Raw genomic sequence first — 72,089 nt, 5'->3', positions numbered from 1 at the left:
AATGCCGATGAAAATCTGAATACTGGTTCCGTTATGATGAAATGACCAGGACATATTATTCCTATTTTTTGTAATGGCTTTACTTGCGTTCTTTAGTGTTAACTTTGAAAAGCAGAGTATGGATTGAGGAAATAACAAGAAATCCTACTAGGCATTTTTCATAGTAAGTTCAATGACATAAATAGGAAATGTTTAAAAATAACACATTTTAAATTGTATAAAAAATAAACTGATGGTATGAACGTTCCCGAGTAAATAGTTTTATATACATGTTCACATTCTGGATAATAAGTAAGCAGGAATTCCTTTACATGTTTCGATTATCAAAGCACAGATCATTTTTATTTGACCATTTTTGACAAAACAAAATACGCTACTTTACCTATCTATGGAAAAAACCTCTAAGCATGCTATCGGATGTCTTGATTCATTTAACTCAAACGCAAGTTATATGAAACCAATGCTTGATAAAACACAAATATCAACGTATTGATAAATGCATATGACCTGATTCAAACAAAGCAATAAGAAAAAACATTAAACAACTAATATACATTATTCAATTAAACATCCCTTCATGTTTATTTATATGTCTTCCCTTAGAGTTCATTCGGAGTACATATTTTATCTATTTAGTAGACGCCATACGCTCGATACGCATTTTGATTAAATTAACACCTTACGATACTGCAATTATCTACATAGGGAGTAGAGGATGATATGATAATAAAAAAATCTGCATGCATATAAAAAGCAATAAAAGAGTCCAAATATTTTTCAATGAAATTTATACATTTCCGGTGTATTACTTAAATCAGCATTATGAATAAATAAGAATAGAAGTCATATACTACATATTGGTTAAGGTTTAACTAGTATAAGCAATTACTACAGTACATGATTTAATCTAGATCGATACCTTGTCTAAGTTAATAATAGTCTATACACAACAAATGAACAGGAAGTGCAGAGTTTAAATATATCTGAAAGACTCGATAATGCGAACAGTTAACTATTATACGCATCAAATTAAAATATTAAGTTCAAGGTTTCAAAATTTATTGGTCAAAAGGCCTCCGGCCCATACACAAACACAATATCATACATATATCAAACACTCATGATAGATAGTGATAATGACATGTTATGATATCAAACTCAAATGTCCATAAAATATTTTCTTTTCTCAAATGCATAATAAATAAACATTGCTAAATTAAATATATTCAAAGAATTTGTACTAGACATTAAGTCGTAAAATCAGGTTTTCTTGGGTTCAAATTACAACGTAATTTCACAGCAAAGTACATGACTCGTATTAATAAAATAAATACAATTAAGTTAAATATTCATCAAATATAAGAAATCATACCCCTATTTCATTGTTAGCCCCGCTGATATCCTCGCTAGTTACTCCGGTAGACATTGTAGAACACATAAACTACAGAAATATTGCAAAGAGTTCTTATATATATAGTGATACAGCTGATTTTAAGAAAATACTGACGTAATAATAGCATGGCTTTATTTAAGTTTTTACAAAATAGTAACGCGATTGCGTTTCCAGTGCTTATGAATTTAAAATCTTTATATATCGATGAAAAGACGTTGTATATCATTGATCCGACTAATGTCCTCACGAGTAACTCGGGTAAACATTGCAATAAAACAGTCAGTTGTCATTGAACACTGAATATTAATTGCGGTACGAATTGATAGTTTTCTTTATGAATAGACAAAGAGCCGATATCCGCCTTGACATATATTACATTGGTATAATTGACGACACTGCTATTGCGTTTTTACTTTGACTTTTAGAAAATAGTGAAATAACCAAATTTTAGACAACTGTGAAAACCCTAGATAATATTTTCAGAAAATAGTGGCATTATTCTGTGAACTTAGCAGCTAAATGTATTGGTGATTGAAGGTAATCCATCCCTCATTTATAGAAAACAATGTTATTGGAAAAGTTTCATTTTATCGTTACAAAATGTAAAGTAATGTTTTTACTAAGGGCTTTTTTATATAACCATTATGTTATCTAAGAAGCAAATAATAAAATCGCTTTATAATCATGGTAAGTTTAGTTTTATAACTTCCCTTACTATCTCGTTTATCTAATAGTAGCGTGATAAAACATAAACATTATCTCGATGTCAATATTGTAAATGCATGCCTTTGCATACTAGTGTAATGTTAGCCTCAATATTAGAAAATATTGTAAAAATGGAATGGTTATGATTGAGAATTGCTTCTTTATTGTATGCGTACATGCGACGTAAACGGTAGGGCCAAATGTTGCCGTGAAATCCATAAAGTAAGCTTTTTTGAGGATGTATTCCATAAAGTGGATTTGATCAATTACCAAGGCGGAAGTGGGGAGGTGCGCCTTTAAACAAACAAAGTGTACAAGTGAATATACATGTCAGTGTTGTGGGATTTTTTTATATGAACTCGGTGTAGGACCCATAATCCCCATCAATAAGTTTAGGCTGTTCATGGGGAATGTGGCGAACGATCCGGGTTTGGCCCCCGAAATTAAAATCCTAGATACACCCTTTCGCCAAACAGTCACATTTGTAGTCACATTGTCATTTATTCTTTTGGTTAGATAATATTTAGTAAATATATGTTATATTGAGTTAAGGAAAGCTCGTCTGGGGGAAAACACGGCTGGTATTTTTTATCGTCTTTGACCAATAGGAAAGGGTGGTGTCTTTATGACATCCAATAGAAGGAGAAGAAAATGACACGCTTTCATATATTAATTTTTATATTAAACGGCGGCTATACGCCATAAAGATGCCCTAACTAACCCGAACTAACCATAAGCCAAATGACGTATATAATAAGCACCGCCTACATCCGGCCTATGTCTGCTACCGGATGTTACTTAGACTCTACATTGGGAAAGTCACGAAGGTTTGTTGTTAACGTTATTATTGACCTTAGTGTGCTGTGCCTACCCAACGTACTGAAATCTTATTTCTATTTTAACTGATCTGCTTTAGAGGAAATTAGGAACAGAACGTTGACGTTTGAAACATCATGGTAATACATAGACTGGTAGAGTAGAGTACAAGTTTACTAATAAAACGGAAAATGTAGGGTCAAGTGCATCGGTCAATATTTAACTTTCGCCTTTAAGGCCTCGACGAGACTTAGAGCGTGAAAAGACATTCTATATAACTATTAGGGCCTGTTGTCTAATGTAAAATATGGTCCTTCGCGGCTGTTGAATTCGTTGATGAAAATAAAATACCGCTTTAACCAGTGCTGAAGGCATTGGCAGGGTTACACTTTATATATATATATATCATTGAACTATAATAATCAGACCGATGCGGTCACGTTTTCGTACAATGCATTTTTCGGTTAACATGTATTGATATGATTAAATCTTTTTTAGTAATTTTAATTCTTAAATTATATTGTAAGATTCATCATTTTATTTCTTTAAGAATTTATTTATTATTTAATACTTTAAACTTGAAATAAAACTTGTTTAATATATATTCGTCTTATACCCAGATACATCCTTTTCAAACAAAGTTCCCTTTCTGACAACTATTGCTGACGTTGACTTTGTTGTGACTTTGCTTTCCAAGGTCAAGGTCTTTCATACCGACCTGATTGTCTGGAAGCCCCCGGCAATCTACAGAAACTACTGTCCAATAAACGTCGGGTATTTCACGCTCGATCAACAGAAATACTTCAGTTAAGCTTTTGGACATATGATGACATGAATTACAAACACATACACAATGTCATGTTTTGCTAAATCATATTTTTTCCAAATTATATATATATCCTATATATATTATGTTTAATTCCGATTTAATAATTTAGCTATCATTTAACGCTATACGTACATTATACACTTCATGTTTTAAACATAACGATACTGCAGTAAGCTGGAGGGTGAATAGCGGATTATTTGATTTATCTTATACACAAACATGGACATAAAATGCACTTAATCAATAAATAAAACTAAACAGTGATCAATTTCATTTATATAACTAAAATTAGCAATATGAATAATTATGAATAAATGTTTAACGCTACTTATCGATTGAGGTTAATATTACCAGTCAGTTTTGCAATACAGTCCACAATCTAGATCAGTAACTTCTCAAACTTAATTATATTCTAAACACAACAGATAATAAACAGGGAGTGCAAACAGTTAATAATATGAAAATAAATGTTATCTGGTGAATGTGAACAGCAAACTATTATAAGTATCAAGTTTAGAAAGAAAATAGTCTTGTTTGTTTAGAACATTAACATATAAACCTCTCAGCAAAGTACATGATTCGTATTGATACATGTATGTTATATTGCCATCAAATACATGAAATCATACCGCTATTTCTAATGTTCGCGCAAGTTACCCGGGTAGACATTGTGATAAATAATACTTTTTTCAATAGAAACTATTGCGATTAGCTTTGATAACTTCCTTGTTGAAACATTGAGGCCGCCAATTTCAGAAAATATAAACGTAATGATATCAAAAAATGCTATGTATTACGCAAATATTGTGTTTTATAAAAATTCTGATACAATTCGGTTTCTATTGTTATTAAACTTAATTAACGTATGTCGATGATAAAGGCGTTGTAATATTCAACTGGAAATTTTTAAACATTTATTTAATAGTTATAATTAGAAACTGCTTCCTATTTGTAATGCTTACATAAAACTTATGAAATATAAGGCGCGACAGATATTCAGTTAGCGTACTAGCGCTTTGTGACAACTTTACCAGATCGCGCTCAACATTCATACTGAATAGGTGAAATAAAAACTACTAATAAATAAATAATTGTTCACTTATTAAACTAATTGTTTAAATGAGCCATAATTTACTTTCTTAAATCAAGGGAAAAAAACAAATCAGCATTTTAGTAAATAAAAATTTGAAACATCGTTCGCCACATCGATAGTTTTTTCTTATGTTTGTATACACTTAAAACCAGTAGAAAGTATATTACGAATTATAAAAAAATATTCAACTAAATTTTGGAGCTTTTCGGATAAATGCAATGGAAATCAATTCCTATTACAAAACAATCAAAATGCCTCTTTATGTTTGCCATGCAAAATGACAAATGGAATAAAAGGACAAACCCAGCTTCCAGCTTCTATTGATTCAACGTTACAATACTACAGGAATAATTTATACAATTTAATTAAGTAGTTGAGTGAATAGTATCAGTCGCAGGTTAAAATAATTATAATTATTTATAGCAGTCCGTAAAATATTTTGAGGGACATAAAATCGACGGTGCACAACTTAATCGCCTAAACAACACTCCTATAATGTTAGATGACTGCAGGAGAAATAGTATGTATTTTTAGCGACACAGGTCCAAAGATGCAAAGGTTTGCATATTCAGGAACAAAAACTCTGAGTACTCTTATCGCGGCGGCAAACAAAACCACATACATACGCAATTGAACAAAATTCCCCGAGGCTTGATGACTGTTGGTGAGAGAGTTTTGTAGTTTTGATCGAAAAAAGTAAACAAATGTCAAATTTTGCTAATTAAGGAGCCATTACTCTGGTTTTAATGAGTGCAGCGTGAAAAAGGAAACCCCAAGGGCACAACTCCATTACCCTAACAATAATCCAGTTTGCTTTCATTACGTTTGTCATATAGTTTTGGAATTTGAGCTTTTCATGTCAAGAAATGCAAACTTTTGCTGGTATAAGTGCCAAATCTCTGGTTTAATTAAATGCAGTGGAAAACAAAATCCAAGTTGCATGGCTTTATTACCAAAATAAAGTTCCACCAATGAATGTGTTTTACCCTAGGTTAATGGAGTTTTGAGCTACCACAATCCAGAAACTAATTTTGAAAATTCAAGGGCCATAATTCTGGTTTTATTAAGTGCAGCGGGAAATGAAACCTCAGGTGCACAACAACATCACCCCATTAACATTCCCTTAGGCTTCATGACTCTAGGTAATAAATTAAGTTTTGCAAAATACAATTCCAAAAATTCCAATTTTTCGCTAATGCAAGGGCAATAACTCTAGTATTACTAAGCTTAGCGGGAAACGCAATCCTGTAAACACAATATCATCAGACTTACAACATTTCATTTAGCTGTTATGACTTTTGGTCATTTTGGAGTTTTGAGCAACACAATTCCAAAAATGCCAATTTTGCGAGTTCAATGCAACAACTCTGGTTGTATTAAGTGCAACGGGAAACAAGATCCCAGGTACACGACTTCATTTCCCAAATGACGTTCCTCCAAGTTTCTTGACTCTAGGTGAGTAGTTTATGGAATTTTGAGCTACCACAAGTCCGGAAATACAATGTTTAGAAAATTCAAGGACTATAACTCTGATTTTACTAAGTGCATCGGGAAACGAAACTCCAGGTACACAACTTTATCGCCACATTAACAATCACATACGGCTTCATGACTCTAGGGAATAAAGTGAGTTTAAAGAGACACAAGTCCACTTATTCAAGGGTCATAACTCATGATTTTCTCAGTTCAGCGGAAACAAAAATCTCGGTTCACAACTTAATCACCTTAATAGCAGTCCATCAAGGTTTATAGTGTAACTGAATAGTTTTTTGTTTTGGGTGACACAAGTTTGCATAATACTAACGGACGAATCACGAATGTACGGCACACGGACGCACGTACGCTTGAACGGACAAGGACAAATAAGTATGCTTCCATCAACCCCATTTTTATTCAATTTTTTCAATATAAGTTATAACGTGCATTGCATATTGTTATTTTACAAATAGAATAACTTTAATATGAATTTTGCAGCTATATGTAAAAAAATGCTGAAGGGTCCAATTTAAGAAATGATAAGGTAAATGAAAAGGTAATAAATAATAATTGCTTCTTATTTCGGTTATTAAAATATTTTTGGAGAAACAAAACCCAAGGTGCACAACTTTATCGCCTGAACAACATTACCCAAAAATACATTACTGTAGGTGACATAAAGTGTCATTTTAAGCGACACAAGTCCACAAATGCATGTTTTTTGCTTATTCAGAGACTATTACTCTAGATATACTATGTGCAGCGACAATCAAAGCTACAGGTACACAACTTCATCACCCCTACAATAATCCTCAAGCTTGCATCACCTTGGTCATTTAATGCAGAAATTTTGAGCGGCACTCGTCAAGAAATGGCAATTTCTGCTAGTTTAATGGCCAAAGCTCTGGTTTTATTAAGGGCATCTCGAAACAAAACCCAACCCCACGTGCAAGACTTCATTACCTAAATTACTTGCCGTCAATGTCCTATTTTACTTTAGGTGAAATAATTTATGGAATTTTGTGCTACCAATTTAAATTAAAGGATATAACTTTGGTTTTATTAAGTGCAGCGGTAAACGGATTCCCATGTGCAGACCTGCATCATCCCAATAACATTCCCCAAAGGCTTTATGACTCTAGATAATTAAGTGAGCTTTAAGGGACACACGTTCATAAGTGCCAATGTTTGCTAATTCAAGAGTTATTACTTTGATGTTGTAAGTGCAGCAGGAAACGAGACCCCAGGTTCAGAACTTCATTACCTAAATAACAGTCCACCAAAGTGTTTTGACGGTAAGTAAAACAGCATAATCGGTAACAAGTTGACGCATAATACCATCGGAAGGACGCACGACACATGTACACTCTGACGGACACAGACAAACCTATATACCTCACCACCACCACTTTGTAATCAATGTATTCAAAATAAGTTCAAACGCTTTTTGTCTAGTCGATGTCCGTAAAGAAATATTGAACACATCCAATTCACTAAGGAAAAAACATGATTCATATTGATTAAATAATGTTATATCGTCATTTAACACACGCTTACCCTTGTTTTTTCGTGTAATAAACCCATTAGGAATATTTTTATCTAACACATGTGTAAGATAACCTATCAGGCATTTATATTGGCTAGACTAATCTCACGCGACCTTGATATCCCTACGCATTGTTTGTAAAACAAAATGGCATCTACTAGGTTACTTGTAGGCGCATCTGTCAACATCGATGGTCGCGGTAAAGGCATAATAACCATGCAAAAACCACTGGAAATGACGCAATATATACTTTGTTATTTGAAGGCTGCGATTTTGAGGTTGATCTGCCAGTATCCAGGCTAAATTTGGTAAAATGCACGAACGCTGGAACACTGCTCGGTTACAGAGCGTCACTGACGACGATATGCCGGACTTTGTTGTCAGACAAAAAAACAAAAGTACTGTTAATAAAACTTTCTATGACTTGAAAATATTTTCCTTCTACCTTCATACACTAAATGAAATGCGTGAAATTAGCAAAATCCACCCAGATAAGCTTTGCAATCTCTTGTGAAAATTCTTTGTCAGTGTCAAAAAACCTGATGGCTCAAACTATGAGCCAACAACTCTCCGAGGATTCCTTGGTAGCTTGGAACGATATTTACGTGATTAAAACTACGGGTATTCTTTGATTCATGTGCCTGAGTTTGCTAAACTCAAAGAGGTGTTCCAGGCAAAACAGAAACAACTCAAACGTGAAGGCCTGGGAAATAAACCTTAGAGGGCCGACCCCATTACCGATGAGGAAATAAGTCAGCTTTGGGAAACAAAGCAACTGGGAAAAGCATTACCTGAAAGCCGTCAGCCGTTTGTCTTTCAGAGGTTCTGCAGCTTTGGCCATTCGCTTTATTCTGCCTGTTTTGAGGTTCAATTTTGGAAATGATACGGTAAATGGAAAGGTTATAAATTAAACATTGATTCCTATTTCATATGCGTTAAACGCTATGAAGCAGTGCGCGAGTGGAGGAGACGTCCTTCTCCAAAACATATTGCCCAAGTCAAATATTCATGTCAGTATGGTAGAACAAATATGCATAAAGTGCTCTCAGAGAAGGACCCCTAAACCCAGTACCATGTTTAAAGCCTAATTTAGGGTGTTTATTGGAACGTGGCTATCAGACAAGTTGTGCGTCTGTCGTATTGTGGTGCGGGTTCGAGTTAAACTCGTGTCAAATATAAATATATTAAAACTACTTTCCCGTCCCGTGCATCAGCTGAACTGTTTAAAAAGTGTTCTTGTCCCGTTAGTTAGAAATAAAGCAGTTATGCATGATAAACTTGTATCTCGAAGACTATATAATGTATATAGTAATTGTTAGCACAATTTATTTAGTTCGAGACAAGCTACTAGCCTAAATGTTCTAAAATAGTAAAATGGTGAAATATCTTATTTTGACCATTTTGAGAGACAAAGGGGATATCCGAGTGGTGTTAACACGAGTGAGAGAAACTGACACAATCATTCATTAAACACAGTTGGTGGAACGAATTGAATATTTGTTGAATCTTTCTTTGAAAATGAAAATTCATTAATAACTTCATTTATACCGCTGTTTATTCTTTTTAATCATAATTTGTTCCTGCTAATGTCCATATCTACGGTTTAAACCTACTTTCTCTACCTCGTTTACTTTCTATTATTGTTTATTTTTAGTTGGTTATTATTCTCTGGCGTTCTCTATGTTGTTGTTGACATAATTATTTTTATCATATTGCTGCACTTCAGACGATAACAAACATGTGTACTCTACTTGTACGTTTTCAAGTCAAGGGACTCAAATCTTACCAAAGATGGAACAAGTAGTCCAGAGTTGTCATCAGTAAAAATGATCAAATGGTATCATTTTCACAAATAGTTTTCATTCTTTCACCAATATGCATGAAATAATCTCAAAAATTGTGCCTGGTGAAGCTAGAACCCACGACCTTCGATCATGCTTTTTAATAATTACAAAAATATTAAATGACTATAATTCATGTATTACACCAGGCTAAATCATGTCTCTCATATCCGTAGCTAGTATGTAATCAACAATCGACAAGAATGTGACAATGTGTTTGTAAATGGGCATTTATTAAATCTTTAACAACTATATACATTGTACAGTTGGTACAGATTGATTACTTATCTTGCAGCGAAGGCCGCCAGACACATTTAAAACATGGTCAAATAATATGCTGAAGTGTGCGGTTATGGTTACTGTGGTTAAACACAATATACGAAATCTTAACATAAATACAAAAAAATAGGGAATACATGCTTGTATATTGCCGTTTGATACAAGATTTACTGGAACTGTTTTGATATTTTTAAGAAGTGGAGGAGGAGGAGGTGCAGGTGGCAAATGATTCTTAGTATTTAACACAATGGTTGTTCATTGAAAACAAAGACTTAATGGCGATTGCGAATTCAATGGTTTTTTTAGAGCGCGTGATGTCCACCTAACAATTTGATTGGTTCCCCTACTAGTTGAAGGATGCATTCGAACTGTTTGATTCGATAGTTGCACCTATATTGTGTTATTCATCTGAGTTATGGGGATATTGTCATATTGAAAATGTCGAACGTGTACATACAAGCTTTTGTAAAGATATAGCATGTCTAAATAGAAATGTTTAGCGTTGAGCGAGTGTGGAAGACTTCCTTTAAATGTGATATATATGACTCGTTGTGTAAAGTATTGGACAAAACTGATAAGCATGCCTAACTATAGGTACCCTAAAAATTGTTATCTAATGTTTCGCGAGTTAGACGGTGCTGGCAAGACAACATTGGCCACAGGAGTGAAAATACTTTTATTCGAACATGGTTTCGGTTTTGCATGGATCGCTGGCGAAGTAGGAAATATAACAAACTTTATTGTGCTATTTAAAAGCAGACTTAAAGACTGTGCAATGCAGAAGATGCAGGGATTTGTTGATTCTTCTCCGAAAGCGCTGCACTACAGACATTATAAAAGTCTTTTAAACCCAGAAAGATACCTTTCCATGGATCTACCATTCATATTGAAAAAGACGTTTTCTAATTCCGTTGCTCTAGTCACGTATTGCAAATTGAAAAAGGCGAACACGATAACATTGATCGGGATTTCAGGTTTTGTCCTTATTGTTTGAAACGAAATGTCTATGTTATAGAGGATGAATATCACTTTTTATTACTCTGTCCGTTGTATAATGATGTTAGACAAACGTACTTGTATGACCAACTTGAAAATAGAATGATAACGCTTCACTTGTTTTACAAATTATTATTAGACTACAATAGGCGAAGTGTTATATTGGTTGCACACTATATTGCAAAGGCTTTTGCTATTCGAGAGGAATTCATTCGTAATCGATAATTTTCTATCATAGTTACATTTTTCTGATATATTTGTATTATACAGTTTTATATTTATACTACTTATATATGCATAACTCTGTCACCACTATTATGTAATTCTCTGATATTTGTATTTTGGGCCGGAGGCCTTGTACTACAATAAACATTATGTTATGTATGTTATGTTACTAGTTTAAATAAAGTGGAGTATGACCGCGATTCCAATACTTTACGTTAAATCGAAACAGTCATTCAAACCATTGACGGAAGTTTCCTGGCAAGTTACATAAATACCTTGTTGTTTATGTACTTTACAAGGCTCAGTTTTGAAACTAATATCCCTAGCTAGTAAAAAATATAATTAAAAAAAATCAGCTTTTCATCATTGACTCAGGGTTATCCTCAAGAGTAAATCTTTTGAACATCTTTGAATTTACATCAGAAATGAAAGGCAAAACACAAACAATTCAGTTGATGTTTATAAACTTTTCTATATTTAACAACAATCAGAATTTTTAATTTGTAATCTGACTTAAAAAGAAAGATTGAACTATTGAAAGCGAGTGTTCAGAATATTGAAGTGACACCCTTATTCAAAATCAGTACATACACATGTATAACAAACATCAATTTTGACTGATCAACATTTTACTACTTACTAAATAATGCATTTATGGAAAATATTGATTACTGATAACACGATTAAACCGCGTACTCGTATTTAATAGCAGAAAGAACAAAAATATTAAATGATTGGTGAATGCCTAAAGATATACTGGGGTCTGCTATAGTCTCATATGGTAAATACCATGTTTTATGCTCATTTCTTTCAAATTAAACGTAGTATCCTTCATAAAAAACATGTTTTCGACATTAATTCAATCGTTTTGGAATTTTAAAACAGTACTAAAGATTATGTTAAATCATGTTTGGGAGTAGAGGTACATCATTAAGAGGTTTCTACAGTGCTAATAAAAATAGTTCTGTCCAAACAACATTTGTATTGTGACAATCATTATACGATATTTTCATATTAACATAATGATTTGAATTATAATGAATTGATATAACTGAATGTAATTGTTAACGCAAATTGTACTTCTCATCAACAAGTTTTCTAGTATTATACCATGCTAATCATTATTTGCATAAAATTCCAAATACAACAACTTCTAATGAGATACAATCAGAAGAAAACCCCAGACATTCATTCATCTTAGTGTCGAACGTTTACACGTTCTTTGTTTAGCTGCAGCACGCCGTTAAGAAACTACTTCAGAGAACAATAGAAGACGCCTAGAAGTAGTCAGATCCTGACACTGTGCTCTTGAAGTCTTCATGAACTCTTGCCCTCTCGTGATCGTGCAAATCTCCTGTTGAAAAGCCCAAATTAGGTATGAGGTGATTCTCCAGTGAATGCAATGCTTGGGTAAGAGAATCGTTTGGTATGTTTCTGAATAGATCAAACCTCAGCTTGGGAGAAGGCAGCAGTGGGTATCCCGGAAGCATTGTTTTAATCACGTTGTTTTCTGCGAAAAATAAGTGAGGAAGGTGCTTTTCCTTTAGAGCGACGCGTATGGTGTCTATGAAATACATCAGCGCTGTTTGCACACCGTCCAATTTGAAATGTGGGTATTTGTGGCAGAGGTAGTTGAGAAGGTAGAAGGCCAACTGTTTTAGGTGATACGACGTCAGCACTGTTACAATCTGCGGAGGTGAGTCACCCGATTCTTTCGCATACTTTTTCGTCTTCACAGAATAGGTTTTTAAGATACTGAGAGCGGTCAGAATATACAGTTTTCTTTCATCTTCACGCGCCATCTAGTACGTGTTTCTCGTACCCCGTTGATTTAATAACCCAAATACAGCATTGGTCCGCAGTTGCGAGGGCTCTGAAGCTGTTTTCTTCTGCCCATTTACACACGGCGTGTATCGGACATTGCAGCGGCAAACCTTCATAGCTGGTTGTTTGGTCAAACCGTAGCACAAATGCTGGAACCAAATCTAAATTCAGCTCTTTGTCTACTTTTAGCGGTCCAATGCCGAAATATGGTTCAGATGCTTTTAATGTTATAGCCAGATTGATTGAGGGAGGATTCATTTTTCTTTTCAAACCAAACATGTAATTTATTTTTGTATACTTTCTTGATCCATATTTATGTTTTCTGAAAGTAAAACGGATCATTCATTTGTTTGGTGTTACCCTTACAGAATGGTTGATATTCCACTAAAAACGTACTTAAATACTATTTTCATTAACATCAACACCTCTTCCATGAACATAAACATAAACATAAACATGACCTGAATATACGTGTACCATTTATAAAGATGTAATAATGCTATTAAAACATTATCATTAAAATATATCGTTATCGCCTTGCAATGATCACTTACCCACGAATGAGGAAGCCTTTAGCTTCACCTCCCAATCCGGGTTGTTTCTTCCGTACATCGTGATAGGCTTTTGCCATTCGTTCTGGTCTCTACCAACAGGTGCTTTCCTCGTGGGCGGGATATTTACTAGCCCTGGTGGCTTGGTATGTGCCTCTTGACCACAGGCGAGGAAATAACCTTCTTGACCCTGGGCATTGAAATATCCTCCACTCCCCTTGGTCTCGTAATTTACCCCTTGCACCGACTCTAAACGCTCCCCATACACGGACTGTGGCCTGAGGACATGCTTTTGAAAGAAAAAACAACCTATGTTACGACATTTTCAAGAAAGTTACCAACATATATCTGGGAAATAATTGTCTTAAATATGGCTAAAGCATATGCACGTATTAAATATTTAGTAGTCTATTCAATCATAGATATTTGTGTCAGTGTTGTTCAAAATTTGTATGTTTTGAATACGTTAGTTTCGTTATAGGTATTAAACTACAAAACATATTAGCACATAGGTAGGATGTATCTCATATTAATTTATGATTTCAAACATTTTACATGGTTTAGGATATAAATATGCAGTGCTTATGAGCATGGTGGATTTCATTTTGTACACCGAAACTTACAGACAACTGTATTGGCGTTTATGTGACAAACGTGACAGGCAAAAAAACATGAAGTCCTTTTGGTTACAGTTAATTCTCCATTATACTAATAGAGCAATATATTGGCCAAAGTCCTTAAGTGTATCACTAATATTTATGAACTCTAACTGGGAGGATAACAGCAGTAAAAATAACATAATATTTCACCGAAAAGCAAATGGCTGATATATTTTCTGAATCCCAAATATATTATTTTAATGAGAGATATCAACATATAAAATACAACTGTTATCTCATTAAAACAATTATTTCTTCGTTTGTTATTATAATGCTTAAGCTCATTGTACGAAAATGTTGGGGTTAATAACAAATAATAAACAACTTTGTAATTAATCTGCACGAAAGTTATTGCACAGCTAGACTCAGCTATAAGTGACTTTCCGATGTGGGATTTACAGTATAGACGAAAATAAAGAAAACTCCATCTAACATGGTACTACAGTGGATTCCATTGTTTTGAAACATATAAAAGAAATAAAAAAATCACAGTTTTTTGAGAATCTGGGGGGTAAAAATGAACTCCTTTCAATTGTTTAGTTTTTTGTATTCGAAGTAATATATACATTTCTCTCTTTTACATAATATAATTTACATGTAATTTTACATGGCACTTTAGATTTTCAGCATGGTAGAGACCATAATAATTCTCTGTTCTATAATTCTGAATTAAACATGTAAATAGTTTGTTTTTATTTCACATTGAATCATTTCATGTTTTAAAACTGCACTCTCACAGTTTGAACGTTTTGACAACTTTTTAATTTTTTGTCTTGGAACGGGTCAATTTTTGCGAAAATCCATGGAAACCAGTTATATAAGACTGCTGTCAAAAATGAGAACGCATATTTTCATATTTCAGTTCAAAAAATGATGATTAATGCATTTTTCGTAAACCGTTAGTAACGGTTTAAGCCATAAAACATAAATTTTCGAACGGAAATATAAAAATTGCGAGCTGTTCTTTTGTCAGCAATCTTTTATTATTTGTTTGCAGATATTTGCGCAAAAATTTGCTCTTTCCAAGACAAAAAAAATGTAAACCGGTATATGTGTGAGTGCAGCTTTAAAATCATTGACTATATCATTAAACATCAGTGTATTGTAGTTTTTTATGAGCAAAATATTTTCGACAATCTAATATGAATCATAAACCAGCGCTTTCACAGAAACGTGACAAAAAATCCCCCAAATTCGTTTGACAGATAGCTATTAAAGTTTGAGCACATATGGACAAATGTCATTTAGTATATATCATATGTTTAGGACGACCTGCTCTACCTTCCCATGCAGTTAGGAAAGACTGATCGCTTCCTTTTTAAAAGCATGTATGAAAATAAAGATGATCAGATTGAGTGGATGTCAACTAGTGTCCGTTGTACCTATAAATGATATTATTAGGCATCGTTTACCATGCATTAAGTGCACAATTTACGTAATGTTTTATATATTTTTGAAATAATTTTTTTTTAATTATTACCTTAGATATAAAAAATAGCATTTTTTATCAATGCTTAAGAAAATGAAGAGAAAAAAATAACCAACACTGGATAACTAAATGGCTTTATCATGTTTACCGTATTAAAAAAAAACATGCAACCATAATCAATATTGGTCATCTACTGATAGTGTTCCTACTGCCTAGCATACATGAACTTCCTTGGCACAAATGTTCATAAGTTATTAACTTTGACTCAATGGCCTAAACCGATTGGATCTTAAACTGTGTTTAAACTCAAAGTCAACAGAATATTGACCTTTAACCTACTGACTTCAAAATCAAGAGGGTTCATAAATCTGGTCAAAAACAAGCTGCTACCAAGTTTGATGTCCCGGTCTTAGCGATCTTACGTCAATGGGCGGAAACACATTTTTAGCTCAAGGTCACCATGGTCTTGATCTTTGACCCACTGACTTTATAATCAATTAGTTTCATCTAATATCGACACGACATTGACATTCGACACGCCAATCTAAAAACTGTTAGAGTTCATCTACATGCCAAACACAGCCTGCCTACAAAGTATGAGGCCACTGGACCCTAGCTTTCTACAGTTTGTAATCGGATACGAATGTTTAGCTTAAGGCCACAACGACCTTGATCATTGACTCACTGTTCAACAGGATCCATTTACTTGTCATGGCGAATTGATTTAATCTGCTGGTCGTTAGCAACCTGCCTATAATGTTTAAGGTCCTTGGACGCAGCGTTTGGAAACAGATGTTAGGATGAAGGTCACGACGACCTAGAACTTTAAAGCACTGAACACAAAATCAACAAGGTGCATCTGCCGGAAAACCTGCTTTCGGAGTTTGAGGTGGATTCCTGGGAGTTAGCAATCTTCAGTTATTGATCGGGAACAATTTTTTGTTTTAAGTTGACCACGATCCTGACCTAAATATTTGAAGGGGTCTTGTGCAGGGCTAGACTATTCTTCTACGAAAACTAACCTACTACACATTGGTTTCGAACTCAATATAGTTCAACAATTGGTCGTGATCCACCTGCGTACAAGTTTTGAGGATCCTTGGCCAAGCGTTTGTCAGTTGTTGATCGGGAACGGATATTCATCATTCAAGGTCACGAAGATATTTTATTTTTATGTTGCTGAACATTATACATGTTATATTTTAATAGTTAAATAAAACAACAGATTAGAACATATGTAATGAACCTATGCCGCTACTATTTTTTTGATATTTTCTGAAACACTTTACTGATTATCACATTTTTGATAGCATATAAAAAGAAAGAAGTTTCCCAAATATCAAATGCTCATTAAGGTAGGTATGTGGTTATTGACAGATTTGGTATTTTTATATCGAAATATCTCATTTATTTCAAGTACGATTGTTTTTGGGTATTGTCGTAGCAGATGGAAAAGCAATGTGATATAAGGAAGCAATTTAACCACTGGATACGTAATAAAATCACAACAATTATAAGAACACATAAACTTGTGATTTAGTCAGATAAAACAATACACATATAAAAAAACTGTGAAAATGACGGTATGTGACTAACAAGAGCTGTCGAAGGACAGCGCACTTGGCTATCAGCAGCCTTATCTTAAAAATGAATACAATTATGACGAAGTATGTTCCTGTCAATAGTAATAAAATATGGTCAAATTAAAAGTAAGAAAGAATGCAATAAAACCATGATATGATTGACACAGGAACTTCAGCCTTCGTTGTGAGACTCAGTTTCAACTATTGATTCCATTATTATGAGCAATGACCTTGACCAAGACCCAAGGGTCCCAGCCATTTTTCTATTGATTGTACAACTGACCTTGACCTTGATCCTAGTGACCCTAAGCGTAACCAGAGGAAAGGTCTCCATAACCTCTTCCTATATACAAAGTTTAGTCACTCTAAGTAATGACTAACTGAAAGTATTCGATACTATAGGACTGGTGATTTTGACGTCGCCCTTCCGCCGGCCCGCCCGACGTACGTCATTTTCATAACCAAGTCTCCCTTTCCTGGTTAAACATATTGAAATGTGCCTGTCAAAAGCAATAAAAATGTAAACAAATGGCCATTGTATGCAGGGTTAATATTGAGTTGGGTAGCCTTATTGTGTGATGGCTACCGTGTAGAGTATGAAGGCCCTTGAATGAACAGTATTTTAGATCTTAGTTAAAACCCAAAGTTGCCCCAAAACCTTAACTAAACCATTTTAATCCATTAGGGGCCATAATTTGTATTTAGGATTAATGCTTATTGAAGGGTAGTCGTCCATAATGTTGTGAAGTTTCAATTCAATTCAATAAAGGGTAGGGAAGTTATAAGTTGAAATCCGAACTTGCCCGTGGACAGTTTGCTGACAAAATGTGCCCTAAAACTTTAACCTAAGTTCTAAAGTCAATGAGGGGAATCATTTGTATTAAGGATAATATATAATATGAAGTTATGTAACTTCATTTAAGGAATGAATTGCGGGGTTGATGTCATTATCGGGGTATGAACGCAATCGGGCTGGTCTAAGTATGTGGAGTCCGAAGGACTCCACGCGTACTTTGACCAGCCCAACGGCGTTCATATCCCCGATAATGACATCAACCCCGCAATTCATTCCTTATATTTACACCAATAGTTAATTATTTTATTCAAGAAACGTTAAAAAAATACTTCATTTCATTTCGGATTACCTTTCAGTAATCCTTTCTTACCCATTCTGTAAATAGGACGACCCGACTGTTACTGAAAACATTTTTTTTTCAAATGACGTCATAATAACGCGGGAAAAGATCAACCACTTGAAATCACCTTTAAACGTAAAATTGAAACTCTTTCGGCAACAAAACATTTAAAATATAATAACTTAGCACTTTCTTAAATGTTGATTTATATTTTACGGGACCTGCTGACCCAATAAAAACAATAACAAGATCAAATGTTCATGTATATTGTTATGCGATAAATTGTGATCCGAACATATCCGAAGATGTTGCGTTCATCGATTGATGGACGCAATTGCCGAAAGGCAGTTCATTTAAGGAATTGAAGTTGAGGTGTAAATATTTCGTGATGTCCTGAACAACTGTGTGAAGTATTAAGTGAATTGAATAAATCGTATTGAAGTATAAGTAAAAACGTCAGCTTGCCTTAAAACTGTAACCGGACGCGACGCCGACGCCGGGCCCAGAAGTATTGCCTCCTTATTTTCGAATAGTCGAGCTATAAACCACTTAAAAAGAAAGATAAAAAAACATGTTCTTTGAAGGATATAATTACGTTACATGGCTTAATGGTTTATTTACCTCTAAACGTCGATTCGCCTGCTTAATATCTTCATAGGTTCCACCAGACATCTTTAAAGGACCGCTGTATGCACCCAAGGAAACCTGAATATTGACATGAAAATGTTAACCTGCAATTGTATTATCTCGTGGATGCTGTATAAATCGTTTGCTAATAAACAAAAATCGGTTGATTAAGTATAGAATAAACATACGATGAACTTGTTTTTTATTATAAAAGTGTGAAATGGTATAACATAACTTATACCGTGGCAGCATTTATAAATTTACGGTTGACATTAAGCGTTATTTCGTATTTTTTTATTTGTATCCACCCAAAGTTGTACAAATATTCAGAACATAATGTATTATATGTCAATTCTCTATTAAAAAATTAAAAATATACTAAATACTATTGAGCATTTACAAGATGTTCGCCAAGACCTGCCTAGTAAGTGTATAATATTGTTTTAAATGGCTGTGTCCGTCACATAGATTTGCTGTCTCGACGACTTAGATGGGATGCATATTATTGCAGGGGTGTTTCAGAGTTTGTATATTATATATAATCGTGTATAGTATTTGATAATAATGTGTACTTTTTAGATCCCTATTATTTCGTTCGAAAAGGAATTTAATTCATGCTACACATTCAAACTGTATTCCGACTTGCGCTTCCTTATTTTCTTACTATTTAGTTTTCTTTTTATTGTAATTGTGTTTGTATCCCATTGTACATGTTCACCCGATGTTACCATTGTTGCTTTTGAATATTTGTAATATACATTTTTGATGTATCGGGCCGGTTGCCTTTAGCAAAGTAAAATATTGAACTTGAACTTGAACTTGTCTTTCCAGACACAGAGATAAGCGAAGGTCATTTCGTGTCTTCGCCTTACGAATGATCTAACAAACAAACATACTAAAATTATTGTGTTTCTGACCTTTAAAGGCCAACCCGGGAATACTCAAAAATAAAAATGTATATGCTTACCATATTTGCCTCCCAACAGAGTATATGACCTTTAAAACTGTTTTTTACCATTTAAAAATGAAATATGAAAAATTTGTGGATTTTGAAAGTTTCGAAGGGCATGGAAGTCATCGTGAACTAAAGTCCACATGATTTAATTTAATTTAAGGTTTCCATAGAATTTATTTTTATTTTAATCATTAAATAGTTAAATAATTTTGAGACAGACAAGTTAAACAGGTTTTGAGGGCGCAATTTAAACAATAACACTTTTTTCGTAAAAACACGTTTTTGACTCAGGGGATGGCTATTTTCAAAGAGCTAAAACATCTTCATGAACCTCGAAACAAACTTTGCCTTACTTGGAAATGATTAACAGTTGTAAACAATGAAGTTATGTAGAAACGAAAAATAAAGGGTTATTTTAAGGGTCAAACCTGGAATACCAAAACATAATTATATGTTGCTATACAATGTTGCCTCCCACAGTAGAATTATACCATTTAAAAAGATTTTCATGCGTTTAAATATGAAATTTGTTGCTTTAAAAACAAGATTATGAAATATAAGAGAAGAACTGTCTTAACGAAGCCAAAAGAAGGAGATTTGACCTATTCAACACAGGCATAGACAGGTTCCACAGAAAGAGCAGCTACGTTGCAAATCAAAATTGAATTCACAAATTCGAACGATTTGGACAGTTTGCGTGCGTGCGTGTGTGTGCGTTTACGTGCGTGTTTTCCCTTATACTTCATTCTGTTTGAATATGTAAGCTATCAACTAGACGCAATTAGCACATTCTACGCATTATGATTGATTTTACCTGGAACCAATAACAAAGGGACATTATGCACCAATGAAATCGTGAATATAACCAAACATGCTAGGATAATTTGCATGATTTCGTCCAAGATTTGGCATATAATGTTTTAATACACTGGAAAACTTCAACCATAAGTGTTTGTGTTTATTTTTTTCATACACAGTTTGCGTTTTCATTTCTTGGCGACAAAGAACTTCCATTGACAATCCAAAAGCAATTATTATGACAATATTTCTGTGCTAATCAAATAGGTTTTTAATTTTATGTTGTTCATAAATGTTACAAAATCATTAACTGAAATGCTTTCAAACGATCAAAGAATTGCTATTGACAAATAGAATACCTTCATTACTTGACATGCATTTTAATATATTAAACTCATTGGTTTTGCTTGTATTTGCTGATCTTTTTCTCTGAGTTTAAATTGATTGCCAATGAAGTGTATTATTGCATACATATTTAAGTTTCCCAAGAGTTAAGTCATTAAGTTTAACTGCTAAATTCAATTACAACGCGATCTACTTGCAGCGGACTTAAAGAGTACCGATATCTGACATTGTAAACCGTCCATGTACATCCGTGGTTGTTTTCGATAAAATGGCCGAGGAGCTACGAATGACCTGTTTTCACTCGATACAGCACCGCTTTAAATCATTAGGCGCGCGTTGATATCGATCAAATCATTGTTATCAGTGATTAGATCAACAGACGACAGCATATTCAGACTGACTTATATTTTCGTATCTTCGCCTAACAAATGATCAAACAAACAAGGCGTTTTCCCTTACTGTTATTGTTGATATCAAACATGGTTATATTTGGTATTTAAATTAGATTTACATATAAAAAGTAAGGTTCTTAGTATTTATCTGTGTACTTTCACCGAAAAGAAACTCTTAGCGACAAATACCGTTTTCAAACTGTACATTATCATATATATATATATCGACTCAGCAAACCTCGTTTCCGGCTTATAGGCGTGTCCGCGCGTCGCATTTGTTTCAAAACGGGACGAATAAACATGATTGACTTCTTCCACAATCAACCTTTAAGCGCTTGGGACATTTACGGACTTCTAGATTCACAGCAATTTTAAATTAAAGTTGACGTCAATGTTTTATGTCTGACTCGTGTTTTATCGTTTAGATTACTCTCCCTACTTCTTAATCCTACTCCCAGACTTTACACAACACGTTACTGCAGTTATCAATTAAGGAGTAGAGGATAATGTGATCATCAAAACATCTCCACGTTTAAACAATGCAATTAAAGAGACCCATTCTATTTCAATGAATGTGATTCATTTCAGGCGTTTTACTTAGCAGCAGCATTAATAAATAAGAATAAAAAGTATATACTACAAATTAAAATAGGTTTAAGTTAGTAATACAACATAGTCTTCAATCTAAGTCGATGCCTTGTCTAACTTAATAATATTCTCAACACAAGAGATGAACAGGAAGTGCAATCATTTAACAAATATATCTGGAATTCTTGTAAATGCAAATAGTTGACTGTTATACGCATCAAGTTAAAATATTCAGTACAAAATACAACGTAGTTAGATTTGATGATATTTGTATCAATCTCTCAGCAAAGTATATGACTCGTAATAATACAATTATGTTAGAACTCCATCAAATATAAAAAAGTATACCCTTATTTCAGCATTGGCCCCGGTATGTCTGTGCGAGTTACTCCAGTAGGCATTGTCGCAAAAGAAAAGGCGCAAATAGATCCGATATACCAAGTGATACAGCTGATTTTAAGAACATATTGATAACATGGCTATATTTAACTCGGCTATCGTCTACGAATTGAGTTTGTTACGAACTAGTGACACGATTGCGTTTCCAGTGCTTATGAACTTAAGAGGTCGAAATATCGATGACAAAGATATTGTAATATTCGACTTGAAAAGTTGAAGTATCAATTGAAAATTATAAGTAAGAAATGATTCCTATTTCTAATGCGTACTTCGTATCAATATCTCAGCAAAGTACATGACTCGTATGGATACACTACTGTTGTATTCCCATCAAATACAAAAACTCGTACCCCTATTGCATCCTTGCTCCTTTGATGTCAGCGCGAGTTACTCAGGTACACATCGTAGAAAAACGAGTTTTTTCCGTATAATATAGGTACAAATATTGGGAATAACTTTGATATAGAATTTCGTTGTGAAAAAGTGATGCATCCCATTTTCGGAAAATGTTTACGTCTAGATAACATGGCTATATCAAAGGTGGCTATGCGTATGAATAAGGTTTTTATAAAATAGCGACATAGTTGTGTTTTAGTGCTAATAAACTTCACAGCTTTATACCTCGATGAAAAAGACGTTTTCATGTTCAATGAAAAATTATGGTATGAACTCGAGAATGCTTTCTTTTTTGAATGCTTTCATGCAACGGTGCGATCAAAATACATCTACATGCAAACTGTATTAATGTACGAGAAATAGAAAATAATCTTTGATATTATTTACATATACTCTGCCTTTTTTAAGAGTGTTTTGATAAGTTATGATACATATTTTAGTTCGAATGAACTTAACAGCTTTATATCTTGATAAAAATACGTTGTAAGGTTCAACTTGAAAATAAAGATAGTATGATTTCGAAAGTTATAAATAAACTGATTCCTTTTTGTAATGTGTAAATGAAACTAAGGTAGGCACATACAGAAAACCATCAAGCGTCTTGGGGCTACTTGAGAAATTCGAAAGATCGCACACAAACACTTATACAGTATTCATGCACGAGAAATCGAAAATAATCCTTTTGCTTATATTATAGTCATTTCGTGACAAATAATGGCCTTACCTACCACCAATTGCAACAGAATATCTGACAAGAGTTTATTACTCATAAAAGTGTCGTTTATCCAAGTGGTGGAAAGTATTTAAAATAATGTTTCTTAATACTACTCTGGTACCACTGTTTGCTACTTTATAGTAGGTTGTTTAACGACTTTCTAACGATATATTAATAGCTCAACACATATTTGCATAGGAAGATGGTATGGTTTTATTAATGAGATGGCCATTGCCTTCAGATAAGAATTTCCACTTAAAATGACCTGACATATGTACTTTGATGTTCAACAAAAATAAAAATGCATAATGATAATAAGTTGTTTGTTTCTAAAGCAATATTTCAAGAAAAATCACCTATTATACTTTATGGTAGGACAACATAAATTGGGTAGATGCCAGACATTGTCTGGTTGCTCATTCACTGGTGCTGGTGGTAAGTCAGTTTGGACAGTGAAAAGCAACCCATTACTCTCTCCATCCCCAGTCTTGTGGCAGAAGATTATTTAACGGTGCCTTTCCACTGCTCCATCTGATAGTACACAGACTGTGATTTTTTGCAGCTGCTGGGGTTGGTGGTGGGCTCTGTGGCTGTACATAAGAGGAGCTACTTGCCAGCTTCTAACAGAAACAATTTTACCGTGCTGAACAAGTTGATTTCTTTTCTAGACTTCCCATTGTACAAACACACAAAAGCATTCTCACCTGCTGCCCTAACATCTGCTGTGGATGCTGACGTTGTGCCAAACACTGTAGCTTGCAGACGGAAGACATTACTGGTTATGTTTTTAGGGAAGCTCGTTTACCAATGCCATAGAATCGGGATGTCGTGTCACACCCCAAGATGGCATGCATTAAGAGCATGTGAGTGCATAAACTGGGACCGAGCTGTTTATTGAGACACTTTATGTTCCAGACACGTGGATTCTTCGTGCTCTTCTTGCTCAGGTTGAAAGAAGAAGTCATGTGTATCGAGGTTGGTATAGTAAATGAAGAGTATGAGCAGATCTGTATCATTACCAATGAGCACAGTGTTTGTTGTGGTGGCAGACTCCACTGCTTTCTGTACCATGAGGAGATCACCTGGGGCATTAAAAGATTTTCTTCTGCAGGTGGCCACTGAGCATGTTGATGAACTTATGCATGTCTGAGCTGTTTGCGAAGAACCCTTCCCATGGTAACAGGCATGTGCTAACAAAAGTTATCTCTTTAATTTGAGTGTATAAGTATCTTATAATATTCTTTCTAAAAATAAAGGAAATTTATTTTCAGCAAGTATTGCAAATGTCAAGAGGACGAAAGAAATTTGAAATGTCGACGGCCATTTGATAAGTCTCATTGGAAGGTGGTTATTTTGTTCATGTGAGCTTAAATGAGTATCAAGTGTGCTGTGACTCAAATACTTTTTTTTATATTATTTGTATATATTAGACAAATTTACTACAATGAAAATTTATTAACAAATTTAAGGGATTCAAAGATATCTCAATTATTTTGCCATACCTGTCTTACCAGTGATAACAAAATGTTATAAACAAATTTAAGTGATTGATTCCAAGATATCTCAATTAATTTTGCCTTACCTATTTTATCAGTGATGAAAAAATGTGTTTGAAAGACCGCGATTTAATTAACTTGTAAGACACGAAGAATAAAACGAAACTCAATGTAGTAAATATGCCAGAATAAAATATATTATGTTCAGTTAATAAGATGTTCGTTGTGTGAGACAGTGGTGGTATGTTTAACATAGAACTACAAAAACACTTCGGATTAACACAAATAACAAGCTATACGTTGCTTTGGTTAATCTTTCAAAGAAGTAGTATCCGTTTTGATATTTAATAATTGTTGCAACTACCACCCGATTTATTAAAATGATTAACGAGCGTCTAATAAAAGACACTTAATACGGTACTGAAAACTTTGAGAACACTTTTTCGGCCATGTTTTACAATTTGATCAAATGTCTATAATCATAACTACGCTATAACAACGACCTAATTCAGAAACTAGATGTCTATTCAAAGGTTTGAAATCACGGGTCTATTTAAAGCGGTTAAATGTCAAAGTGGATCACCAATGCAACCATCATTTGCACAACTATTGCATTGTGTCTTGCAGTAATACACATTTAAACGATCAAATCATATTAACGAATATCTGAACAAAAGGCATACATATAGTGAATGCACATGTGCCTGCTTTATCTCGTTCTGAAATTGATAAACATAAACTTTGTCCCAGTCAATAAATATATAGGACGTATACTTAGTACTGTTTGTATATAACTTGATTTTGAGTATGCATTCGTCTCTTCAAGGTCTTATGAATAGTACAATGCAAAATGAAAGGACAAGCTTAAGACCTTAAGATGCACGACTTAACAGAACTTAAATTCAGTTTGTACTTATCAGTATGTTTCCTACCATTGTGAGCCATTTAACTGTATGAATGCATTTATTTGTAACACCTTCCTACCTACACATGCTTCTAATACATCGCCGATATCGACTATATCACAACATGTGCACGTTTTGAACATTATTTCCTAAACAAATTTATAAACAGCCATTTGAGAACCAGACTGACAAGATGATGAATCTGACATGTACCAAAAAAAGTAAACACGATAAGGAACTGAATAAAACATTGCTGAGAATCATTGAATATCACACACGAGCTTTTCTTTGGACATCTAGGGTCGTTGATAGAGCTGTATCAAAATGACAAACCACCATTTTTTACACTTATTAGGAATTATAAGAATGAATCGTTAAGTCAGATAGTGAACCAGATATGATCTTTTAGCAGCAGAAGAGATCGAAATACTTTTCAGCAAAAGAGGAGAGTGTAAATTAACGCGATGAAGTTTGCTTTGCTTTAAATGATGACGTCACACTCGGTTTGCTGATGTCATAATTTTGACATATGTTCTTGGCGAATATCCTGTTCAAATACAGAATGTGATGAAGATTTTTCATGAAATGCAGAAAAGATCACATGTTCTTTTTATGATTGAAATTAAATGAATAACTACTTTATTCAAATAAATCTTTTTCGTAATTGACTTTAATCAACATGAGAAATAAGCGTATCACTTGTTAAAATATAATATATTAAGCAATTACTATTTCCAATTAAATGTCGAAAGCATGTGTGCATTGATAAGGATACTTTATAATCATAAAAAAGATAAAGAAATCAACATAACAGTTCGAAAAAGAAACGTATTTAGTCTTATGTAATTATTTACAAAATTTATATCTTTCATTTACATTTCGTAGTTCAAAATAATAAAATCACAATTATGCAACAGCAAGAGCAGTTCTACATCTCCAATAACAAATTGTTCATCAGCCGTGTTTAGAAGAAATCCGACCCGGTAACTGTGCGTTTGAAGTCTTCATATACTTTGAGTCTCTCAGTATCTTCAACTACGCCGAATGCGAAGACAAGTTTCGGTACGATATTATTGTCAAAAGATGTAAGCGCTTGTATGAGTAAATCATTGGGTATTTTTCTGAACAAATCAAAACTGAGCCTAGGAGCAGGAAGTGATGTGTATCATGGCAGCATAGTTTCAATATCGCTGTTGTCCGAGAAAAAGAAATGCGGCAGATGCTTTTATCTCAAGGCGATGCGCATCATCTCTATGCAATACAGCAACGCTTGTTACACACCATTAACTTCGAACTGTGGGTATTTATGACAAAGATACATGATCAAATAGAAGGCCGCTTGTTTGAGATAGTATGATTTCAGCACTGTAACTATCTGATGAGGAGAACGCCCAGAGTCTCTTGCGTCGTCCTTTGTCTTCACAAAACAGGTTTTCACGATTCTGAGTGCAGTCAGAATAATCCGCATTTTCTTATCTGTTCGAGCCACGTCTAGGATATGTCGTTCGTAGCCGACGGACTTAACATCCCATTTGAGGTTTTGGTCGACAAATTCAAGCGCTTTGAAGCTGTCTTCTTCTGCCCATTTGCATATGGCGTGTATCGGGCATTGCAGCAAGGCCCCATTCGTACCTAGTTGTTCGGTCACGACGTAACAGAAAGGCAGGGACAAGATCCAAATCAATTTCCTTATCCTCGGAAGTTTTAACACCTCCCCATTCATCGTAGGTCACGCCCCCTTTCAAATTGATTTTAACGTTGACAGACGGTGGATTCATTAATCTTCGCAAACCGAATTTGGACATTTGACTTTCTATCCTGTTGTGATGGTCGATTGCTTTATTTATGTTGATAGTTGCTGTATCAACTATTGACTGAAATACCTTTGTGTGGAGATATTTGGAGCTCAAGTAAAATTTTCCATCAGATTCGATAAACACACTTTTAGCGTATAATGTTGGATATCTTCCTCTGAGGTAAGCCATATCAACGCCCTGAATTTCTAAAAAGCAATGACGGGAATGTTATATCCATCGCTGTTCTTGATATTCATTTGTTCAATTTTACTTTCCAGCCCGTCAAAATGAAACTCAAGCATCTCGTCAAATTCATCGGCTTTTAAGACTTTGAGTCCTTCACGGGAGCTTCCTTGTCGAACGTACGAATCGATACGAAGACCTTCGTAGTTCGCATTAGCCTGACTCTTTAGTTCTTTTATGAGTAGTTCCATCACCGCGTCTACCGCTTTTCGAGACTTTGCCCAATCGGAGGAGTCAAAGTCGATTTTACCTGAAGACATTATAACCTTGGTTAATACCAGGAATTTAGTCTTATGTATAGACGTATTTCACGTTAGAAGAAAGTGTTACTTATTTTACACATTAAGGAAGGTTATGTGATTTTAATTAATACATATCAACATCTTACATCTTAAATTGTATGGTTTCACCGGCACAATCGGCCTTTCATAAACTTACTTATTTTGCAAATGAATTTTAATTCTTTACTATATGTTCAATTTAAATCGTTAATTGTATAATGCATACCCACAAACAGCGAAGTATTCAGTTGTTCGTGCCAACGGGAGTCGTTTTGCCCATATTCGGTGATTGGTTTCTGCCACTGATTCTGGTAGTTGCCAACATGGCTTGCTTCTTGCTGGCTTTGAAATTGTATCGCTTGCTGTAAAATAACATTTATCGAGTGGTTAGTCATTTCTAATCTTTTCTAACCTACATAAGTTGTTAAATGTTTATTATTCTTTGATGAAACGATAATCTACTACAATAAACCGACGATCGTTGTTTCGAGTCACATTCATTTCTCCATACAATTAACAGTTATGATATCAACCTATGCAGTATTTTATGAGATTAAGCAACAAATTGTCCAACGCAGAGGCACTAGAAAGTGATTTCTACTTTTGATTGTGAAAATCAACATGTAAAAGCAAATTTAAGGGATTTAATTTAGAATATCATGAACTTTTTCACGTTCGTATTTTTAATGTAGTTCCATACTGTTATATGCCTATTTCATCGCGAACTGGATTTTTTAGTAGTGTTTGCTTTTCGATTTCCTCAAAACGATCGATTATAATTTTCCTACACATTGTTATAGTATAGATTACCATTGGAAAGTCATCGATTCATGGATCATATATATCATCCGGTTAAGCATTGTTTTCAATCATTTGAAACAAGATTGCGATTTCAGGGCTGTTTAAATTGCTTAATCATTTGACTGTGAAATGTTTGTCTTGATGATAATAGCACAAGTTTTAAGAGTCTTCTTTATTCAAGTGGATTGTATTTAAAAAATAAATCATGATACTCAAAACTAGAATTTGACCTGATGAAGGTAGCCTAAACTTAACAGTATTTTGTTTAATTGTTCCGTTTGTATATATTTCTAAAAGTGTTTATTCATAATATCTGGTCACTATAGTGATAGGAAAAGGTAAGCCTACTGTGATATCTGTTTTCTTTTACCACATATTCTTGGATGAATAAAACAACTTCCTGAGTCTGACTATGATATATTTCTAAACATACTGTTTATTTTGGTAAGCACACTCCATTGCCTTTACAATGTTGAATGATATTAAAAACGAAATATTTACACCTCAACTTCCATTTTCTAAATGAACTGCCTTTCGGCAATTGCGTTTATCAATCGATGAACGCAAAATCTTCGGATATGTTCGGATCACAATTCATCGCATAACAACATACATGGAATTTTTTATCTTGTTATTGTTTGTATTGAGTCAGCGGGTGCCGTGAAATATAAATAAATATTTTCCCGCGTTATTGTGACGTCATTTGATAAAACGTTTCCGGTTACAGTCGGGTCGTTCTATTTACAGAATGGTTAAGAAAGGATTACTGAAAGGTTTCCTTAAATAAAATGAAGTATATTTTCAAAAATTCTTGAATGAAATAATGCACTATTGGTGCAAATATAAGTCGGACTCCACACACTTCGACCAGCCCAATTGCGTTCATTCCCCGATATTGACATTTATCCCGAAATTCATTCCTTAAATTAAAATTTTAATCAAGAAGTGAAAATATATATAGACTCTTATAGTGTTTGAAAATTGAAATCGATTTGCTATCGATGATGGAATCGAATCGGACCAAGTATTTCGATTTACTATCGGACAATTATCATTATAATCGAAACATCATAATGTCATTTAGAAATACATTCTTTATACATAGTTTAATCATGATCATTTAAATGGTTTAACCTGGAATCAGTACGCGTGATGCTACAGTCATGCTTTTTGCAACAGCTAGTAAATATCCATAACCATTTTCTGTCTTTAATATTAACTTAACATAAAAACATATCAACAAAACACATATTTAGTTATTGCAGATCAATTGCAAAATGATGCACACCGCATCAAGTAAGTTATCTAAGCATTTTATCCATTTAAATGCATATTAAATATTTGTTAACCAGCTTAACATTCATAAAACTTTTACATAAAAATATTTTTTTTAATAACAAACGATACCAAAAAAAGGTTTTTAAAAACAGAATGCATCGAGCCGGGATCCCCGGTATTTGCAGGTAAGATAGAACCCACTACACCATAGAGACAGGTTATTGGGGTTTTATGAAGTATACTAAACATAAAAAAACAATTTGTAATTTTGGGAAAGTTTATAAGTTTTAAAGCAAAAGTGTTTACATTCACCTCACCGCATTTGTGTAAGAGAGTGACCTCCCTTGCTAAAATGAAGTAAACGAGAATTGACCGGAAAGAAAAAAATGACATTTACTCGACTTTTACCGCATAACAAAAACTACGTTGTTACCGGATGTAGCATTAGCGAAATCGCTTTTGGACAACCACTATCGATTGTCGCCGATTGGCATTGTCAGCGACGATTTATCGATTGTACTCGATAATCGTTTCTTCACAAGACTCTTAAGTGTTTATACTTCTTTTGTGATAACATGCTAACCTTTCGTTTATAAGATATCCTATATCAATCATAATGAATGTCTAATTAAGTGACCATTGCATACATATCCTGTAAATTATATGGTCAATTGACGAATTTACACGTGAAATGACACTGATTTCTAGTATTTTACACCTCAAACACCATATGTAGGATGAAAGTTCATCTTGTGTACAAAACATTAAACGACGATACAAAAATGTAACTTTTCTTAATAAATAATTGTTGAACGTAACAGCTATTTTCCCCAAAGATTGACCTCAGCCGGTGTAGGTGTACAAACAATGTGGTGAAATTGTAAACAAAGAAAACAATAGGTAAAGTAGATCCAGCATGTTTAACTTTGATTCATTGTCTTGAAAAAAGAACATGTAGCACTAAGTAGTCACTTCCAAATTGATGAAATTTGTTCACTAAATACAGTTGCATATGATGTAAAGTAATTCAGATACATTAGACGGTTTGTTTCAAACAATTTCATAAAATCAGGAAATGATTTATTTGGAAAGAAAAAAATTCATCACTTAAAATCTGGTGTGTTTTTTTCTTATAATTATCTTAAGAATATATATGCGCACTCAAAACAATTGATTGTTAGTACGTATTGGAATATATTACCATAGTTTTATTGAGATTAAGTTTAAAGTTATGTTCAAATGAGTCATTCGATATGCTAGTGCAATATAGTCCTAAACATTGATTAACACACAGATAAGAACAGAACAGAACAGAAGTTTATTTTGATTTAGACTGCATAGTCTCTCATCATACAAACAATCACAGAAATGTACATACATACAAAAACAAACACATACACATACATATAATACATTTAAAAATTAAAAAAAAGCATAGTAATAGTTAGTAGTAATAAAAAGTTCGGAAAACCATTTATTATTATGTTACTATATTTTTTATAGCATATGTATCCATAAGCATAAAACAGAAACCGTCTTACTTTAGGTATTGTTTAAGTTATTTCTAATTTTAATCGCACAATTTATATAACAAGAAAGATTGTTTAATACATTCTTATTTTTACTTTGTAACAGTCCTATAAGTTTAAACATACTTGGATTCTGCCAGTAATAACGACTTATGTATCTTTTTCTTATGTTTTTAGATATATCACACTTGAACATGAAGTGAAACTCATCTTCAATGTCCCTGCTATCACAAAAAACTCATATTCGATCATGTCTTTCTTTTCGGTTTCTCCCGAAACGTCCAGTCTCAATTCTTAGTTTATTTGATGATAGTCGCAGTTGACTTAACACATAAGAGAGTGCTCACAGTTTACAAATACTTTTAATTTGTGACAGTTTGTACAATTAACTTGTTTTAGCATAATATAAATATACGGAAATATAAGTTAAAACATTTTGTTAGTTATTTTTGTTAGTGTCCGTATTAATAAATCCTGGTACACCCATGACTCTAAGCTATGATTCGTATTCATACAATTACGTTATATCGCCATCATATACAATAAATCATACCCCTATTTCATCATTCACCCGTCTGATGTCTTCACGAGTAACTCCGGTAAACATTGAAAAAAAAAATTTGTCATAAAACACTGACTATTTATTGCTATTAGCTTTGATAGTTTTCCATGTTAAATAGTGAATATAAAACCGATTTTCGCCTTGACATAAAGATAACATGCTATATTTGCTATATATATATATATATATATATATATATATATATATATATATATATATATATATATATATGCCAATATATGATATGTTCATCTATCATCTTGAGTATGTATCATTTATAAACATATATACGATATGCAAATCTTTCATCTTGAAAATTTATCCTATATAGTTTTTGGTGTCAACGAGAATAAATATAAATTGTTATAAGCATCTTGCTGAACCAAACTTATGTTATTTCCATTGTGTTCTATAACTCAATGACATATTAGCAGATGAAGAGACCACTTATCTTGAGTAAAGCATGTGACATGTTTCAATATTTCTCTTAAGACATTCAGTAACATACAGTCTACCTAAGACAGTACAAAAAATGTAAAATTATTAATCATATTTAAAGGGTGACATACGGTTCTTCAGAAGAAACTTTGAATTATTATCATCTAGATAATGTTCCCTAAGTATATATGTATGCAAATATACGATGTGTTTATCTGCCATCTAGATAATATATGATATATTTATTATGTTTATGCAAAGAGACGTTATGTATATCTGCCATCTAATTAATGTATTCAAAATGTATGCAAAGAGACGATCCATTAATCTGCTAGTTTTTAAATACTCTGTAATCTGCTTTTATTGAAATAAATGGGAACAGTTAATAGCGATGTTATTGTAAATAATTTAAATGTATCGGTTTCTTCTTTTCTAGATCTTTGGAACCTGTTTTATAAGGTGTAACAAAATAATTTATTCACTACCGTTTTAAAGACCTGCCCTAATATTCTGCACCATACCATATTTTTGTTGTTGCAAGCAGAAAATATTCGTTATATTTTCTCCTTTTGGTGTACATTTTCGGTATTTTCTTGCATAGGACAAAATGACGACGATGTTCTGTCGAAACTACTAGAAATTACAAGATATATAACCTTCATATTTTGGCAGTGAAATAGAAAACGAACATTATTTGTTCCTTTACCCTAAAAATCTAAGAATTGTCTAATTTTAAAGGATGATGTCGATTGATATAAAAAGTATGAATTCAATTAAAAAGAGTTCATGGAATGAAAAAGCATACGAGCAAAGAATACCGTAATATTAATACTGTAAATAAATCATGTGTACTATGTGCTAGATCAAGCATTATTTATAGCAGATTATTGTAAAGTTTTATTCAAAGAACAATCGACAGTTTATATATGTAATTATTGTTTTATTTTATTCTCATTTTGTTTTTCCGCCTGGTATGTACTTTGAAGCATTCAGTATCATACTTTTTTGAAAATATTATGAAAATATAATTTTAAACCTTAAAGCTGCACTCTCACAAATTGAACGTTTTCACAACTTTTTTTAGTTTTTTCTCTTGGAACGATCCAATTTTTGCGAAAATCTATGGAAACCAGTAATATAAGACTGCTGACAAAAAAGTAGATCGCAGACTTTTATACTTAAGTTCAAAAAATGATGTTTTATGCATTTTTCTTAAACGGTTTAAGCCATAAAACATTAATTTTCGAACGAAAATATGAAAATCTACGATCTGATTTTTGTCAGCAAACTTATATCATTGGTTTGCAGATATTTATGAAAAAATTTGCTCTATCCAAGCCAAAAAATAAAAAAAAGGTATATCTGTGAGAGTGCAGCTTTAATTTTGCTGCCATTGAATGACTGCAACGTAACATTTGAGAGTTTGAACTGTTAATCGGGCTTGATAAATGTGTTTGCCCGCGATGAATTGACCAGGGTTTTGAGATGATGAATAATTGTAATTAATATTAAATTATCAGTTTATATTTTAGTTTTACTTTATTCTTCATTGTTTTCAAGTTGATGCTAGCTCCGATGTTAATTTTGAAATGCTCGATAAAATTTGAGATAAGTTTGATGCTCCATGCTTATAAACTAGTTTAATTCCCCAATAAACGTTTGTCCAAGTCAATTTGTGTTTCACCGACCGTTCAAATGCAGTTGAATCATTTATGATAAAGCTATATTCTGTTTGCGGTGTTTGTACGTTTGTCTCTTAGGTCCTGGTCTTGTCATACTAAACGGGGTTTATTTTTTAACAACTGACGACTGGGCACGTCCCTCTATTGTATTTATAAGACGTTCAATTGTGTAACTTTGACTTTTAATAAATCAAAATTTTGAATACAGTATAATATAATTGGTTAAATCATGAACCTTATTTAACGAAAGGTTCTGGATAAATGAAGCACATTTTTATATGTTTGCCATAAAAAAGCGCATGAAAGGATGCAGCAATTTTGATTGGATAATTTTGAGTAAGTTATGATAAGACTCAACGGCATGATTATTTGCTGTTCTTAATGATAACTATTATTTGTCGCGTTCATTGCCCGCCAGTACTATACCTTGTAATCCAAACTACGTTTATACAGTATGAACGTTTGGACTGTTTCAGGAAGCGCTACCTCGCTAGATAAATTTCGCGGTAAGATCGCGGTCCAATATTCAATTGCATTTAATTATAACACAAAGGAAGCACTAAATAATGACTTTCATTTTTCATATTGAACCTTATAACGCTTTCAACAGCGTTGACATTATAAACACACTAATGGACACTTCAAATAGCTCTGGAACAAATATATATATATATGTTAATCTATATTTACAAGATCAGCGTATAATCTCGTGACATCCCAAGCCTATAGTTATCTCAAGGCTGTAGTTATCGAAAGATACGCAGTAGTGCAAATGATTATTCACCATTTTCTAAAAATCGAATATCACGATATACGCAATACCCGCGTTAAATGCACCTATGCTATGTAATCTTATCTCATAAATTTTCCGAAAGTCGGCTCTATCATTATCTTCACACAGCTAAAGCTATCAAAGCTTTTAAATTGATAAAGTTACTAAGTGTATTTGGAAAATTACTCGATCTGCTACAATGGCTACCGGAGTCACCTTTGAGGATATAAGACAGGCTATTGAAGAACTACGGGTAAGTGATTTGTATAAGAATACAATATAACATTAGGCTACTTAGCCTATCAATACTGATAACTTATTTTGCTTAAATTATATTTTGAAATTTCAAATTCAATCATTAATACGGGCATTGTTTTATGCAAACGTTCTATTATTTAAACTACAGAGATAAAAAGGTTACAACGTTGTCACAGATAATAGATATCTCTCTGTGTACCTGCACCACTTAAAAAATGTAGAGATACAACCTGGGTGAAATATATGCAGCGAATAGATTAAATTTAAATTGGGATGTATAGTTTAAAGCTGTAAAACACTTTTTATAGAATATGTACAGTGTGATAAATATTGTTTTGAATTTTGATGTGACGTCAGAAATTGTGCACGCTTTATTGTGGGCGATGTAAAGTGTAATCAGTCCTTTGGTAATTTGTTATTTAATAATTTTAAGATTAAATGATAAGGAATGTCGAATTTTCTAAATCACATCAACGCAACTCAGACAAAGCGCATCTATGTAAAATACAATATTGGCGATTTTTTCAGTTAAACGCCTGTGGTTCGTTAAAGTAGTTAGTGTTTCATTTATTTGGATAGCAATTTGTTTCGTGAAAAAAACCTACATTTGTACTGTGATTTCAGAGGTATTTTAAACCGATGTAATTTTGTATGTTTGTTTTACGAACTGTGTTAAATCCTTAACCATACAACAGACCGCACCATTTACATTTACCTAAATAATAACTGTTTAGGTCGAATATATCCCGGCATATTTGAAACTCTTCATTTACGACATCACTTTCGGCTCACATTATCAAAAAATAGTTTACGTCTTAAACACAATCTAAACGAATCACTAAGCGTCTCTGAACGAATAACTAGCTGTCTCTGAATGAATTAAAAGCCGTTTCTGAACGAAACACTAGCCGTTTCTGAATGAATCACTAGCCGTTTTTAAACGAATCACTAGCCATTTCTGAACGAATCACTAGCCGTTTCTGAACGAATCGCTTCACGCTCTGTCTGAGTGTGTCGTTGTGTATATATGAAGTTAAAAATCAATTATCGATTAAAACCTAGTATACCTATGTATTGAAATGTTTACATACGTAACATTAATCTTAAAAGGTGTTACCATATATGGAACGTAGTGCTGTACATGATAGTTTACCGATGTAAATATAGGTTTGTCAGTTTATCTAGTCAGTGATGATACTGTTAAATTGTTTAATTGTTGTGTCTGGCACCCCATATCATTTTTGGTGTAATTTGATATTTTTGCAATCTATTTAAACCCAAAAAACTTGTTTAAGTTAAATTTCCTAGAATGGTTTCTATTTATCCATTTTCTTCACATTAAACCCTTCCAAATGATGCCGAAATAATACGGGATCGCAACAAATCCATAATTCACGTACAATGGATACCTTGCACATTCAATATGAATACAATGAAACAACAAAACAGCTCAGTACGGCAGCATGTAAACAACTATAAATTTTTTTGCAAATTAACCAAATAAGAGATGGACCATCTTTCCTGGTTGCGCCTACAAGTTTCGCCCATTTAACGTCAAATCCTGGTTTCGCCTCTGTGTACATTACAAATGGAACCAAAAACGATGCAGTACTGTATCTCATTACCGCATTGGAGCGGGTACTAGAAACAGTGCCTTCAGGATGATTGCTGAGGGGTAAATTGTTTGATGTTATATCACTTCCTACTAACCCAAACACATTATATTGATAAATTCTGAAATTCAGATCTATATATCAATTTGATCCATCAAAAGTTATAAAATGAAAAAGTAGTTAGAAACAACGGTCATACAAACAAATGACTAAACAGTCGGTTGATTCATCTAGTTGCCCTTTCTGTAGTCGGCAATGTTCTTTTACAGTCAGAGCAACAATCTCAAAGCCAGCTAGAAGCCAGCCATGTTGGCAATAAGCAGAACCAGTGGCAGAAACCAATCACAGAATATGGACGGAACGATCCCGAATGGCAGGTCAATCTGTTAGCGTCGCCATTTGTGGGTAAGAACTCGTTCCTTTATATTTTATTATTTGTTACAGTTGAAATAACAGCCAGGTATAAAGTGTTCACAATTAAAGCGGTTAGAATTTAAGGTCCTGTCTTTAGTTAACATAATCTATTCACAAAACAAGTACAGAACGTGTAAACATTTGTTTATACTATTTTAATGACGTCGCTTTCATGAAATAACGACTTTATACATTTTATATATTCAACTTATATATAACGGGTTTCGAGTACAAATAAGAGATTGTTCAAATTAAATCTCTGTGTATTTTTTTTTATATATATACTGATATAGTAAAACCTTTGAAAATCTTCACTTTACCGTGAAGCCCGGACCTTTGACAATGATATTTAGCCTAATATAGTACCCCTTTAACAACGATTGTTCAATAATGTCACTGGGGTCAAACATGGCCCCGTCACAGGGTTCCCAGGTGTTCTTTATGCTAACATGTATTTAGTTAAACATTTTGAAACTCAGTTCATGTTAGTTCTTATGTTGCCTTAATTAGTGGTCATTTACTAAGAGTGTTCAAATCATGTCCCTCGAGTCCAAGCTAGGCCCGCCCCGGGTGTCCCAGGATTTATAAACACTTATAAGGCAAGATTTTGAAAATCGTCTTTTTTGAAATCGCACGGCCCATACCTTTTACCAAAATGTTCAAATAATGACCCTGGTGTCAAAGCTGGGACAACACGGGGTTCACAGGCTTTCAATATAATTATATAGATAAATGTTTGAACATCTTTATATTTGAAATCGCAACAACAAGACCCTTGGTATTTTTATGCAGCCTCATGTATTGGTCATTGACCAAGATTGTACAAATTATGTACCTGTGGTGAAAAATGGTGTTCCCTCTTTAAAAATCTTCTTTTCAGAAACCTCAAAACCAAGACTGGTGGTAATTGGTATTTAGCCTCATGTAGTGGCCGATTACCATGATGGTTCAAAGTATGTCCATGGGGTCAAAGCTGGGGTAATAGCTGGCCCCGTCCGAGGGTCCTATAATTTCTATATACTTAAATAGTAAAATCTTGAATATTGTCTTTTCTGAAAACGCTCAGATCGTTGATATTTGATCTTTAGCCTAATGTAGTGGCATTTTGTGAAATAATGCTCTTGGGGGTTAAAGCTTGCCATACTCTTGGCGTCCCAGGATTTCTATATACTTTTATAATAAAATCTTCTCTAAAACCGCAACGTCCAGACCCTTGGTAATTAGTATGAACTCTCATAAAGTGGTAACAAACTACCTACATCAATATCAACCTATTAAATCCATAACAAACATTGATTTCATAAGCTACTACTTACTTCCTGAGTCATCATGTCCGTCCTTAGTGACTTCCAACTATCTTCATGGTAGTTACCAATGAACTAACTGTTTTTAACAACCAATTTTGTACTATTTGTTATTAAAAAACAAACAACTAAAATTGTAATATGTTCTCACTGAGATGTTATTGCAGATATAATGTCAGAGATGCTTGGCTCGAATAGTTAATTAAGCATGTACACTCAATTTTTTAGGTTAGGGATGTTTTCTTTATTAATATAAGTAATTGAGAAAAGGTTTGGCCTTGATTTTCCTTACTTAAATGGATATTTTGTCCATTCAATTCTTGTAAAAAACAATTTCACTTGTTTGTAATACTTTTCCGACTTTCTTTTTTGCTATATGTTACATGCTCTTCGAATAAATTTGTGTACTTCATGAGTTAAAATGAGTAGGACATCTAAATATTTTATCATATATTTTAAAGATTTTTATTTTTCTTGCTTATATAGTGCAGTCAAATATGTTGTAGATCGCCAATTTAGTAACTCCTGATGACATTATTATTCTACCGTTTTACAGTAAAATAATTATAGCATTTATATGCATCATTATGTATTCGATATTAATAAAATACTTCAAAGTTGCATTAACACAGGACAACCGTTTCCCTGTCACTCGTGGTATGTATCACTAGATGTATTTCGTAAACTTAAACAATAAAATTATCGGCAGTAATACTTATAGACTGTTGAGTCAGAGCGCTTGACGCTACGTCATTTATAAATAGCGATAGCGTTGGAAATCGCCGCGCTTTTTAGAGACAATTTGTTGTAATTAGCTTTTTGAATATATACATAATCATAGTTAAATGCAATACTTTTTGTGTTTAAATTTAGTGGATTTCACATGCCAGCCTTGGCGAGTTTTGCTTTCCAATTTTAACAAATGAGTTAAATAGTTTTGTATTGCATGACTACACATATGAGATTCTATGTATATCATAATAACATATGTACCAATGTACAGAGCTAAATACATAAATCATAAACCTAAAACGTCGCTATATTGGCCAGGCCATTATCAACGTTATTTATATATGAGGTAACGGCACACCGTTCTGATAGTTATTACAATAGTTAAATATAGTTTAATTCATGATGGCGACACCATTTTATTATACAAATAAATACATATCATATCTAATAGATTCAAAGATTGGCGTTTGTTTTTTGCAATTAAAAAACTGAAAATATGATAGAATACTTTTTCTTTACAGGCAATATTGAAGTTGATGACTCGGACTGGAAGGAATCAATGAAGACAGTGGACGTAGTGATGAAATTACTCTTGATAGAGATTAAAAGTCGGGCTGTAAAAGACTTTCGAGGTCTTCGTATCGGCTCATACGTCAGACAGGGAAGCTCCCGAGAAGGTCTGAAAGTCCTGAAAGCCGACGAGTTCGACACAATGCTTGAATTTCATTTTGACAAACTTAACATTCAACAAACGCACATCAAGAACATGGATGGATATCACATTCCAGGACATTGCTACTTGGAAATTAATGGTTTGGATTTGAATGATCCAAGAAATGAGTATGAGGGATTACACGCTAAAAACGTGTTTATTGAATCTGCTGGAAAAATGTATTTGAGTTCGAAAAATCTTCACACGAAAGTTTTTCAGTCGATGGTTGACAAGGCAATAGAAAACATAAATCAACAGATTTACAACCACGATATCATCACGGGACAAAAATGTGAATTTGTTTTGAAAAATGATAAACCAATAAAGAGAAAAATGAATCCACCCTCTATCAACGTAACCATCAAGCTTAAAAGGGGCGTGATCTACGAGAGATTGGGGAGTGTAAACGCTGACAAGGAACTGAATTTAGACTTTGTCCCAGCCTTTCGTTTACCTCGTGACAAAACAACTACGTACGAGGATGTTTTGCTTGATTGTCCGATACACGCAATATGCAAATGGGCAGAAGAAAACAGCTTCAAGGCGCTTGAATTTGTAGACCAGAACCTCATTTGGGATGTCAAGTCGCTCGGTTACGAAAGGCATATTCTGGACGTTGCACGAAGAGACAAAAGAAAGTTGTACATTCTGACAGCGCTCAGAATTCTAAAAACTTACTTCGTGAAAACGAAGGAGATTGCAAGTTCTCCTCCACAGCTTGTAGCAGTGCTGAAGTCTTACCACCTCAAACAGTTGGCCTTTTACCTACTCAACTTTCTCTGTCACAAGTACCCACACTTTGAAGTAGATGGTGTACAGAGAGCATTGCTCTATTTCATCTGCATCATGCGCACTGCCCTGAACGAAAAGCGTCTGCCTCACTTATTTTTCTCGGACAACAGCGTGATTGAAACAATGCTTCCAGGATACCCGCGGCTACCTGCTCCTAAGCTAAGGTTTGATTTGTTTAGAACAGTACGTCGCAATGATTCCCTCTCGCAGGCATTGCTATCGCTGGACAATCATCTCATACCAAATTTGGGTTTTTCAACTGGAGGTGGCAGTGGTTTACATGATTATGAGATGGCACGAGTTGAACAAGAGTTTCAACACACAGTTGCTGGCAACGATTATTTCTGAATGCATACGGTCAAATGCCGATTGGAAGCGCAGCAGCCTACGAGTGTGGTGTACATTTTATGTTAGTAGTGTGATCTATTAGTCAATTGCCTGATAAACGTACTGTAAGGATGGTTTAAATGATGATACATTTAATGTTTTGAGAATGTTTTGAATGCAAAAAACAAAGCACAATTGACTTTGTATAAACATTTCTTTATCGAATGAATTATGTTGTCTGGTTAAAATTTGAATAGATCCTTAAGCAGTACATTTTTCGATGATGTGAGTGTTATACTTTGAACATGTTTGGATAAACTATTTGGTAGAATTTGTTTTTGTGATACTTTTTCTTTTAATTGTATTTCAACTTCGTTTACTTAGTTTAGTATATTTATTGTAATCATTTTATTTTCGCCTCCAGTATACTGGCTTTCCCATTTTGAGTTTATTTAATTCTAGTTAAACAAAGTGCTTTTGGAATATGTTTTTTTGTGGATGGGGGGATTTCATATGTCTAGCTGTTGAATAATTTTGTAGAAGGATTTAGTCAATTTTCATAGTGTGCATGCCACATTTTAAAAATATTTTTTAAACATGGCGATGTGTTAAAGAGAACAGTCATGTTTTTGATATTGCTCAAAACTTACGGTCTGTTAAGCTTTATGTGGCATTTTCATTATTCAAAACATAAATCTGCGATATATGGATACTATACTAATATTTGACAGTGAACCAGATGATGATAACACTTTTTGTCAAGATTTTGAGGAACAAAATGATAGTATATTCATGGAATAAAGTCACAATTATGCTAGAGAATCACTTATTTAAGAGCATAATTTGTATTATTTTCGCATATTTCAATAAACAGGTTCAAGGTGATTGTTTTATTTATTGCTATTACAATTTCCGAACAGTCTTATGAACAAACACGAAAGACGAAAAACTTAATAAGAACATCTGACAGTCGGTATGAAACGGGACATTTTGAACAGTTGAATAACAACAGGAAACTTTAAACAGTTTAATAAATGCCGAAGAGTCGAATAGATTGGCTCATTGAGGACAGTCAAAAAATGAGTATCACTCACAACAGATCATTAGAGCAGTTAAACTACGAAATCACGTTTTGAACAATCGATTTGCCTCGCATGACTAAGAACAGTTGAAATATAATTAGTCACTTGGAGCAGCGGAAGTTTACCCGGGTCATAGGGTCAAGCAGCTAAGGGGCGTTGAGGAAACTACTTTTCGTGCCACACACGCACGCTGTGGTGAAAATATATAGAAATAAGCTTTCCATTACCATGGCAACGTAGTTCCACTCCGGTTTCTCCCGAATGAAGTAAAATATTACTATAATGCAAAAACACTGTTAAAAGTATTACTCATGTTTTTGGCATGGAGTTTTTGTTTCAAGCCTCATAACTTTCACGCTGAATCATTAGGCTTTAATAGATCGAGTTATGCTGTTGTAAAAAGAAAAAACGTGTACGGTAATATTAAAGACAATCATTTGAGCACATGACAAATTTAAAACATAACTGCTTATTTAGCGAAAAAAGTGATGATTTCTTGATACCTTTGATTTTACCTTATACTAGCCTTGCACCTTCTTCATCATTATTCAGCAATTTATTTTACAAGATTCCCTTATCTCATATGGATATAAACTCTTCGTAGTAGTATGCATCCTTTGTTGTATGACAAATAGTGCCGAGCGGTCCAATGTTATATCTGTAAAGTATCTAAATTAATCTCTCTCATAACTATTCTGTATCAGTTCTCATTACAATGTATTTCTTATTCACAGTTGGACGTTTCATGCACATAATCTTTGGTAATATTTTTGTAAATAAAGCTGGGTGACATAGACAATGTATATTTTTACCTAAGGCACTTGCCACATAAGACAAGATGAGATTCATTCTATAAAACAACGTCCTCCTTTCAATAGTGATATTAAAAGTGATATCAAGAAACGGTTCCGGACAACATGGGTACAATTTGTCTGTGCGCCTTGCGGTGACATAAATGATGTCCTACTCGACGTTCTGGTATCATCATCATCATCATCATCATCATCATCATCATCATCATCATCATCATCATCAAAAGCAAATTAAACAAAATTATTTCTTTACAGCATTTCACGCGTTTCTTGACAGTCAATATTATTTATAGCCAAGGTCTCTCAGACTATACGGTCTGTCCGGTAAACTGTCGCTTATGCGAGCAGCGTGACGACAAAGTCACTTCCACTCTACAGGAAACTAAAATTATGTACGGAATAAACTTTCTTCATGAGAGAATATCTATGTTTGCAAATTTATACAAAAGGTGATAGATAATTTGTTTTTAGAATATGACACACCTGTACTTAACTCGATTCCGCATATTTACAACTTTAACGAGCACAAGACAACATAACAACTGACATTATTCCTTAAACAGAATTATGTATCTCCAAGCCTTAAATAATTCAATTTTTAATTGCGTTACTAACACTTTACGACAAAAAGTAATGTCCGTCACGTCTTTAGATAGTTACTAATAACTGACGTATAGCTATGGCTATATAATCATTTTGACAAGTAAATCTAGTCTTTAGTTGTTCATGCACAAAGCAATAGGGACAGTTAATTTGATTTGTATAACAATGTTGTTTTTTTCAAAACTAAAGCCAATTGCACGTTTAACATAAATATGCGAAAATTAAACTTGGAAACGTTGTTACAAAATGCAACAAGAACGTACGTGAATTAACTTATTGAAACCATTATCGCTTAAATAGCCTGATTTGGTTAAAAGCGAAATACAAATTCAGTTTCCTTATCAAAAACATACATGACCAATCCACTTCACGTTAACAGTGTACATCGATAATATATGTGGGTTAATAAATTATTGTGTCTGGGCTCGTGCATCTCTCAAATTATAAAGGAGTGAAACATCGTCATAAAACTCTAAGACATAGTTTAATTTTAAATAAGTTTTTTTTTTGTTTTACTGCATATGAATGCATATTTTCATAAACAAAATGTGTTTATGATTGTTAAAGCTGCACTCTCATAGATTGAACGTTTTGACAACTTTTTTATTTTTTGTCTTGGAACAAGCCAATTTTTGCGAAAATCCATAAAAACCAGTTATATAAGACTGCTGACAAAAATCAGAACAGATGCAGTTGTTTATATTTAAGTTCAAAATTAGATGTTGTATGCATTTGTACTGATCTGATCTTTTGTCACCAGTCTTATATCACTGGTTTGAAGATATTTACGCAAATATTTGCTCATTCCAAGATAAGAAAAAGTTGTCAAAACGTTCAATGTCAGAGTGCAGCTTTAAAGTTTTTTTAAAACATTTAGAATAAATCTCAAATTTGTATTATAACATCATGCCATATTCATTTATAAATGAAAACAAGTTCAGCAAAGTCAATAGCTTTATTAAGCTGTTTAAAACTAAAGTGCAAGGTTAAGTGCACTTGTTAAGTACACCTTTTTATCACGATATCAAGTAGCATAAGAAACGTAGCAACTGTTCCACTATTTTCTAAAATAAGAATTATATGCAAGAGCCAGGTTAAATATAGCATTGATATCGCAAAGTCAATATTTGCTGTAATTCGTCTAAATTCCAATTTCACTAAAAAACAACGAAGATATACGCACTAGTTTCGTAAATTAACTTTTGTATTTATAATGTCTCGATATAAAGTTTCAAAGTACGGTAGCACTTAAATCATATTAATTGTGTCACTTTTTTTAAAGATATAATATAATCGGGTAACAATTTTCTGAAAATCAAGTTCGAATGCACAAGACGAGTTCAAAATAGCAATGATACCATGACGTCAGTATTTTCTGAAATCGGCTGTATATTAACTATTTCTCAAAGTAAGCTGGCAGAGATTTACAAGTGTACATTTTTCATCTAATAACTTATTTTTTCTATTATGTTTACCGGAGTAAATAGCGAGGACATTAGACAGGCTAATGCTGAAATAAGGGTATGATTGATTTTATTTGCATAGTTGTATCAATACAAATCATTTACAAAATGCATACATTAATATTGACATTTTTAAACATACTGCGTAGTAACTTATTGCGAAAATATTCAACGTCATACTTTTTAAAAGTTACATAAATTGTAGAACGGAAGCTCTCTATGTTTATTTCAGTTGTTTACAATACACAATACACTAGTTCAATATGGAATCATTTGATAGAGATTAATACCGTACTTTATAACTTCTTTGTTAAAAGAACACAAAAGAATATGTAGCAAATGACGTGTATTTATGTTACGGATTATAGTAATACGGATGAATATATCTTCCAACACTACAGTGTTAAGTTATACTTATACTTTAATGACCTTTAGTGTTTGATCTATATTGTCAGCCAATCATGGGCTCTAGATTTTCTAAATGTTTCGTTTCTTGTTTGTGAAGACGACTCTTCAGGATTAAGTAAATTGCTGTAACTGCGCATGCGCATATATCCCCGCATACTGTTTGCATATGCAAAAGCGCACTTTCAGTGTCAACGTTGATTAAATGACGTCACAATATCTTACATTGATTGACAGGTCTTTTTGACGGGCACACGGCTTAATTTAAATGCTGATGCAATTTAGGAGAGGCTAACACGAAGTCGGTTATAATTCATAGAGTAATTTCTTCGTGAACCACGGTCGCTTTGCTGCATACCGCTTCCGCAGGTTACTTATTCACGAAGAAACTACTGAATAAACTCATTCCTATACGTAAACAACTAATTTTGTTTGCAGCTAGATAGTATATAAATAGCCGAGCACTCGGTTGATTCAGACATTTTCCTCACTGAATTCGTCGATGATATATTTACAGCAAAGCTCACAGTTCAGACGTCAGCAAGTTTCAAGCCATGTGGGAATCTACAATAATGAGTGGCAGAAACCTATTACCGAATTCGGGCGGAACAACCCTCAATGGCAGGTCAACTTGAATGCGTCGCCATATGTGGGTATGTAGGCTCGTATTAAATACATGTAGAGTAGAATTAAGAGTATAAGTATTTCATATACAATATGAAAGAACATTTGCGTATGCATTTATAGCTGGAATTGTGCTATATGTCAAAATGTGCAAGCTAATATCGGTCAAATTTAAGGATTTCAGCAATCACTTTTATTCGTATTATATATTAACATATATATTATAAACGGGTAACGTATTTAAGGTAACATAGAGGTCGATTCCTCGGATTGGGAAGAATCTCGGCGAGCTGTTGACGAAGTGATGAACCTTCTCCTGAAAGAACTACGATGTCAGGCTGAGCATTACGAAGGTCTACGTATTGACTCGTATGTTCGCCAAGGAAGCTCAAGAGAAGGGTTAAAAGTTCTCAAAGCCGATGAATACGATGCAATGCTAGAGTTTCATTTTGACGGGCTCGACAATCGTATTCAGCAATCAATAATCAAGAAGAGAAACGGATAATCCATAATGGGGCATTGCTACTTGGAGGTTCTGGGCTTTGATTCGGGTTTCCTGAGGAAAACGTACCCAAGATTACACGCTAAAAACGTGTTCATCGAATCAAATGAAAAAGTGAACTTGAGTTCCAAAAATCTTCATACGAAAGTTTTTCAATCAATGGTTGATTCGGCAATCGAAAATATCAATCAAGCAATCGAACAACATGACAGAAGATCAGATCAAATATCAACATTCGGTTTACGAAGAAAAATGAATCCACCCTCTATCAACGTAACGATTTATATGGAAGGAGGTGTAACACACGATTATTGGGGAAATAAAACAACTACCACCAACAAGGAACTTGATTTAGACTTTGTTCCTGCATTTCTGTTACGTAATGACGAAACAACTAGGTACGAAGGTGATTTGCTTAATTGTCCAATACACGCCATTTGCAAATGGGCAGAGGAAGACAGTTTCAAGGCGCTTGAATTTGTCGATCAGAACCTTATTTGGGATGTTAAGTCGATCGGTTACGAAAGGCATATTCTGGACGTTGCACGAAAAAATGAAAGAAAGTTAATTATTCTGACAGCGCATAGAATTCTTAAAACTTACTTTGTTAACACGAAGAAGATCGCCAAAGAATCGAGAACCTCTCCTCCACAGATTGTTACAGTTCTGAAGTCCTATCACCTCAAACAGTTAGCATTCTATCTGCTCAACTATCTCTGCCACAAATATCCAAACTTCGAGGTAGATGGTGTGCAAAAGGCGTTGCACTATTTCTTCATTATGCTACGAATTGCTTTGAACGAAAAGCGCCTGCCTCACTTATTTTTCTCAGACAACAGCGTTATTGAATCAATGCTTCCGGGATACCCATCGCTTCGTGGTCATCAGCTGAGGCTTGATTTGTTCAGAACAATACCAAATGATTCCCTCGCACAGGCGTTGCTTTCGCTGGACAGTCATCTCATACCGAATTTGGGATTTACATTTGGAGGTTCTGATGATTCAGAGAGATCAACAGTTAGAGAAGAGTTTAGGCGTACAGTTGCCGGATCGGATTTTTTCTAGGTCTAAACGGTGCCTATTGAGGGCTGAAAACGTTGCGACAATAATCGGACATTTTCATCTGTGACCAATTGACATTATAATTAATAATGATAATAATAATAAATCAATCAACTGTGTGTACCGATGGTTTGACTGATCTGGCATTTGATGCTACTAATGAAAACAATTGATTGTACGTCAATAATGCTTGAGTGTATGTTATAGTATTAATGGCAACATATATGTATTTGACTGTCCAACAGTCAAATAATGTATCATTGTTAAAAACAATTCTTGTGATATGAGTCTTAGACAATAAAAATTTGGTATATGACTGCATCTTATCTTTGAATTTTCTTTGGCATAAGGTGCTCTGAATTGTATTCCTCCGTCTGCAGATAGAGTTGGGATTTCTAATCATTGAACTACTTGGTGTTTAGTGTTATTGCTTTATTATTAAGTTTCCTCAAGTTTAAGCATTCTTTGATAAGATTTACCTTTTACTTTATTCTTTATTGAGGAGTGTTGGGATAAGAATGAGGTTTGTGCACATAAACTGGTTTAAGCCCCGAGTAAATTTACATTTTACTGACCGTTCCAATGCGGAAACTAACAATCCTTGATAAACATACCTATTTTTTGGTTTTTGTGTTTAAAATGTCTTTGTCATTAAACCGGGTTTATGTATAAACTGTTTGCTACTGAGCTTGTTTCTGTAGTTTTTCACATACGTATTAAATATTTTTGTTGGAATAGTTTGGTATCTTACTGCTGTATGTGAATTTTATCAATGCATTTCATTCGATTTTCACATTCATGTTTACGCAATCTTACTGTTTTACTTCATATATGTGAATACATACAAGGTTGATCGTAGTTCAACATCCATCAATGTACGCTAATTTTAAATTTTGTTGATGATTACGTTACAAGTAAAAATGACGCTACTTAATATCAAGAACAACAATTTGTTGAGTTTGCAAACACCACTAAGTATATTAACACGTCGCGTTAAGCTAGATAAAACAAAAAGGCCATAATATGGTAAATTTGTGCTAGGAGGAAATAACAATGGGATATAATGAGGTGAACTTTGCGTTGAACCCGGTATTTTCTGAATGCCTAATTAATGAATTCCTTAACGAGAATACTCAGATTTCCAGTACTATTTATGTGTTTTCTAGTTAACGTTTTGATTCTTTGAAGATGTTAAGACTCTATTAAATTTAAGTCAAATAACGTCTTGGAGTTTAGGATTTGAACAAGTCATATTTATTCTAGAAGGTAAATTATTCAACAGCACAATTCGTGTTATTTTTTACATATTCCAATAACAGGTTCAATGTGATTGTTATATGCTATCAATATCACAAATGTTGTTGATCGAGAAACAACAGTGACCATAGTCAACCAGCGTGCGCAATAAAGATCATAAGATGATGATTTTCAACGGAATACTAAGCGAGTGTAGAAATAAAAGTACAGACTTAACTTGTGAAACTAAATAATCATATATTAATATTTCCAAACATTTTTTTTATTTAAAATAGCTAGTATATATTTCTTTAAAACCTAGTTACTGCTTCGAACATTAGATTGTTACATACGAATGCTGATAAGATGGCCCATTAGCCTCAAACACACACATAGGTACTAAACCATCAATGATTTAAAAGGAACACTATGTTATCAAATATCTTTCCTGTAAGGATAAAAAATATGCATGGCCCCATTTTATCGAAACTTCTTAGGAACTTTATAATAAGTTTAAGTTTAAGCTAAACTTAATTATTTTCATCTAAAATATTTACTTCTTTAAACGCTTTAAGACTTGAAATACTTATTAACATAATAAATTATTTTTTATTCAATTTATGTAGGTATTTTGGCTAATTGGGAAAAGGCAAAATAAGCGTGTTTAACTTAAGAAGTTTTGAGAAACCCTACGTCATCTGTTAAACATATCATTTCGAAAATTGGTACAAACGGATCATTTCGAACAGTTGAGTAACAACAGGCATTTAACAGTTGAATAGAAACGTGTCGCTGAATAGTCGAGTAGATTGGATCATTTAAATGACACCGATCACTTAAGCAGTTGAAATACGAAAGAACTTTTTGGTCAATCAACTTACATGTACAACAGGTATTTTAGAACGGTTGAAATACGGCAGGTCACCATTAACAGTCAAAATACAACATATGATTTGGAACAGTTAAAGTTGTCCCTTGTCATAGCTTCCCTCGGATCGTACAGCGAAGGAGCGTTGAGGAATATACCCATCGTCCCACACACGCACGCTGTGGTGAAAATATAGAGAAATAAGCGGTCCATTACCATGGCAACGTAGTTCCAGTCTCGTTCCTCCTGAAATGAAAGAAATAGAACATATTAATTAAATGCATATACAATGAAATCAATGATTAATTTCTCTTGCATGAAGTTAAATTTCCAAGCCTCATTATTAGCAAGATGCAACTTGATTGGGTTTTGAAACATTATTAAGCGAAAAGGGTGTTGAGTTCTGGATAAGTTTGATATCAACTGAATTAGTTATGTATCTTAATATCATTTCACTTACAGACTTTTCATCATCTTCTTTTTTCAATTGCTCAGCAATGTATTTCACGCCTTTAAGAGATTCCCTTATATCCGGTGGATATTTGGACATAAATTCATTTGTAGTCGTGTGTATCCTTTGTCTTAAAAAGTTGGGTGACGATTGGTCCCATTTTGGGAATATCTGTGGAGTATCTAAATTAACCTCTCTCATTTCTATTCCGTTCACAGTTCTCATTGGAATGTATTTCTTATTCACAGAAGGACGTTTCATGCACAGAATCTTTGGTAATATTTCTGTAAATAGCCTTTTAATCCAGGGTGACATTTTATGCGTTGCAGGTGAACGGAAATGAACACTAAGCGTGGTAACCGTCAAGAATATCGACATTGTCACAACAATCATTGTAAAAAGTAGGTACTTCCCTATCAATGGAATGGTAATAGAAGTTGGTGGGTTAATGTCGGAAAGAAGCAAGAAAAACACGGTCAACGCAAGTAGAATCGAAATAGACAATGTGATTTTTTCACCCGAGGCACTTGGCAAATAGAAAACTAGCACTGTCAAACAAGAAATAGCTACACAAGGCATAATGAGATTTATAGTATAAAACAAAGTTCTCCTGCGAATAGTGATATTAAAGGTGATATCAGGGAATGGTTCCGGACAACATGGGTAGTATTTCTCTTTGCGCCTAGCAGTGACGTTAATGATGTCCCTCCCATTCGACGTTCTGGTAGTAATCACACAAGTCCACGCCGTTTGGAATGACGATCTGATTATCAATCATGACACCTCGATCCTCCCAAACATGCTGCAGATCAACCTACCGCGAGAAGTGAAACACAATGATTACGTGGCAAATTAGCAATAAGTAGACTTGTAATGACTGATGAAGGCTACATGAACGATAAAACAAGTACAAATGAAATAATGTTATCAATTTCTCCTATATCAAACATTCATCCTGCAGCATTATGATAATCGTTATTGCCATCTTCATCATCATCATCATCATCATCATCATCAACAACAACAAAAACAGCAACATAATCAAATTTATCATCGAAAACACAACAAACAACAATGATTCCTACATACATATTTATATTTGCTAAACATACCTCATGCCCATCATAGGTCCACACCCCGAACTTCATGAAGCATTCTTGTTGGTCAAAGGGGAAAAACTCGACGTTGATTGGACAATAGGTCTTGTATATAGCCGGGGGCTCCCAGACTATGAGACCCGTGTGGTAAACCGTCGCCTTTGTGAGCAGCGTTACGACAAAGTCGCCGTCAGCGCTGCAGGATACCAACATCATGTATAGAATAAACGTAAAACATACTTCATAAATAAATATCTTAAATTATTGTTTGCAAATGTATTAACACTATAAACAAAGAGTGTTATATAAAAACATTTCACAACATGATACACATGTACTCCACTCCATTTCAGCATAGTTACGTCGATTTTATTGACATTCTTAATAGCGTCTATAAAATGTGTCGTCTGCAGCAGTTAATTTTTGTTTGAAGTACACTTATATTAAATGAATGATTTTACTACAGAAATACTAATTTTACTTAAAAAAAATGTTTGCAAACGAATTTTAGGGATTCATATCTAGAATTAAACTGAAAACTGCGAGAACTCAGATATTTATTGCAACTATCAAATTGATTTAGATCTATCATCAAAATGTATGGTTTGGGAAAATAAATAATATATCGAGGGTTGAAAGGGAAAAGCTTGTATCTGATTCTTTATGAAATGTCACTTAGAACCTGTTCATTCCAACCCCCCGATATACACGAACAACAAAGAAAGTGGGCGAAAGAAAAGTCAAAAGTAAGAATGGTCCTAACAAGTGATGTCACACGGTCAGAAACACCCTCAAACTGACATTCAAGGTACTTACTTATTGTACAGGCCAATGTCGGGCCTCCATAGCTCCTCAGACGGAATGTGGGTGGAGTTGATGCCACCGAACGACGATGGGTCCCAGCGAAGTCTGTGCTCAACCCACTCCTTAGGACAGAAAATGATTTTTTTTTATATATGTGTAGCCATCAGAAAAGGATATCAAGGCCAAGAATACACTAAGGGAGCGGAAAGGCACAACGTCTCCAGCAATATCTATTACACATACCACTATTTATTACTATTAAATGTTTGATAGCAGACTTAGCACTTAGAACTCAATGGGGTTGTAAACCAGTATTCTCCTGCACAACATTACACTTACACTTGCATACTGATGAGGCAAGCCGTACCCGATTCAATGAGTTGTTTTGAAATGGCCGATAATCTCGTTTTGGCTAAAATGATAATAAATTCTAAAAGAATCTCGTTCTTGCATCAGTTGACGCCTAGCAATCGGATACCAATGTAAAATTGGACAAAACATCTGCTTAAATTTGAATTTGGGAATGGGCCTTAACATTTAGTCATGATATTGAGTCTTGTAAAAGTTTTAAATCCCGTATACCATGCAGACGTGCATATTGAATAATTTGTGTATAAACAATAGTAAACAACGATTATTGACTCAAAACAAATATTTAATAACTAAGCATTTCCATATTTTATGTAAGAGTAAACCACTTTTTTGAGTCGGAATATGACCATGCCATTAGACGTTAACGAAAAATCAGTTCACTTACATGTCTCAGCCAAAGGTTGGAGGTCAAAATCTGGTTCTTTTCTGACTGAAACGACATGAAGTGGTAATAAAGGTTGGAGGTCAAAATCTGGTTCTTTTCTGACTGAAACGACATGAAGTGGTAATAAAGGTTGGAGGTCAAAATCTGGTTCTTTTCTGACTGAAACGACATGAAGTGGTAATAAAGGTTGGAGGTCAAAATCTGGTTCTTTTCTGACTGAAACGACATGAAGTGGTAATAAAGGTTGGAGGTCAAAATCTGGTTCTTTTCTGACTGAAACGACATGAAGTGGTAATAAAGGTTGGAGGTCAAAATCTGGTTCTTTTCTGACTGAAACGACACGAAGTGGTAATAAAGGTTGGAGGTCAAAATCAGGTTCTTTTCTGACTGAAACGACATGAAGTGGTAATAAAGGTTGGAGGTCAAAATCTGGTTCTTTTCTGACTGAAACGACATGAAGTGGTAATAAAGGTTGGAGGTCAAAATCTGGTTCTTTTCTGACTGAAACGACATGAAGTGGTAATAAAGGTTGGAGGTCAAAATCTGGTTCTTTTCTGACTGAAACGACACGAAGTGGTAATAAAGGTTGGAGGTCAAAATCAGGTTCTTTTCTGACTGAAACGACATGAAGTGGTAATAAAGGTTGGATGTCAAAATCTGGTTCTTTTCTGACTGAAACGACATGAAGTGGTAATAAAGGTTGGAGGTCAAAATCTGGTTCTTTTCTGACTGAAACGACACGAAGTGGTAATAAAGGTTGGAGGTCAAAATCTGGTTCTTTTCTGACTGAAACGACACTAAGTGGTAATAAAGGTTGGAGGTCAAAATCTGCTGACTGCAACGACACGAAGTGGTAATAAAGGTTGGAGGTCAAAATCTGGTTCTTTTCTGACTGAAACGACATGAAGTGGTAATAAAGGTTGGAGGTCAAAATCTGGTTCTTTTCTGACTGAAACGACACGAAGTGGTAATAAAGGTTGGAAGTCAAAATCTGGTTCTTTTCTGACTGAAACGACATGAAGTGGTAATAAAGGTTGGAGGTCAAAATCTGGTTCTTTTCTGACTGAAACGACAATAAGTGGTAATAAAGGTTGGAGGTCAAAATCTGGTTCTTTTCTGACTGAAACGACACGAAGTGGTAATAAAGGTTGGAGGTCAAAATCTGGTTCTTTTCTGACTGAAACGACACGAAGTGGTAATAAAGGTTGGAGGTCAAAATCTGGGTCTTTTCTGACTGAAACGATACGAAGTGGTAATAAAGGTTGGAGGTCAAAATCTGGTTCTTTTCTGACTGAAACGACACGAAGTGGTAATAAAGGTTGGAGGTCAAAATCTGGTTCTTTTCTGACTGATACGACATGAAGTGGTAATAAAGGTTGGAGGTCAAAATCTGGTTCTTTTCTGACTGAAACGACATGAAGTGGTAATAAAGGTTGGAGGTCAAAATCTGGTTCTTTTCTGACTGAAACGACATGAAGTGGTAATAAAGGTTGGAGGTCAAAATCTGGTTCTTTTCTGACTGAAACGACATGAAGTGGTAATAAAGGTTGGAGGTCAAAATCTGGTTCTTTTCTGACTGAAACGACATGAAGTGGTAATAAAGGTTGGAGGTCAAAATCTGGTTCTTTTCTGACTGAAACGACACGAAGTGGTAATAAAGGTTGGAGGTCAAAATCTGGTTCTTTTCTGACTGAAACGACACGAAGTGGTAATAAAGGTTGGAAGTCAAAATCTGGTTCTTTTCTGACTGAAACGACATGAAGTGGTAATAAAGGTTGGAGGTCAAAATCTGGTTCTTTTCTGACTGAAACGACACGAAGTGGTAATAAAGGTTGGAAGTCAAAATCTGGTTCTTTTCTGACTGAAACGACACGAAGTGGTAATAAAGGTTGGAGGTCAAAATCTGGTTCTTTTCTGACTGAAACGACATGAAGTGGTAATAAAGGTTGGAGGTCAAAATCTGGTTCTTTTCTGACTGAAACGACATGAAGTGGTAATAAAGGTTGGAGGTCAAAATCTGGTTCTTTTCTGACTGAAACGACATGAAGTGGTAATAAAGCAAAGACATACATGCAAAACGATACCGAATATTTATATCGAGCTACCGAAACAAGTGAAACATTATTCTGTTTTTAAAACGTTTTGATTTAATTACGAATCACGTAGAAATACATAGCACCAGGCAATGGAGCGGTGCATATTTCTGGTGTAAACAATACCAGAATTCTTTTTTTAAGGACGATTTCATGATCCGTTCTTGGATTTCATTTTTCACATGCACCGTTAATATCGTTATAGGTATTACTCTACAAAAGCAACCTTATCATTTCATTTTTAATTTCGACATAATAATTTATCAACTGGGTTCTGTAAAATAGCAAAATAAAAAGTCCATCGCTTATTTCAAACCTGTGCAATCAATTGAACGCTGATGATTAATACAAAATAAATGATAACATGTCAGAATGCGTGTTTTAGTGAATGGTATTCAACTGATTTTTTTTTCTTTGAATTATTTATTTTCTATGATTATTCGGTTAGACATATGTCTGCTGTGATCAACTAAACACAAAATGTATTAATTGTGCAGGTTAAATGATGTTTTTAGTAATTTAAGTTAAACTGTAATAAAAGAAATATTTTTGCCACTCCCAAAAGTTGACTTTTTATCCTAAATGGTTGAAAGAGGAGGTTATACTTTGCGTAAAACATTATTCATTTTTTACATATAAAACCCACATGTTTAAATTAGATTTTAAAGCAATTGTAGACATTAAATGTTATACCCTTTACTGATTTATTTCTTATATTAGTCATTGGTTGCTTTCGGTCATGAGTTTGGATATACGTATTAAAATGCTCACGGAGCGCAATCATTAGATGCCAATCAAAGCATGGGGAACTGACAGAGATTACAAAAATCCTTGATCTGAAAGTCAGACGAAATTGATCGACACGCAGTCATGTTTTGATATGATTCGCTTGTACTTTTAAGATTCATAAATTTTGTCCAGCTATCTTATATCTTCTACCAAAAATAAAACGTCATTTCAACAATGGTTAATCTATACTGAATTTTCCTGCAAACTATATGTTTTAAGATTTTTTATTTAGGATAAGATAAGATTATTAGGACAGAAGAATGTATAAATGACAAACAGAGAGTTTAATTAATTTCTCTTATGTAAATGCTTGCACTTAAGAAAACGTTCTCGTAAGCAACATTTCCGGAACATATGCGGTGGCGTTTATTAAAACCCTCATTGTTCTTCCTACTGACAATGGGCAATATCTGCTTAGAATTCCTAATGGGTGCTAGAGAATAACGAATTGTCATTTTAAATCTCCTCACAGATTTGTTTACATTTGTGTTACTTTCAAGATTTATAAATATGTCCATGGTATCCTCTCGGGGATTTTTTGGAAATTGAGAGAAATGTCTATCGTCAGAAAAGTATTTATAATCTGTTCGAAGTAATAGCAGCACAAGCAGTTAACACTTGGTAACTTTAACTAAAGCACCGTAACAGCTTATAAAAGATGTTTCTGATGATGGTGTCACATCAATAAAATTACAAAATAAATTTAATTCTGTAGAGCTTTGCTGCTACTTTGAACGAACACGTCCATTGAAAAGAAATATTGAAATACAAAATAACCTTGCAAATGTTCTAAAGAATCACATCTGGTGCAGACCAATTTGCGCTTAACAAATATAAGGTCTGAATCATTATATGTGTTTCACTTTCATCAATTTGTAAACAAAATAACGCCTAAGCGAACACTAACACTAGTTTTACCGTACGTGTTTAGTACTCGTTATTATAATTTGTCGTAAAAAATAAATCAATGCACGACATGAATAGAGAGCTGGTATAACAGGACTTGCTGTTTAAATTATGCCTACTTGTTGAATAAAAAAGATTTTCTTAAAAAAGAAGTCGACATAGCATGTTTGACTTTTTATTTACCACAAGACTATAGGCATTATTAAATATTTAATACTGCTTAAGCGTCTATTATTGTCCATTCACGCGTGCATATTTTTAAAGGAAGACTATGCTGGAAAAAAAACGTACAAAAAGGAAAATATTTACTCAACCGAATTCAAGCAAATTCAAGAAAAACAACATAAAAAGAACAAAATAGAAAATACTTTCACGAAAAGGCTAGATGATGTAAAATAAAGTATAAGCATTGGTTCCCTCAAGCGAAACGTTTGCAATTAAGAAAGCATTGGGATATTCAATATTTCCGGAACAGGTGACATCGTGGTTGTTAGTGAAAGCGAGGTTGTTATTAACACGCTCATGGTGTTTCCATTTCTTTCTACTGCTGATGGACGATCTCATGTTCTATTAATGACATTGATTCTGATTTAGAGTACCTAATGAGTATGAGAGAATTGCAATTTGTCATTCTTCTCCCCTGCATCAACGACCCTATACGTGTACAGAAGAGCTATTGTAGAAGGTCCTCTGCGCTTGTTCATTGTTGTTCTTATTTTGTTAACTTTATTGTAACCCGTCAGGTTCATCAAAATGACCACACTTTTCTTTTAAGTGGATTAAATGCCTGTTAGTCTGAGTCCTTTGCGTTTTAACAAATTAGTTGTTAATTTTTGGCTAATGATCTAGTCCCTGTTGTCCTTTGTATTAACAAACATCGCGAACTTGGCAAAAACTGTCTTCTCATTAATGACTTTGAATATGCTTAAATATTACAGTTTATAAAAATAGTAGCCTATGGTTTTATCATACATAACAAAAAAACACAAATCAATTAATTTTACTTTTTTATAGGCTAATTCTCAGATACCATTGACGATAAATGTATCCAGTCTTCTAATAGTCCCTGCTAGTGCATTGCACAGTAATGTGCATAATATTTCCAATTATAAGAATTACCTAGAATTACTCCTGTTGGGAACCGTTGCTCAACAATTATATTGTCTGGATCATTTTTAGTTTATGTTTTTATGTTTAATATACTCAGTTATATGATATACTCGTTTATAGTTTGATTCATGCACAATTTGGTAATTCAAGGAAATGAGTATCAAGAATGACATCAACCCGCCTTGAATTTGACTCCTCTTTTGAAAAACGTCAACCCCAAAAGTGATTATAATAATCATGATGATTTGAATTATGAAAACAAAAATCATTGACAATTACGTGTAAGATCTTTTCTAAATGCCTATTTACATGCTTTATCGATAACATTGATAAAAGCTTTATATAAATAAATATATATAACTATGGTGTTTCAAATCATTCAAGTTGAAACTTGCTTGTAATTTTAAGCTCATTAAACTGGCACTGCCTCCAAAAAATAATTACAGCGAATATTTACGGAGTATAAATGTACCGTATTCTGTCATATTTGAAATTGTATAGGCCATTTGCGTTATCATTATTTTCTACCAAACCATCTGTTGCAAATGTAAGTTTACTTGACTGAGAGGTATGGTTAAATTGTTCGAGGTATCTTACTAGCATCAATCATTTTTTGTATCTCTTTAATCAGTACAAAGTCTATATTTTGATTTACAAGTTTAACAGGTTAAACATGCTATGCTTGATCAATAAATCTTCTTATCTTGATATCAGTTGAAAGAAATTTTCAGTCTCTATCCTTGGCAAACTTAATATCTTTCTTGTATCAAATTTAAACAAGTCTTGTTAACTATGGAAGGGATTTTCCTGGTTTTAAGGTCAGCCTTATGACGTATTTATATCAATACATTTTACCACTATTTTACATCCAAAACACATCCCATCAAGCAGCTTTGAGATCCTCGTGGCGAGTTATCAATTAAGTTTGCTGACTTAGATTGTTTTGTTTTATCATTATTTTACCAAAAGTGTCCTCTTTAATTTTCAACTTACCACATCAAGTAGCTGTGAGAGACGCATCCCCAGTTTCACCGTCAGCTTGCTGACTGTCGTGCCGTTGGCCGTGCTTCCGGAAGGCCGGATCAGTTTGTTGTATGGATTTTTCTGCAAGTATATATAGCAACTTGTAATATAGATATATATGCAAAATAGGACTAATGTGTACACAACCACGTGACTTGCAATTGACATCTACTGCTAATAATGCTGAATACAAACAAACAAAGTTTAATCGAGTCTTAAATGTGCACGTACCAGACGGATAAAAAGGGCGGGAATAGGTTTGGCCAATTGAGTATTGGAAGTTTTTGGCACCTTTGCAAACATATGTGAAATATCAATAAATCTTGCGTAAAAACTTCATTTTTGCAGCGACATGCAAACTACTCGGAAGGCATATAGACGGCATGCGGTCATGTTTTTGTAATAATGTTGTGCCTTCTCCAAGAAGGTGACAAGGAATTAAGCTAAGAGGAAACTTGGCGAGGTAAGGGCAGCCGGATGTCAATATTTATTATTAATAACGACTGCCAAATTGTCAGGATTACATGATGATTGGATGCTTACATGTTTTAGCCTTTGGCCCTGTGATCAGTATCTTTCTTGTGATACCTTTGAACCTGATAACGTTTTGTTTTGTTCGATAAAGATTCCATGAACTTAATACGCTGTCCATTATAATGCGAATGAGATTAATTATAATATGTATAATAATTATGACATATTTTGCGGCGGTTACCACTATGTTCCCAGACACCTTTTTGATCATCAACACTCGGCCTGCGTCAATTTAATCAGAAAATGACCATGCACGTTTTTCTTTTCAATATAATGTTTTACAAATACATCGGTTAAACCTTGATCCGTATATAAAAAACTGTGGCCATTATAATCTGATATGTGTTACAATTATAATCATAAACACTTTTTTGATGCATTTACCACGATATTTACAACAACAAAAAACGGTGGTGGGTGATTGAACATCAGTCTGCGATATGACACGTGATCTATATATTGACTGACGAAGATACTATCATAGAAGCTGATATTTAGCAGGAAGAGTGGGCTGTGAGGTTGTTGTTTAGCATTTCTGGTCAATTATTATTTTGTCAATATCAGTTATAGCCTCGAAGACTTACATTAAGCTAACAAAAAGGATTTTTGGTGTTTTCAAAAACAGGTAGTCTTGTGTATTTCCAAAATAGGTCGATCTACGTTGATAGCTGATAATTATTAATACTCGCAGTATTCCATCCCTGAACAGTATTTTAAAAAAGAGGGCAGAATAAGAATTTAAATATAATACTTCAAACAGAAAGAACAACAACTATAATTTAATATGACTAGTTCATGTTTTTTCAGGCGATATATTCCAGTCGCAGCATTCCAGCAATACCAGGTGATTCCTTAACTCTATGTTATGTTTCAAATGACTACAGTAACTGAGAGTTAAGGGTTTATTCGGTTTTCCTAAATAACATTTGTAATACAGAATATATTCACGTAAATTACACTCGGAGTATTTGGAGTATCATTTTTTAGGTAATCAAACTGAATTAAAAACTCAATTCTTAAATTTGTTTACCAAAGACATTTCACTCTGTCTGTGCGTATCATGTTGGTCTCTAGTATGGTTTCCCCTAACAGTACGTTTTGATTTTTCGGTAGAAGCAATTGTTTGTAGTTCGCACGTAATTTTGTTTGTCTACAATAATTGTGGACTCTGATCTGGAGATGGCTAGCAGATATCATGTCAGAGAAGTAATTAACGTTGATTGCTTGTACCGTCTTAACCCCATAACACATGATTGAAGACTAACGATCAAGGTGTGGCAAGGTACTTGTACAATATTTGAATCCAAAGTATCTACGAATACTAGAGTAAGTAATTCTTAGTTGGTCGTAATATTTATGTATATCTTAGTTGGGTAGTAAAGTTTTTTTATTCATTTACGATATACATACCATGGCGAAAGACTTCTACTACTACAACTACTACTACTACTACTACTACTACTACTACTACTACTACTACTACTACTACTACTACTACTACAACTACAACTACTACTACTACTACTACTACTACTACTATTTATAATAATTATTATATTAATTATCAAAACCTAGTTTTGCAACATTGCTGATGTTTTTTGTTACTAATGAAGTACGCTAGAATTGATTAAAATAAATGCATTAGTGATAAAAAACAACACTTTATTGAATGCTAAACACGTTAATAAATAATAGTTTAAGGTCATTAGTATGCTTTCACACAAATCAGTAACAATTGGATGCCCCGGTTATTGTTTCAAATAGATTGTGTTTTTTTTCTTTTGGCATCATACTGTTTAAGTACTCATGCTTTTGTCTTTAAGTTTGTACTAGTTATCAACAACACAATTCTGATAATTTAAAACCGAAATTCAGTTAACAGTAAATTTTGTCAAAAATGAATATACGATCTTGAAAATGCAGCTACATCAATTCCCATAAATACAAAGGGTACTCATTCAGAAATTTTACAGCTTAGACAAATTGTTCAATATCGTTGCAGTACAGTATGAAGGAGTAAGTAAAGCGATTAACGAATTCAAAGTTAAGCATTTGTTGAAACCCCAAGAAGAAAAGATAAAATACATTCTTTCATGTTCGCTTATGCAGGTTCTGTTTTGAAAATATGGCATCAGTTTATTTCCATACGTGTACAAATAACTGCTGTATACAATAAACGTGAATGAAATAGTTTAATGTTCTTACATGCATTCACCAAAAAAATGGCCAAGCGTCTGCGTCACAATTAAGCCGTTTATGTAAATGCATTTTTATATTCATTTTATCATAAATGAATAGAACAGAAAGAAAGTTGCTTTGCTTTGGCAATGTCACATCAAATCATGCAGTACTACTAGCTGAGCAGGCATCGAAAGTTCTTAAACTTCATTGGACTTAAGCACAGTTATAATCATTACATCCAAATTTCAAACCATTAGGTCACGACGGATGACCGGAAGTGGACGTACCTGCAACAAAAAGTAATGCAACTGTTGTTCCGCCGGTGGCTCACTCAATGCGACCAGGAACAAAATCCAGAAGACAAACACGGCTATCGGGACTTGCGCCCTCATCGCTGTCTTAGGCAAATCCACAAATTAAAATCCTTACAAACGCCAAGACAATATTTGCAAAACGACAGTTACTACGTCTTACATGGAAACTGCCATTTTTTACCAGCGTTTTACCAATATCAAATCACAACCAGCCTCCTAGATCAGGAGCAAGTCCACTACAACCAAGGAGATCACTTGTAAGATACTCTATCTTCTGGAAGTATAAAACGTTGATATGTAGGTCGTCCATCCACATAGCCAATTTCTTTATTGTGCAAGCATCACTAGTTATATGATCACAGATCATTGTGCCAAGATTTACATAGCGCTTAGTTAACTCGGCAATGAAACAGAAAGTTTTTCTTATGATAAATGAACATTGGTCAATAGGAATCATTATCGAAAGTTTCAGATTGGTTCCTACTGTGAGAGGGTCTTGGATATCAGATAATTGCATAAATTTGTCATTGCCGATTCTATTTTATTAACATCTTAAGCGAAGCTCTAATAACGAAGGCTGTATTTGAATGCATGTGTAATCTATGGTTGAAACATTTTTTTCAACATATGTCTATCAGTTTTACATGCTTTGTCGGCATTTTATATAACGTTTTCTATAATAAACATTTTATAAAAACATCCTGGCAAAGTAAACTTTAGTTTAACAGATGCGCATTGAGGCGAAATCAGTTTAAGAACTGTAATAATGCCAGTTAATACTACATGAATCGTTTGCAATACCTGTTCGAGGGTTGACAAGGGTCAAACCGACCTTTGTCAAAGTTGAACCTATAATTGCTTCTTTAATTTTATTTAAAAAAGATTCCAACACGGGATTTGCAAAAAGAAACGACTAAGACAGATGGTCATCATCCAATCATTCGACATTCTTGTCCACATTTATCAAAACGATGATATGTATGTGATGCAATAACCAATCAGAGCGGCCTGATTGGCCCTGTCAATTTTCACATTATTTCCGTCATTGCTAACCGCCCTCATAAATGCATGCTCGCAGCTAGATTGCCCGCTATTCTTTTAATTCCTCATCAAGAATGCGTGATTGCCATTTAAAGCATTTCTGATGGAGTTAAGAGGGTCGATATGACAAAAACTATGCATATTGAGGTTAATGAATTCAAGTATTCATTGTTCGAAGCAATTATGTTTGGACGGACGATTTATTTGCAACAAGCACGTTTGGTCGATATACTGGCATTACTATACTACCCTCGCTAAGTGCTCTTTTTCTAGATAAACGCTTTTAATTTGCATCTTATTCAAATACATATTGTATAGAATATCTTGCTTCTGTGATCGGAATAAAGTCACACACATAACCTTTTGTCAAAAGATAAGATGTATTGTGACAAACCGTCGCTAATATAAACGCGTGAACATAGACATAGGTATCACCTTAACATTTAAAGAATTAGTTTTCATCCAAACCATACAATTGGGATTTGGATAGGCATAAGGCCGGTTTTATATATGTCGGTTTTATATGTGCACGAACGTAAACACCGAAGGAGTTCAATAATGTTAGGTAAATTTTATGTGTCCGAGTTCGCATCCGCGTCCGATCCGCATCCAATGCGTGGTACTTAACTAAAGAAGAAAAACAAAAACATTGTCATAAATAAAAAAAAAGAAATAAAATTATTTTAAATCCTTCCTTTTTAAATAATGGCCGCAATTTAAGAAAATGAAACATTTTGACGAATAGCATATAAAACATTTGTATCTTTATGTGAAAAAAAAAACAGTTGCGACTATCGAAATAAAATGCCCTTTAAATCAACAGAAAATTCTAAAATCTATTAGAAATACGATTTTCTGCATTCTTTTTGCGGACACAGGGAATATGATTTTCCATTTAAGAAAGCGGATCTTTATGTATTTATTCAACAGGAACATAACCAAATACACTCCTAACCGTTATGAACTCACCCCTACTTTGCTGGGACGAGTGTTTATTGTTCTTTTAAAAAGGTTCATAAAACGTGTATTATTATGTGGTTAACAATACAAAACACAAACAAAAAACTCCTAGTGCTTATGAACGTACTCCCTAAACACCCCAACGTTGGCCCGGGCGATGGACAGGCGGACAGGTGGGCGGGTCGACTAGCAGGCAGGCAGGGGCAGGCAGGAAGGCAGACAGGAAAGCATGGAAAGCAGGTTATCAATATTAATTTATGTAAACAGCGGAAAATAGTAAAATATAAAATACAAGAGGCTGCCAATCCCTCCTCGACTGGTAATGGGAATGCCGTTTATGTTTTGACAGAAATTTAAAAAGAAAACGTTTGTTCTGGGACAGGAAAACCGCTAAGTTGTATACTCAAATCCGTCATTCCGTTTACTGGTATAACTAACAGACGTTTAATATTTGCTTTCAGGCCACTTAGGATAAAATTAATTAGAGAAAAATAAATAAAAGTAAGCAAATCATTATGGAAGAGTCTCGTATTATATCTAAATAATTTCCGAGGTCCATGCGATGCTTTTTAAAAAAAAAGAAATACCTGGAAAAGATCAATGAAATTCCTTACTGGACTACTGACCTACTATATGCTAATGAGGTAGATATGTGGGCGGAGAAAAGCGCTTCGTAAAATTCACATAAAGAAAATTGAGCTCCTGTTTATATTAAATGTGATGCAAATATTTTCGAACAAAGAATTATCAATGTTGTCTAGTGAAAAATCGCAGATAGGTACTTGCTCATGTTTTTGTAAAATGCACTTTTTTTGTGTGTGATGAAATCAAGTGTGGTGAATAATTAGAAGTGGTCATAAACTAAAAGATGAAACCCTTCAGCCAATGTTGATATTTGCTCAAATACCATTTTCATATTTGCGTCAACAGCACCCCACTAAACCAACATATGTTTATTTTATAACTTATCATTTTCTGCAATGTCGATATTATATAGTAAAATAACGATAAAATAAGTGTTTCAGATGCATTACCGGGAAAGCTATTTAAACCAGAAACTTCTTAGTTTAAAAGAACAAATCATTATAATATAAAGCAACATTTTAGGTATTCAGAAAGTCATGTGACATGAAAATATCATAATGACTTTGTGCACGCTATATATTTTTATTGTGTTTTCGGTTTTGTTGCATTTTGTTACTACGATAAATGCATTTTTATCATTTTGGGGAATGAAAAGGTCAAAAAGGTTAAGAGAAGACATTTGGATATACATACAAACAAATATTACATCACTAAAACATAATGGGACCCCAGCTTGGTTTTTTATCTTAACTTAGGCTTCCTGGTTGTTATTTACATATGTTAGAATAGACACATTTGATGAAGTCAAACTTGCTGTAATCTGAAAATTCTCAAAGGGATACAATTTTGTTGTTGTTTATAAGTCCTCAATATCGTTTATTAGTGACCAGAGGAAAATACTTGTTATGTCCAGAATCAGAGTTATGTTTCTAAACCTATTGTAAGAAATGTTTAAAATCCTTGCACTTCGGTCGGTCTTTGATCAACGTCGTTCAGTATCAGATCAAATGGGCGTACAATCGATTTGACAAAGCGGTCTGGCAGTTAATTATGGGGATTGTATTTACTTGCCGTTATTTGCCTAGTGAATTCCATGTGGCAAAATCCAGTATACTAGATTAACAATCACGCCGCTCGATGTCCGTAGTGTTTGCTATTAGAACTTGATAGAATGATGGCGAGAAGATCACACCATTAGGTCATACTTCTAACAAATTACTGTAATATGCAAATCCTTCGTATTGACGTAATCTAGAATATAAAAAAGAACGGACATACCAAAAAAGTTAAGCTCTAAGAAGACACGGCTTCGAACACTTTTATTGTTGTTCTTTTTTTGAATACCTGGCTTGTTGCTTTTTGTGAAACGTATTATTTTTCTTTGTTTTCGTATAACCGAATGTTAAAACGTGACTACCATCAAAAAGTTATTTATAATCTCCTGTCTTAATTCGATGGACGTTTGTGTTAAATCATTTAACAAAGTCCAAACTATTATAATATATATAGAACATGCATAGAAGCATGATCGCACTGAATCAAACCTTCAACAGTTATCTTTATTTTAGGGTTACGGATCAAGACCCTGTTGGTGACATGTCTCGTTTAGTTGTACAGCTGAGCAAAACTGTGTCCTTTAAAATATCCGATGAGGATCTCTACGTACATGAATACATGCAGTATTCCTAAGTGTGAATTAAATTAGTGCTTTACCGTTCAACATGTTCAAAATCAGGTGAAGTTTGGCTATTGATTCAACAGAATGAAGGAACATTATTTGTTTCTATCTTTGGGTATTAAAATATTGTATTAATTGAAAATGGGAATATATACACTACTTAATGGTGCAAACAGTCATTGTTGCTGTTATGCTGTTTATTACCCCCTCCATAATTCTAATACAAACTGCCAAGTGGCTACCAGAGAAAATATGATACTAATTATCTTAAGAATATGTATTTAATCAATATTATCAGAAGTCTGTTTGGACTAGTCTATTAGCATCAGATTTCTAAATAGCGAAAAGCTGAGCTTAAATACGTCGAGTAACATTGTGGAGAAAAATAGAAAAGAGTTATTTAAGACGGACAAGAAAATGAGCAAAGGCAAATGAAATTAATTAAAAAAACATAACGTACACTTAAGGAAGATTTGTGATATCGGAAATATATCTTCCCCGGAAAGTATTTACAAGATCCGTTATCATGATATACGTTAATTCATGAGTGAGAGTCTACAACGTTGACGGCAATTACTGTATTCTAGAGTAGCGAAATAATACTGCCATATAAATACATCCTCTACACCCATATAAGCACATACAATCTACTTTGAAGATATTACCCAGAGGTCTTTTGCATTCATGATTATACAGCTCTTTCGTATAAAGATATATCTGCCAATGGAAATAATAGCCTGCAATACAGTCGTTTTAAGACCGTTCCGCTTATAAAATTACGATTTGCATATACAACTACGTGCACCGATAAGATATAAAGTATTTAATAGTTGGTTTTCAGAAAACCATTTTATTATAGAAACAGATCAGGATTAAGTCAAGAATTATGGGTATTATCAAATCTGCAGACAACATTCCATGTGAAATAGTAAAGGGAACTAAATCAAATACAAAACAACAACAACTTAAATGAGAGTGTCAAGCGCACTGTAATTAAAATTATTATAAGATTGTGCCAATATGAAATAATCATATAAGACTTTGAAAATCGCATAGGTAGAGGGAGACTATCAATACCGAATGATGGACTTTGGCAGCCTCTATGATTGCCTCCTTTCGGAGTATACAGCCGTAATGAAACACGTTGATAGCAGAATATGAAACCTACAACATGTTTAAACAGAATGTCATACAATCGGTCGACTATGTAGTTTCCAGATGGTTACGTTGACGTTACTTATGAACAATAACGCGGACAGATGTGCCAACATTTACAAAATACGATAAATCTCACATCCAACACAAATAACGTTATCCGATTGGTCTAGAGAGATCACGTGGAGAGGTCGTATATATGTTAGTACCTTATAATCAATAGAACCCTACTTATCAATGGTTTTCGGTAAAATATAATCGTTAGTTGTTAGTAGCTGTGGCTGTATGGAATATACGCCTTCCATAGTATTCCACGATTCGCTATCACATGATATGAAACCACCGACAGTATATATCCTTCTTCAGGCAAAATAAAATGTTGATCAGAAATCTATTCATGTACATGAATAATTCGCTGTGAAACCATGTACGTTTAGATCGTTTCCAACATATATAATATGGTTTATTTAACGTTAATAGATTGTTTAGCAACCGTTACCTCTCCTTCTAATAAGGAAGATACTCATTTATTCAAGACACATTATATACTATGCCAAGTGTTCCTCTTTAAGTTTCTTATTCCGAAATCACACGAAATCCAATTATGAGCAAAACGGACTCAAACTGTATGTTCGCAAACGACATGAACGTAGTATTTATTATACTTCATTTGGGGTTCGGACGGGTTTTATAAGGAATGTTTTCCAGACCGTTGTGTGCCTGCTCAGTACGTTCTGGTGACCAACCCATCTTGCAATACGGTGAATTTAGACCGTACTTAAAATAACATGTGCGTACTACGAACGGAAATGAAGGAGTATTATCGTATATCGTACAAAACAAACCATGCATGCGATCTAAAGTTCTGCAAGGTAATAGTTCGTGCTTTGAAGTGAGGAAGACAAGATATGAAATATTAAGTTTACACTAACAATATATAAATAAGGAACAAAACAAAACACAAAACAGAAACAGATCTTAACAGTTATCACTAACTTTAAAGTAAATGCTATGCAGGGTCCGTATTCACCAACGTCCAGAGTCCAGCTTAAATTTTATTTTACTGTATAATAGGAGCAAAGATGGTAAAAAATTATGTTCGTAACGAATTATATGTTCTATAATCAGGCAAACATCTCTTGTCATGTTTTTATTATAGATACTTTTATATACATTTATGAAATCCGTTTTCTGAGCCTCAGTCTAAAACTCACATTCAGTGTGTACGTGGATACGGACAAGGTCCTTAATAGTGTGAGGCCGAGTGCTTTCAAATTAGTTCGCGTTGAAAATAACGTAACGGGAACACGTTTAATTTGTATTGAAAGTCGATTTAATGACATTAAATGTATTCTACATTCTATGTTTTTATGTATGGTTCATAATTGCAGATTTGAGGCACATGGTTCAATGCCAAACCGAAACTCAATATGAGATACACAACGCCAATATAAAAAACAGTTTGTTTTACCATTAAGTATTGATATCAATAAATGCTGCAGTAGTCACTAGGGGACACAAAAACATTCTTAATACAGCTACGTCGGTTTTGGTTTGATTGAGATTATAAATTTTAATACATTGTGACACCTATTTTAATGCCAACTAAAATCAGATTCAAATTCGTTCAAATTGTTCAGCTGATGTTCTTCAATATTCAAAATGCATTGATGAAATTAAATTTTTATCAGAATGTTTAAAGCCAATTTGTTTTAAACTATATTTGAGACAGGTGTGACATTTAATTTCATAAGAATTTGTTATTAAATTTGTTCATGAGCAAACCTCCTTTCAAGAAGTGACTCAAGTGGTTTGTTTAACAATGTCTGGATCCAAACATAGAGACTTGGATGGTAACACAATGGAAATGGGAGCCATATAAATAACGATTTTAAATGTACTAGTGCTAGTATCGCGATCCGGCCCATTGGCGGTGTAGACTCAGGACCCCGCTTTATGTGAAGTAACAAGAAAGCTCTGTAGCGCCTAGCAGCGTAGATTTTAAACACCTGTATCACTTTGCCTGGCTCATTGATATACTAAATACATGAATTTAACTGGCATCCAATCCGTTCAAAATCCATTCCGAATTTCATTATTTCAAGAGTGGCTCATATGTCGTATTTGATGGTATCTATTTTATGGTAGCATCTACCTTGGTGCAAAATTACCATCTCAAACAGGCCACACCCTCACCAAAATAGCTTAACCGAGAAGAGATTGGTAAATAAATGTTCATGCCATATGGTTTAATAAACATATGTTTCCTCTTCATGATAACTTAATTGGAGCTAATATTTTCGGTTATGTTGTATTATTTTATGTAACTGACAATTTTATTACTTAGTAGAATATGTCAGGCCGCCTGTAGAAATATACAGATCATCGTTGCTTTTTTGATAGTCTCCTGTGATTAGATTTGTAATAATTGGTAATTAAGTGGTGGGAATGAGCACAGGTATTTTTGCTCTCTTCTTAAAGAAGGCTTCTAGGTCTAAAATATCCAAGGACGGCAAAATAGGTAGGACGCGCCACTGACTGTGTATATTTTGCCGTTTGTTTTGTGTTTATACTTATATGATTTAGTTTATTATTGGTTTAGAAAATTAATCGACATAGTCATCTTTGCTCTTGAAAAGTACAAAAGGATACTGACATTCAATCATATAAGGCAAAGAAAACAGCTGTAGAAATAGTGTGCAGTTCGTAAAATGCACTAAAAGGCGGATACTTTCGTTATATCAAAATAAAGAAAGAAATAATAGACACGATAGTAAGTTGTAGTTACAGAAATAAAAAGGGTATTAATAAGAACTATTCGAGAAAAAAACAAACTCAAAACCATATAACAAGTATGCATAACATGACGTTGTCAAACAAAATACATACACATATGACTATTTTTATCAATCGAGAAGCGTAATGAAGATACATGTACATTTCAATCCTTAAAATAAATATGTAATATGTAAATATAAATCTGGAAACATTGCTATATAACAAAACAAAGTTTCAAACGACATAATACACTTAATATAAAATAATATATCTATTCAATAATAATGTACCGTAATATAATAATGTTAGTGTGCATTCTTTACAAGATCCATTCATAACAAAGTAATACATAATGTTAATTGCTTTTTTCCAGATGTCAGCAATACCGAGATTTTTCCGTTTCGGCCGTTGGAGCAGTATGGTCGGTGCTTGCAGAGGTATTCCGGATGTTCCGATGAGGTAGATGTAAATACATAAAAGAACACGCGATCCAAAACCATACAAACAGACTTCCGATCTTCTGAAAACAAAAAAAACCGAACTATTGCACCAGAAAAACACAATTTATCTCTTTAAAAATTGAAATAATCATGTATACATTAATAAAGCAGCTAAAACAATAAATACATATCTTGAATTTATAACAAAGATAAAATACTTGACTGACATTGTCTATTCGTTTATCAACAGAAAGAAAGGGGTGTGATGGAAAAGATTACGCATGAATGGAGTAATCGATAAGAGCTTGGAAAGAAATAAGATATATTTGAGAAATATTCATCATAAGAGATATATATCCGATAAATGTTCGTCCTACTATGTAATGCGGTAGGATATGCCCTTTACATCGGTAAAAGCGACCTCGGCGCATGTATTTACAGCTGAACCTCCTCAGTAATTCGGACATTTGTTGTCTTCTTCCAATGATTGCAACTCTTAGCACGTTTGATACGTTACATTATCTCATCACAGCGTATGAAGCTGGGATCTAGCCTGTGGTTCCACTGCTTAACCCCATGCTGAACTTCATTAGTCTGTATTTCCGCACGATAGGACGTTTCATGCATAAAATTTCGGAAGAACATGGAGAATTACGGATTGCGTCCAATGAGACATTTTATGCGTGGCTGGTGACCGAAAATGAATTGCTAAGATACAAGCGGTGACAATGATGGATAAGGTATTTAATATCATCGTAAAGAGCAAATATTTGTCAATAAAGGGGATAACGACCGACGAAGAAAACTTATTTGTGTGGGCAAGAAAGAACACGGTAAGGGATAGAAGAACGTATATACATAATGTTTCTCTCACTGTTTGACTTTAAATACAATGATATAACAACACATAGTATATTAGGGTGACAGTGTGGGACAAAGTCGTTTTTCGCACAACTACATGAAATGTAACGTCAATACATGGTTCAATGCAGTTTATTTTTAAATATTCTTTTTAGCAGTTACTGAGATTACGTCCCATTCGACTCTTTGATAACAGTCAATTCCATTGACATTAACCTCAATTGAATCAGTCATTTGCAAAAATTTGAACTAAATATACATTTAAGTCTATTGCAGGTCCAGGATCCAAACTTTAGGAATAGTTTTGTGCGTCAAAAGAGACGTATTCAACATCAATAATACAA

At 33.8% G+C, this 72,089-nt stretch overlaps 1 protein-coding gene and 3 pseudogenes across 1 annotated transcript; 2 read left to right on the top strand and 2 right to left on the bottom strand.

Moving 5' to 3' along the window:
- Nucleotides 1-27,051: 27,051 nt before the first annotated feature.
- Nucleotides 27,052-28,712, bottom strand: LOC128225735 (uncharacterized; annotated as a pseudogene).
- Nucleotides 28,713-35,482: 6,770 nt separating this feature from the next.
- Nucleotides 35,483-42,416, top strand: LOC128227688 (uncharacterized). Its single transcript, XM_052938451.1, has 3 exons — nt 35,483-35,632; nt 37,520-37,655; nt 40,222-42,416. The coding sequence occupies exons 1-3, from the start codon at nt 35,579-35,581 to the stop codon at nt 41,550-41,552; spliced, it is 1,521 nt and encodes a 506-aa protein (XP_052794411.1). The 5' UTR covers nt 35,483-35,578; the 3' UTR covers nt 41,553-42,416.
- A 3,028-nt stretch (nt 42,417-45,444) lies between these two features.
- LOC128227689 (uncharacterized) lies at nt 45,445-48,354 on the top strand (annotated as a pseudogene).
- A 1,900-nt stretch (nt 48,355-50,254) lies between these two features.
- LOC128225734 (acetylcholine receptor subunit alpha-like 1) lies at nt 50,255-62,325 on the bottom strand (annotated as a pseudogene).
- Between the last annotated feature and the right edge of the window lie 9,764 nt (nt 62,326-72,089).

This window comes from Mya arenaria, chromosome 3, assembly GCF_026914265.1.
Source record: "Mya arenaria isolate MELC-2E11 chromosome 3, ASM2691426v1".
Classification (NCBI taxonomy): domain Eukaryota; kingdom Metazoa; phylum Mollusca; class Bivalvia; order Myida; family Myidae; genus Mya; species Mya arenaria.
Note: the sequence above shows the minus strand (reverse complement) of the source record. Positions and strands in the feature narration are given on the sequence as shown.

Excerpts from the sequence above, each read along its gene's own strand:
- LOC128227688 (XM_052938451.1), top strand. The coding sequence starts at position 35,579 with ATGGCTACCGGAGTCACCTTTGAGGATATAAGACAGGCTATTGAAGAA. Across the intron at positions 35,633-37,519 it reads AGGCTATTGAAGAACTACGG|TCAGAGCAACAATCTCAAAG; the intron begins GTAAGTGATTTG and ends GTTCTTTTACAG. Across the intron at positions 37,656-40,221 it reads GTTAGCGTCGCCATTTGTGG|GCAATATTGAAGTTGATGAC; the intron begins GTAAGAACTCGT and ends TTTTCTTTACAG.